The sequence below is a fragment of the Cupressus sempervirens genome, chromosome 11, assembly GCF_028749045.1.
Source record: "Cupressus sempervirens isolate cs-2001-9-10 chromosome 11, ASM2874904v1, whole genome shotgun sequence".
Classification (NCBI taxonomy): Eukaryota; Viridiplantae; Streptophyta; class Pinopsida; order Cupressales; family Cupressaceae; genus Cupressus; species Cupressus sempervirens.
In genome coordinates, this window is record NC_143128.1 from 806,346,603 (window position 1) to 806,418,691 (window position 72,089).

At 34.4% G+C, this 72,089-nt stretch overlaps 1 pseudogene; it reads right to left on the reverse strand.

Moving 5' to 3' along the window:
* Nucleotides 1-17,438: 17,438 nt before the first annotated feature.
* Nucleotides 17,439-27,284, reverse strand: LOC149532012 (ankyrin repeat protein SKIP35-like; annotated as a pseudogene).
* Between the last annotated feature and the right edge of the window lie 44,805 nt (nt 27,285-72,089).

Genomic DNA, 72,089 nt, shown 5'->3' on the forward strand with positions numbered 1-72,089 from the left:
TCTTAAAGAAGTAGAAAGTAATATTGTTGATCATCTTAGGTAGTACTCATAATTTCATCAAAAAAAAGTTGGCAACTCTTCTAAATTGTTTTATAAATCCAATCCTAGACTTTTAGGTTTTGATTATAGATGTGGGCATAGTTAGTTATTTAAGAAAGTGTCAAGGCATCAAATTATCCATGAGAGATTATCAACTTGATACCCCAATGTATGTGATATCCATGGGTATGGAAGATTTTTTTTGGGAGTACAATGGCTTAATACATTGGGAATAATTGAGATGAACTTCCAAAAACTATTCATGCAATTTCAATCAAAAGGAAAGGTAGTGGAGCTAAGGGGATTGAAGGAAAAATCCCCACAGATGGTAGGCTCTTATGAATTGCAAAATTTTATTAAGAAAGGAATGGATGGATTTTTGGCCTAGCTATATTCATTAGAAGTCTCTCAATCTAATGCTCTTACTCAGCCAGATTTACAAGCAATAATTGATCGTCGCTCAATGATTCTTGGAGATATGCCTAAAGGACTTCCTCTTAAGAGGGATCATGACCATGCCATACAACTATTTCCACAGAGCTACCCACCAAAAATTAGGCCTTATAGGTGCCCACACATTCAAAAAATTGAGATAGAAAAAAATGTTGAGGAAATGCTAGAGGTAGAAATTGTCAGGCATAGCCATAGTGCTTATTCCTCACCTATTGTGATGGTGTGTAAGAAGGATGAAACTTGTAAAATGTGTCTAGATTATAGATTGCTCAAAAAGTACACAATTATATATAAGTTTATTATTCCAATCATTAACGATCTTCTAGATGAATTAAATGGAGCTATGTATTTTACCAAGTTAGATCTTAGATCAGATTATCAACAAATTCAAATTAAGGAGGATATTTTCAAGAGAACATTTTGAACTCATGAGGGTTATTATGAATTTTTGGTCATGCCATTTGGTCTTACCAATGCACCATCTACATTCCAAATTTTGATGAATTCTATTTTTAAGAAGTTCTTGAGAAAGTTTGTGTTAGTTTTTCTTGATGATATATTTATTTATAGCAAGACTTGGGAAGAACATTTGTAGCATGTAGATCAAGCATTACAATTACTTGAAGATTATCAACTCTATGCTAAGCCATCCAAGTGTGTTTTTGGTCTTAAGGAGGTGGAGTATTTTTGGCACATGGTTTTACATGAAGGAGCAAAGGTGGACCCTAACAAAATTAAGGCTATCATGGAATGGCCTATTCCAAAAACCATTAAGAAGCTGAGGGGTTTCTTGGGATTGACAAGGTACTATAGAATAATTTTGAACAATTATGGTTGTATAGTAGCACCCCTTACCACTCTATTGAAGAAGGATTCTTTTCATTGGAATGAATTTGCTAATGTAGCATTTGAGCAATTGAAGAAGGCTTTGTCTAAAACTCCAATGCTTGCCACTATGGACTTCACCAAGGAATTCATTATGGAATGTGATGCTTTTGTAAATGGGATAGGAGTAGTTCTCATGCAAGAAGGTTGACCAATTTATTTTGGGAGTCATCAATTAAAAGGTAAAAACCAACTCAAACCTATTTATGAAAAGGAAATGCTAGCAATCCTTCATGTAGTTAAAAAATGGAAGCCTTATTTAATGGGTTGACACTTCAAGGTTAAGACAGATCATGATAGCCTAAAATATTTTTAAGAACAAAGACTATCTTTAGAAGAGTGAAAAAAATAGATCACTAAGATGTTGGGATATGACTTTAAGATTGTATACAAGATAAGGAAGGAAAATACTGTGGCTAATGCACTTTCTAGGAAGGATGAAAAATATGATGGCTTGTTGTGTTCCCTTTCAATATTACAATAATATTGGTTGGTAGAAGCTAAAGGAGAGTGGGAAAAGAATGTTGCAACAAGTAATCTCATCTAGCAAATTAAAACTGACCCTAGTAGTTCAAATAAGTTTTGTTTAAAGGGGGGTATTATTTGGTACAAAGAGAACTTGTATCTCTATAAGAATTTCACTCTTAAACACAAGATTCTCAAAGAACTACATGAATACCCAATTGGTGGTCATTTAGGAGTTTTGAAGACATATCATCGAATCAAGAAAGAATTTTTTTGGGAAAGGCTAAAAGGTGATGTTCAAAAAATTTTCATTGAATGTTTAGTTTATCAAAGAAATAAGGGGGAAAAATTAAGACACTAGGTCTCTTGTAGCCTTTATCTATTCTTGGCCAATGTTGGGAAGAGGTTCCATAGACTTCATCACAAGGCTTCCCAAATCTAAAGGTCATAATTTCGTCATGGTAGTAGTTGATCAACTCACTAAATATGCACATTTCATTGCATTATCACATCCTTTTACAATAAGTATAGTGGCAAAATTTTTCTTGGAGAATATCCAAAAGTTGCACAGTACACCTAAGGTTATTGTTAGTGTTCATGATCCTATCTTTAATATTCACTTTTGGAAAGATTTATTCTCATGTTTGGGTGCTCAATTGGCTCATAGTTTTTCATAGCATCCTCAATAATATGGGAAAACTAAGGTTGTTAATAAATTTTTGGAAGGATATCTACATTGTTTCACCTCAAAAAATAAATCTCAATGGATAGATTGGCTACCTCTTGCAGAATGGTGGTACAATAATTCTTTTAATTGCTCATCAAAAATGTCTCCATTTTTGACACTTTATGGATATCGTCCTCCTTCCATCACATCATCATTAAAGTTTTCAACAAGAGTTCAGGTAGTAGAGGACTAGTTGATTCATCAACAACAGGTACTTTTAGGACTTAAGGAGAATTTAACTATGACACAGAATCAAATGAAACAACAAGTGGACCAACATCATAATGAAAGAAATTTTGAAGTTGGGGATTGGGTCTTCTTGAAATTGCAACCTTATAAAAAAATCTCAATGAAGCAACAAAAAAGGAATAATAACTTGTCTACAAGATATTATGGACCACACCAAATCATGAAAAACATTGGTATTGTTGCGTACAACCTTGAGTTGCCACCAATAACAAAGATACATCTAGTTTTTCATGTTTCTTGTTTGAAGAAGGTAATTGGGTAGAATATTCCTACTCAAACACTACTACCAGAGGTTGGTAAAGAAGGAAGAATCATTTTGGAACCAGAGTGCATTCTTTAAACATGCACAAAGAAGCTAAGGAGTAGAACCCTTACTCAATATCTCATCCAGTGGAAGAACTTACTAGTTGAAGAGACCACATTGGAGGATGAAGAGTTCATTCAAAAGAATCCACACTTGGTTAGCATTGAGGAAAATGCTTCTTTCAAGAGAGGGGGCATGTTATGCCCTTAATATTGGTATATATAAGGTTATGAATAGTCAATTTGTGGCTATCGTAATCCCTAATTAAGTCATGTTATCATTATTATATTATTATTTAGATAGGTAGGTCGGCCTAGGTGTTATGTATGGTGGTGTCTATTAAACCTAAGCATAATTAGGCATATATAGGAAGTTGTGAGCCTTATTTCAAGATCACATTGTGAAGTGTGTTCTCATTGGAGATATTTGGATTTTTCCCCCTCAAAGTGGCCTATTACTCTAAGTTATTATCAAGTATTTATATAATATTTCATATTATTTCTTCTATTGTGCAAGTTATTTCATTACACAAAATGTCTCCCAAGACATAACATATGGAATGCTACTCAATTCTCACTTTTCTGAAGTGATGCCCTATGAAAGGCCTTCCCTATTAAAGCCTTACAAAACACTATTTAATGTGACCTTATTAGAGGATTTAACCACCATGTTAGAAGTAGGCTTGGTTAGAGGACTTTAGAACATTCACTTGGAATGCCACCCTATTAAAGGATTTACAAATGGCTTTTAAACCAACCTAATTCTATAGTATTTTCATATCTAATACAATTTCTAGAAAGTATTAGAAAATCTTTGACTTGACTACAACATACAACTTATCTTATAGATCTCAGATCACTTCTCAGCTCATACCATTTCCTAGCCTTTAATCTCTGCAACTCTAACAACTTGCCCTCCTTTCAAGCTTATTCTCCTTGAGTCTCCATGCTCAATGTACCATTGCAATCCTCTCATCCTGACCACTCATAGAAGTGGATCCTCTATGCTCTTTCTTCTCCTAGATATCTCCTTCTTGACACCCTTCTAACCACTAGCAGTTTGGTAGTTTAGCAACAACAGTATCAACAAATTTTGCTTCTTAGTCTATCACTCCTTAAATAGAAGTCTTTTGAGTTATTTTCTCACTTGATTCTTCCATCCCTTAATTTCAATTTTTATGGATTAGGTAGGATTCATTGCATTGAACCCATTTTTTGTTTCCTATAAAAACTTCTTGAATAATCTTCTAGAATTCTGTGCCACCAGCTCATTATCCTTATCTTCCAACTTGTTCATAAAATTCAAGAAAATCACTTTTTTAGCTTAGATTTGGTGAATCTTCATAATTTAAAATAATGTAGTAGCTCAGCACTATTGAAATACTGGTGCTTGGCACATACTGTGTTACTCTGCAACAATTGTGTTTTTCCTAATGCTCAGCACCTGAAGATCACTTGACACCAACTAAAATTTTTTAATGCTTGACTTGAACTTCACTCAACACCTAAAGATCACTCTATACATAGTAGAATTTCCTATTACTTAGCTCCAACTGAGAATTTTCTTGGCTTCAACTAACTTGCATGACACCCACTAATGATCTTTAGTTTAAGCTTTGCAGTCAACCTTGTTACAACTTATTCCTCTATTTTTTCTAAGTGTGACCAACCTCTGTATCTTTGAGTATGTTATCAATACATCATTTAACCATTGTCTTAATTGATCCTTGCACTTCATTAAAACATCATAACTCAACCTTTCACTTAGGTACTCTTGTTACATCTTGTTGATCAAATTCTCTTCATCAATCAACTAAGTGATAGTACTTGGATCTTATAAGAAAATGCCATTCCTACAAATAGCAGGTTTGACATCAATGAAAAAATAATGATTGAAAACATTCTTTTAACAACAATCTTCTTTCTTTGCAACAATCTCCCTCTTTGATCTTCAACAATGAGCTTTTTCAATCAGATTTCCAACAATCTCCCTCTTTGACATTGATGGCAAACCAAACTGATCAACCATTAGACTAAACTATTTAACCACAAATTAACTAGGTTAGAACATTAATTCAAATACCAAAAAGTAAATTGTGACTTCACATTTCCCTCTACTATTCTAATTGCTTCATTTTTGCTTCTCCCTCTTGGCTATTGTAACCTTGTTCTTTGTTTTTCTTCTTCTATAATGCTCATCTTCTATTGTTCTGATCAAATTTTGATTATTTTTGGCAACTTTTCCTTCTATCTTCTTGTGATCAGTATCTCCTTCATACTTTTGATCACCAGATCTTTAGCATGTGATCAGTTTCTCACAACTTCTCCTTGTTGATCATTTTTTCACATCTTCTCCCTCTTTGACAACAATGCCAGAGATATATTAGCATCTTAATATGCAAGTGTAGCTTTTACAAGTTCATTCAATTTCTCCTTTTATCACCTTACTTGTGACTAATTTGGAACTTCAACACTTCTACTACTTTAGGCATGAATCCTAAAGTAAGCATCCTTTGCATCAATGTGTAAAATATTCAAGAATCAACTCATTTGATGCAAGGCATTCTTGCTTTTACTTCAAGTAGCCTTAGCTAGGGGTATCACCCCTAACTTACCTCTAAGATACTAAAAAGCATATTTAGGTAGTGCTTTTGTGAAGATATCATCAATTTGTTCCTTTAAGCTAACATATTCCATCTTCACTTGTTTTTCTTCCACCAACTCTCTTACATAGTGATACTTGATTGCAATATGCTTGGTTTTTGCATGCATCATAGGGTTATTTGATATGTTGATAGAACTTGTATTATCACAATAAAGTATCACAAGCTTAGTTACATCTTCATTCATACCTTGTAGCAAATGTTTGATCCATACAATATTGGTGCAATTTATAGCAGTTGCAACATATTTAGCTTCAGCAGTGGACTATGAGGTACAACTTTTCTTTTTGCTAGTCCATGTAATCAAACTTTTTTGTAAGAAAAGTGCTCCTCCATTGGTTCTTTTTCTATCATCAATGTTACCTCCCCAATCTACATCAATGTAGGCTCCCAGTTTAAACTTTTCACTCCTCTTGTAGTACAAACCAAAATCATCAATTCCTTTTAGGTGCCTTAGTATTCTCTTTACTACCATTAAGTGATTTTCTCTTGGATTTGTAGAAAATCTTGCCACGATTCCAATAGCTAATGTAATGTTTGGTCTACTATGTACAACATATTGTAGCTTTCCAATCATTGATCTATACAATGTCTAATTCACTTTAGTTGATTCATCATTCTTAGATAGCTTATGGCCTATTGCCATTGGTGTGCTAATGGTTTTGACTCTTCTAATCCAAATGTTTTGACTATCTCCTTGATGTATTTGGATTAGGTTACAAATATGCCATGCTTCAATTGATGTACTTGTAATCCAACAAAGAATTTGATTTCTCCAAACATTGGCATCTCAAATTCATATTTCATTTGATCAGCAAAATCTTTGCAAAGAGCATCTTTTCCTCCAAATATTATATCATCAACAAAGATTTTTCATATTAAAATGTCTTTACCTTTTTTAGCTTTGATATAAAAGTTATTATTGTCATCTATTCTCCCAAATCCTATCTTCACAAGATATTTGTGCAGTCTCTCATACCATGCTCTAGGTGCTTGCTTCAATCCATAAAGTGCTTTGTGTGGTTTGCAAACCATCTCCTTGTTCTTCTCATCTACAAATCCCTCTAGTTTTTCTATGTAGACTTCCTCTTCTAGTATACCAATTAGAAAAGTAGAATTCACATCCATTTGGTAGACTTTGAAACCATTGTATGCAACACATGCAAGTAATGTTCTTACTCCTTCCATTCTTGCAATAGGGGAAAATGTTTCTCCATAATCCAGTCCTTCTTCTTGTTCATAGCCTTTGCAAACTAGTTTGACTTTATTTATTTTTATCTCACCATTCTCATCAAGTTTGTTTCTAAATACCCATTTGGTACCAATCACATTCTTATCATCTAGTCTAGGAACTAGAGTCCATTTTTTTTTCTTCTCAATTTGATCTATGTCTTCTTCCATGGATTTATACCAGTCATCATCTTGTAGTGTTCTTTCACTATTTTAGGCTCAAACTTTCTTAATAGACATGATTCATTCTTGAGTCTATTCCTTGTCATTAGTCTAGCATCCTTATGACCAATGATTTAATCTATAGGGTGATGTCTTCTCACATACTTGGCTAATCTTGGTTTTGTCCTTCTTTCCATGTTTGATCCTTCAGCTTCAGAGTCATTTTGTTCTTCTTCATCTGGCACTTCATCATTCCTCTCATGTATACTATTTTTAGAATCAGAATATGCATTTTCTACATTTTGCAGCTCAACATTCACAAGATAAGACTCAACAAATACTAAAATTTGTTGTTGATTCCCAACTTGATTTGCAACATTTTCTTCTGTAGTCATTCCTTCATAGAAGTATACAAAGGGTCTATAATCCTCTGATTGTTTGGAATCATCAACTTGGACTTTTGCATGCTCATCAAAATTTACATTTGCACTCTCCACAATCTTATAGTGTTAGTGTTCAAACACTTATATGCTTTGCTTCTAGTGGAGTATCCAAGGAATATGCCTTCATCACTTTTTGCATCAAACTTGCCATTTCTAGTATCTTTAAGAATATAACATTTACAACCAAATACTTTGAAATATTTAACATAATGTGAATGACCATACCACAATTCAAAATGTGTTGTAATTGTACCTTTCTTGACTTGAACTCTATTCAGTGTGTAGACTACAGTACTTATAGGTTCTCTCTAGTACTTTAGTGCAACATTTTTCTCCATCATCAAGGTTCTAGCACAATCAATCACTGACCTATTCCTTCTTTTAGCAATACCATTCCATGATGAAGTTTTTGGTGCTGATGTTTTCCTTTTGATGCCTTTATCATTGTAGAATATCTCAAACTCTTTTGATGTGAACTCACCTCCTCTATCTAATCTTAGGCATTTTAGGTTCTGTCTTGTTTCCTTCTCAACTCTGGCCAAATACCACTTGAACATTTGAAATGCATCATATTTTTTCTTTAAAAACATAGCAATCGTCATCCTAGAATAATCATCTATAAATAGCATTATGTATTTATCTCTTATGTAACTTTGCACTTCTATTAGACCACATAAGTCTGTATGGAATAACTCTAGTACTTCTTTGGAAATGTATGTTTTTCTTTTAAAACTAGACTTATTCATTTTCACTAGTTGACATTTTTTACACATTTTTTTTTTAGGTTTCTTCAACTTGGGCAACCCTCTAACCTTCTTTTTCTTGCTGATTCTAATCAAATTATCAAAATTGAGATGACATAGTCTTTTATGCCACAACCACACATCATCAAGTCTAACAACAAGACATGTTGCATTTTCCATATCTAGGTAAAATAGATTACTCCTATTTTTTTCACCTTTTCCTATCAAATTTCCTTTAGTATCATAGATCTTGGTAGTTTTGTTTCCAAATTCAACTTTGCAACCTGCATTGCATAACTGTGATACACTCAACAAGTTGTAGTTCAATCCTTCAACATAGTATGCATTATCACATGAAATTTTCTCTGTGATTTTAATAGAGCCTTTTTCTTTGATTTGACATGGAGCATCATTACCAAATCTAACACTATTTCCATCATATTGAGTAAAGGTAATGACTTACTTTTGTCTCCTATCATTTGATGTGAGCATCCACTATCTATGATCCACTTGTTATTCTTGTTCACACAGGCAACCAAGGTTGTTGCTTCATCTTCATCTTTATTTGATTCATCCTTCATGGCCACATAGACTACTTCATCATCATTCTCATCAGAATCTTCTTCAACAATGTAGCATCTTTTTCCTTTCTCTTGTAGTCTTTGCTACCATCTTCTCTCTTGTTCTTGTACTCATTTCCTTCTTTGTAGTTCTTCTTTTGTGTACATCTTGTAGCAATATGACCTAATTCATTACAATTGAAACATATGATAGGGAGCTTACCTTTTAATTTACCTTTGCCTCTATGGAATCTCCTAGCCAGTAGTGCTTCTAACTATTTCACATCTTCCTCATCTACGCTGCTATCACTAGATGCATGTTTTCCTTTTCCTCTCTTTTTTCTTAATGTCTCCTCCTTAGTGTCTTTTATTGTCATCTTGGCCTTGAAAGAAGATTCAAGGTTCTTAGGTCTGTAGTTGTCAAAATTTGATAATTCAAATGTAGTAAGTCTTCCCACTATTCCTTCAAAGGTCAGTGTGTTTCCTTGTACACACCTCAGCTCTTGAATGGCTGAAAATCTAATAGCATAGATAGGGAGAAGAGTTCTTAAGTATTTTCTAATGATAGTTTCTTCTTCCAATTGACCACCTAGACTTCTTATTGCACTTACCACTTCTTTTATCCTTGCAACATATTGAGCAACATTTTCACCTTCCTCCATTTTCATGTCATCAAACTTTCCTCTTAGAATTTATCTTTTTTCTCTATAGACATTTTGAACTCTTGCATAGATATCTAATAGGGCTTTCCACATCTTGAATGTAGTGTCACAATATTTGATGTCATGATATTATGCATAACTAAGTGCAAAGGCAATCTCCAACATTGCTTGATTGTGCTCCTTCTTTTTATTCAAATCATCTATAGTAGAGGTCCTGCTAGACTTACATGGTCTATTCCAATTGAGGTTTGTGAATATTCACCTCTTGATCCAATGTGAAATTTCATTAGACTCTACCATGTAGAAAAGTTATCTTTGTTGAGCTTGGGAACTTCTCGTTTGGACATCTTGATCTTCCTCCTTCTAGTACCTTGAAACTAAATTAGTAGATGGCTTTGATACCAATTGTTAGAAATGCTTTAGAATAACTAAGAGTGGGGTGAATCAGTTATTCAAGCTCCAAATTTTCTATTCAAACTTTTTACTATAGTGAGCCCTTTCAACCATTCATTCATCCAAGCTTTAACTTTTCTAATCAGCAAGTTACTGTAAATCAACATGCAATCATAACACATAAGAAATCAACACATAACATAGTGATTTACATGGAAACCCAATTTGGGAAAAAGCACTCGTAACATGCTACTCAATTCTCATTCTTTTGAAGTGATGCCCTATGAAAGGCCTACCCTATAAAAGTCTTACAACACACTATTAAATGTGACCTTGTTAGAGGATTTGACCTTCCTATTAGAAGTGGGCCTAGTTAGAGGACTTTAGAACATTCACTAGGAATGCCACCCTATTAAAGGATTTTAAAATGGCTATTAAACCAACTTAAGTCCACAGGATTTTCATATCTAACACAATTTCTAGAGAGTATTAGAAAATATTTGACCTAACTACAACATACAACTTATCTTGCAGATCTCAGATCACTTCTCAGCTCTTACCATTGCCTTGCTTTCAATCTCTACGACTCTGACAACTTGCCCTCCTTTCAAGCTTAGTCTCCTTGAGTCTCCATGCTCAATGTACCAGTGCAATCATCTCTTCATGAACACTCATAGAAGTAGAGCCTCTATGCTCTTTCTTCTCCTAGATGTCTCCTTCTTGACACCCTTCTAACCACTTCAAAGTTTGGCACTTTAGTAGCAATAGTATCAGCTCAAAAATTGGTTTACATAGAATTATGTGCCACCAGCTCATCGTCCTTATTTTTCAACTCATTCACAAAATTCAAGGCAATCACTTTCTCAGCTCAGATTTTGAAAATCTTCATAATTTAAAATAATGTAGCATCTCAGCACTATTGAAATACTGGTGCTTGGCGGATACTATGTTACTCAACATCAACTATGTTTTTCTTGATTCTTGGCACCTAAAGATCACTTGACACCAGCTAAGATTTTCTGATGCTCGGCACTTGAACTTCACTTGACACTTGAAGATCACTCAGCACACACTAGAATTTTTTGTTACTTAGCTCCAATTGAGAATTTTCTCAACTTCAACTAACTTGCCCAGTACCCACTAATCATCTTTAGTTTAAGCTTCGCAGTCAACCTTGTTACAACTAATTCCTTCAATGTTTCTAAGTGTGACCAACCTCTGTATCTTTTAGTATGTTATTAATACATCATTTAACCATTTTCTTAACTAATCCTTGCACTTCATTACAACATCATAACTCAACCTTTCCCTTAGGTACTCTTGTTACATCTTGTTGATCAAATCCTCTTCATCAATCAACTAAGTGATAGTACTTGGATCTTATAAGAAAATGTCATTCCTACAAATAGAAAGTTTGACATCAATGACAAAAAAATGATTGAAAACATTCTTTTAACAACAATATTCTTTCTTTGCAACAATCTCCCTCTTCAATCTTCAACAATGAGCTTTTTCAATCAAATTTTGAACAATTTATAAATCATATTCAGTCTAGAAAATTGGGTGAAACAACTTGAACATGATTGATATTTTGTTTGATGGTTTGTTTGAATTTTACACCTGTACACAATAGAAATATTGTTTTGGCCTTCAAAACCAATTAGGGTCTATTAATCTAGGGTATTAATAGTAGGCCCTAGATTAATACAATATTAATCTAGGGTATTAATAGACCCTAGATTAATATTGTATTAATCTAGGGCCTATTATTGGATAGGATTCATTCTATGATTGGTAGTGAATAGATTGTCCTCTAAGAAAATGCATGCAACTATAACCCTGAATGCCCAAGTGAGAGGACTTATTAGCACCAATAGTTGGATAGCTTATCATTAGATTGATAACCTTCCTCTAAATTTTATTGAGTATAGCTCCCTGCGAAAGATATACAATGAATTAATTATGGATTATTTTTACCAAAAAGCATAAAAGGATTTCAAAAATCTACCTGTAAACACAAAGTAGATGTAGGAAAAAGAAAATAAATGGTAAATGACACAAAGTCCATTCACCCTAACGTGCTACAAAGGATAGAATTAAGAAAAACCTTTTCCATCTTCTTGAGAAAGTGTAGAAGCAAAGCAATGAAGATGTCTTTTGATTAGAATGTATACAAGAAAAAGTGGTAGTAAGAGCATATTTTAGAGAAAACTAAAGTGACACAAAGATCACAATTAGTGAAAAGAAGATCACTCAAACTCTAGGTTTTGATATACGATCAACTTCTAAGTCTCCCTTCCCTAAAGCATAAGATACAAAGACCTTATTATACATTTGCAATTAGAATCACTATTAAAGAAAGCTGAAGCACCTCCTCTATATTAAATAAACAAATCACAACTCTCCTATTTTCTAACACTCAGTTCAGAAGACAAAAAAGAAAAGAAAAGGGAAAAAAAATGCATGCTCTACTTCCCACAGTCTCAAAAAAGCTGGAATCAATCTAAAAATCATCCCCTCTTACTATAGCCCATATTTTGCAGTCTTAGGGAAAGGAAAAAGAATGGAACCCCTTTGGAATAAGAAAATCTTTAATAAATAGATCCCCCTATTTCAATTTCCCAATAGTTTTAAATAACTGATTCTTAGAGTAACTTCCTTGATACCTTTGGACTATCACCCTTTTGGATTCCATAACATGTATCTCTCTTTTATTTCTTGTCATCTATCAAGTTTCTAATTAGCCATATAATTCCTTAGTTTATATGACTCAAAAATTATTAAAACATGAAGCATTGTTTTATCCTATGAGTCTTTGAAAGGCATGTAAATTGACATTTGTGGATAAGGATTCTAAACTCCCCACTCTTGGTACTCTATTCAAAATAAAGTAATCAAATTATAAGTAATTTCCAAAAGGGCCTCTTTATAATTCATGATATATGGATGCCTACTATATGATATAAAAGTCATCTCTTAATGAGCTCGAAAGGACCTAGAGTGCCCTTGCCTATCCACCCCTTGTTGGTGCTATAGGTGTACATTATATCCACTTTTGTTAAACTTTTGAGAGAGGTTTCAGATGAGAATTCAAAAAAATAGGATGATTTGAGTGTATTGACCTCTATCACAAATTCTGGTGAGAACATAATATTTTCCAGCTTATGCTCATCTAAAGAAAGGTCGCTGATTTCTTCAACTGACCATTGAATGATGTTGGCTTTTGTCTTCTCATCAAACTAGAAACCTCTTGGAACCATCTAAAGTGAAGCCCATCCTTTCAATAGATCATCCTACTTGATGTCGATCTCTCCCACACATCCCCATAGGATTCTTCACTGGCATACTAGATCATTGATGGTAATGTTGTACTTTTTCCATGAACATTCAAATGATGATGAGATTTAAGCTCTCCTCCATCTTTGACTTTTCCAACAACAACATCATTCCTCCATCCACCAAGACTATGTCTCCATCTTCCACGTCATTTACAAAATCATCATAATTTACACTAACACAATTTTTAGAGCCTATTCCTCACTTTGTAGTCAAAGTGAATTCTCGACCTTTCACAAGTTTGATGGGCCTTGGTAAATCTCCACTTCTAACTTTAGGGCCCATGTAATGTTGAGGTCGAGAGGAACTGTGAGTATGTTCCCACTAGCATTAGCTAGCACACTCAATAGGGATAACCACCATCAAGAAGGACTTCAACACATCAAATTGTGTGATTCATTTTGACTTCACCTTCTTGTCTTGGAGAATAAGCTAGCTTAGGTATCCCATTAAATAGTTTACATAACCCATGGGCTACCTAATCTTTAACTTATTTGTAGCAGATTCTTTCGTTCTATTTTAATGGATTGAATTTTGAGCAAAATTGCTTTCAGGCTTTGCCACACATAGCTTATCATGCCATGTTCATCAAGCCAAGAGTGGAATTTCCTACCTTCACTCTACCTCATTGATCTATGTGTTTCTCACTAGGGATGTGAAGTTCAATAAAAGAAAGAGGAGTCACATCTTAAGTTAAGTTAAAATGCCCCATTATGATCGTGATTATTTTGACTCTTTAACAACTTAACTTATAGAAAAACTTGACCTTCATGGGGTACATATTATTAAGAAAATGGAAATATCCCCTAACAAATCCATAATTGAATCCAATGGTCATTAGGTTTTCTCTATTTGAGAGAAAAGTCAAGCTTCTTTATCAAGTCGACTATATGCATATTAGCATTCCATTAAACTATTTTAAAACATTTTCTACCATGACCATCATGATAATTTATGAATCACCTATAGCATGATTAGGTTTGGAATATTCATACAAATAACTGCCCACTTGGGTGTTGAATATTTTTCAAATGGACCACGTGTTTTTTCATTATATCTACATCAACTCGTGAAGTTATGGGCTAGAGCCGTCCATATTATCAATGGTCATTTTCTTATGCAATGAAGTATTTTATCTTTAAGATGTTGTACCATATCATATTTCATAAACTTTTTCAATCTAAAATACCTCATTCACCATGACCTTAATGCTAACAACCTATTTTAGAACCATTACTTCAAAGATGAACAAATATTTCAATCCCTTCTAGTTTAATTGAATCCCAATTTAGATTGGGCATATGAGTCTCATCTAGGCTACTTGAGACACTAAATATCTAAATCACATTTTAGAACTTTTAAAGGATCACGTTATAATGGTAACTAGAATCTGCACTTCTGATAACTATTCTTTGAACACATCTGCTATGCCACTTTGAATCAATGAGACTATAGAATCATTGAACCCATCTTTTATATTTTCATTCTTTGAACTAAGCTTTTGAATTTGTGGCCTAGCAGATTGCATATCTGAACTGGAAATGAATCACCAAATGTAAATCACTAAATTACATGTGACCCTCTCAGAATGACCATGAACCTACAAGACAATCTGCTTTAAACCATTTTGAACCATTGAACTATTGAACTGATTTGAACTGTCTTGAACCTATCACATCACATGAACTTTTCTAAACATAGAATAAGCCAAATTGAACTAAGAAGCCTATAGGATCATTTGAACCTGTTCCAATAAACTAAACCAATTTGAACCAAGTTCAAAGTACTTCAGAGAAGTTCAAAACTTGAAACTGAAAGCTTAAAATCTGCGTTCATATGTGTACTAACAATGATATATGGGATAAAATTAGAAGACCATAAAAAAATCATATTTAGTATGTTTAAAATAAATTTTTTTATGTGTATATGACCTACCCCTCATAATATAATAGTCTTGAATTTTATTTATTTCTCAATTTTAAATCACTTTGTGCCACATCAATCATATGGAAATAAAAATTACCTCATTAGGAAAATATATATCAAAGTTAATTCGATTTTCAAAGGGTCAATTGCAAGTCCAAATCATTTAAACTATAATATATCTCTCAAAAAAATCCTTTTGGAATTGAATAAATTATGCTTAATATAGATTTAGAATACTTACTTGAAGATGTCAATTTAAAACCAAATAAGTTAGACTTTGTATAACACTTTTACCTAGGAACTTCTTAGTGATAATTTGGAACTCTAAATTTGTAAAAAATTAGAGTCCCATTACTAGTCTTGTTAGATTCTTTTGTAAAATTGAACAAACTAAAAATAGGTGAAATCCCAGCTGCAAGGGTGGCTTCAACCTCAACATCTTTAATATCTGAGATGGACCCATCAGACATATCATTTACAATTTTCAAATGATATGAATAGCTTCCTCCTTCACATTGTTCAATATAATCTAAGTCATAGGATATGTCAAATTTCAACCATGAAATTCAAGTTTCAGCAAATGTTTTACTTTTTCTGAACTACATCCAAATTTTATGAGATTTAATATTAAATTTTTATTTATTTTTTATGATTAATAAGATGACCATTATAGTAACAATATTAGCTCAAAAAAATTGCAAGGATCCAAAATCCCCATTTTAACAACACCAAGCCCATCCTTGTGTGTTAGTAGTCTAATAGAAAACCTTCTTCAAATTATGTATAAAGACTTCCTATGTCACACCAAGAATACCAACTAGGAAAAGGTTGGTCTTCAATCTTTCAATACATATCCTCAGGCCCTATTTAGAAAATATTTCATAAAATCTAGATAGGACAATCAGTTCAATTTAAAACTATAGACAAGATACCTATCACAACCTAGAAAAGATTATTATAAATTATATATGACTCAGGATAAGATTATCGCCCAAAAAATTGGCATTGCAAAAGTGCACAAATTTTTTGTATGTGAGCAACTATCATGCTAAATTCATAAAATTGATTCCCAAAGTAAAATTACCTATGATGTCCAAGGCAGATTCTCTATCATGAATGATTTGATACCCATAATAGAATACCTCTGTTAGAAAACAATCACATGCAAGAGTAAGAACAAACTTCATCAATAGAACTTGTAGAGAAAAAAAGTTACTAAGTTAGACTCTAAAAAGGCAAGAAAATCATCCTTTCTACAGCACCAAATTTCTCCTAGTAAGTTGAAAATATGATGTAGGAGCATCTTGGGTTGATGTGTTATCCTACTCATTTGTTTTCATTCTACTAGTTGTTGCCAAGTTTTAGACATTTTTGAGTTGCAGCAATTGCCAAGTGCCAGTAATTTTGTAGTTTAAGCCAAGTTGAGGTTATCCCACATCATGTTAACATGTGGTTTAGCATGTTATCCCATCTTGCCATTGTAGTGTGTGCTAAGTTCCACAATGTTTGCCAAGCTATTCTTCATGTGTCGAGCTATCCTTCATGTGTTGAGTTACCTAGTGTATGCCGAGTGACTCTTCAAGTGTTGAGTTGTCTTTTTTTATGTTGAGAGTCAACATTTTAGACATGTTTTTTGCATTATTGGTGTGAGCTTACTTGTGGGATTGATTTTGATTGCATCATTTATGATGAGATCTTTTCTTGGAATGTGTCTAGACCGTTGTTGGGTCAGCCTTGCTATAATGTAATGTTTTAGAATAAATTTTAAGCTATTTTTGGCAAGTATAAATAGATTATTTAGGCTTAGAGTTAGGAATTTTTTTGGGAGAGATTGGTAGATCAATTGGGAGCAATATTGAAAAGTGCAAATTTGAAGCTAGATATTACATCTTGAATGTGTTATGTATCTTCCAATAACCTAGAAAGCCTTATAGTTGGCCATGTATGCTAATCATTTGCTGAATCAATAAAAGTATCTTAGATCTTGAATATATTATGTATCTTGATATAACCCAGAAGACCTTACAGTTGGGCATGTATGCTAATCATTTGTTGAATCAATAAAAGTATCTTGCTCTCTCTCTCTCTCTCTCTCTCTCTCTCTCTCTCTCTCTCTCTCTCTCTCTCTCTCTCTCTCTCTCTCTCTCTCTCTCTCTCTCTCTATGGTGATGTTCTCTTTGTGTGCTTGCTTTCATTGTGTTAACTTTGCAAGGTTTGCCCCCTCAACCACTATGACAAAACTCCTATAGCATCAAAGCATTCTTTGTACAATGATACATATATATAGTCACCTATACCTGATTAGGAAGATCATGCATATAAAGAGTAGGAAAGCCTTGCAAGATAATTCTTATCGCACTTAAGTAGTGATTCTATCTAAATAATTGACCCCACAAAAATTCTTCCTATTACCAATTTTCTAGCAAGAAAGTTTGTAATTATGATTGTTGGTCTGATTTTTCATAATATAGAAAAAGGTCTAAAATTTTGGTGAAAATTTAGTTAGGTCATTTTATTTTTTATATTAGGGTTTCATTCCTCATAAAATTCATAATTTTAGGTTACCCTAGTCATGCCTTGATTCATGTGTTGTTGAATTATATTACATTCTCAAGGTTTGTCTCTCAACACAGCCATTAAAATACCCTAAGTGTGAAAAATCCTAGATCTCCCTTCAAATTTTTGAAAAGATTTATACAGAACTTAAATTTTTCCCTTTATGGTCTTACGGTGTAGGGTTTCACATAAGAGCAAAATACCTTCTTCCTCATGTTTTCGTGTTTGCATTTTATAATGTAGCATAAGAGCGTAAAGAAGTTTTGTTTTACGGGCATACACTTTTTTCTTTCATAATAGTAGAATAGTTAATTCAGAGTCTCCCTGATCATACATTTGGTCTTTGAGAGAAGAAACGTAAAGGCTTTTTATGCTTTGAAAGTGGTTTTATAGCTTTATGATGAATAGTTGAGTGGGTGAGCGAAAGAGGCTTGAAGAGGTATCCCAGTCATATGATAAAGTGTTAAGTGTGTGATCATAAAAGGTTTCAAAGGATATGTGTCATGCCACTTTATGGGAATATGAGTAAGCAATTGAGAAAAGGGACAGAAAGGTGTTGAGTTGAGATCTATGCATCTATGTTCTAATGATTGGCATAAGAGCTTAATACCCTAGCATGGCGTAAAGGAATGGTTTGTAAGAATGCACAAAATGTTTTATGATTCTGTGGGTAAAAGGAATTTGTAAGAGCGAAGGTGAGATTCGGTTGTGTTTATGTGCATATGTTCTTTGAGCTCATAGACAACCATAAAGCCAGATTATAATAGTGATCATTTAAAGTGGGACCTATTGAGTTGTCAGATGGGCCCTGTTGCAAGTGAATCAAATGGTGACATGTCATGAACATCAGATGGACCCAACCTATGTGGTAGAAAACTTAAGTTCTTAATTCTGCAAGTGCTAAAAATCAATGGCGATGTTATTTTCTATTTTTCTAAGATTAAATCTGAGTTGTTGATAAGTAAAAAGGGAAGTTTTATCATTATGCCTTTATGCTTGCAAGGTAAGCATATGAACAAAGAGATATTTCATCCTTTCTCCATGGTTATGAGTTAAGTTTATGTGTATAAGTTTAAAAGGAAAAGTGAAGGAATAAATACAAGGCTTTACACTTATACGAGAAAGGAAAAATGTAAGAGCAGGATGCCATCTATAAAAGCTTTTTGGTGTTACGAGGATAAGGTAACTCATGCAAACATAAAGGAGGAATAAAGAAAAGATAAGAAGCATTACGGTGCCACAAGTAAAGTGTTAAGTGTATGACTGGAAGATGGGTGTATAAAGAGTTACGATGTCCCGAGTAATGAAGTGAGCGGAGCAAGGTAAAGGAATTTTTCAAGGTTTCTACTAATACGTGTGCATGTGAGCATAAAATGTAAAGAGAAGGTTGCAGCAAGGGTTTTATGCTCATACAAGGAATGTTTGATGCATAAGAGCGAAGGTGTTAGTTGTGAGGGCTAGAGATTCTATGGTGTAAGGGGTCACGTAAAGGCATAAAGGAAATTCCAATGTAGTGTTTAAAAGTGCCCTAACACTTCTATTCTTGGAATGTTCTGAAGCATCACCAAAGGAGTGTAAAGGCTTGCCAAAGGTGTTTTTGGGGTCACAAAGATTTAAAGACCTTGACCCAACATAAGAGTGAAAGACTAGAGTTTGAAAAGAAAGCTATTGAAGTGTCTTGCCAGTTCAGAAAAAGGACAAAATCACCATAGCCAAGTAAAATAAAACATTGAAATCAAGGGTTAGGAAGCCCAACAAGCATGTTGAAGATTGGTTGAAACTTCTCCCAGTGTCGTTGAATGATATCTCAGTGAATGACCACAACTTTAGAGACCCTTATTTCTTGGTTAGGGATGCACAATGCCCTAGAATTGATGGTTTCAACTTGTTTTTATATTTTTACAAGAACAGAATAGAAAATGTGCTAGTCTATAACCCATGGAATAGAAATATGGAAAAGCTAATATTTCCAGAAGTATTTTTTGATGTGGACCTATTGAAAGCATTGATAAATTCCTACAATCCAATCACCAAAACATTTTAAAGACATAATGGGATCTTTTTGTGCACACTAGATAGAACTTCTTTTATAGAAGCTTTTGGACTAGAAGGACAGATGGATGTACCTAATGATCTTGAAGATTTGTAGAGGAAATTTGGGAGAAATAAGACCTATTTTGTGAACAATTTCATGCTGCCCCACATCCTTTATAATGTAAAAAAGGCAGGGATGATTCCAAGGAAAGTGGGTGATTTTTTTCCCTTAAGTAGATTCAAGAATTATTTCAAGAACATAGTATATGGGCTTCACAAAGCTCTAGGAAGTAATGGTGTAGAGGATTATGTCCATGTTTCCCTATTCTTGATGGCATGTGATATACATAACACCTTCCACCATAAGGAGTATGACTGTGTAGCCTTTATCATGGACAACACACTCAATTAGCTTGTTAGTGGAAAGAAGGGAGAAATGAAGAATTTCAAATTCCACCATTACTCACTGTTGATGCACCTTATCCTATATCACAACATTGGTTACATCATCCTGGACTTCATTGATCAAACCTCTAATGAATTTGATGAGTTACCTATGCAACTATGGAATTGAATTTGGGATAAAAACTTTCATTATTCAAATGCACTTGTGTTTTTTAATTTATTCAATTTTTTGATCATGAGGCAATTAGACCATACTTTCTTTAGGGCACCAAATGTTTTGAAGACTTTTCTTAAGCACTCATTTTTAGATGAGAAAACCAAATTAGATCATAAAAGGGGAAGCATCTTTTTATTCAAAGAATGCACATTAATGAGAGTCTATGCATGCCCACAACCTCCTCACCTTCTACCTAAATATTTAGCCCCTAGATAGGCCATTATTGAATTCCTTTTGTAATTTTTATTGATGAATAAAGAAATGATCCCTCCTTCTCTGCACAAGCCTAATTTTGTATGTAGAACCTTTAAAGTGGGAGATTTTGAGATAGGAAAGAATGCATAAGAGGAGTTGAGTGAATACCTAGGCTAGTACAAATTTGCTACTGGGCCTTACAGGATGTATGATCCTAACAACTACATTACCAATGAGGTCAAGGCCATTAGGGGATACATCCTGCCTCCAAGCAAGCCAATCCCTATAGAGGACTTAATTTCCAACATAGTAGCAATAGGGGAGGCTGATGAGCTATAAGGAAATATGAAGAGATAAGGAAAGTAGAGGAGGCTTTGAAGAGGACCATCCTTGATTTTAAGGGTTTTTATATAGAGGTTCCATATCCTAGTAACCTAAGAAAAATGGTGGATAATTTTTATTATATCATGTCACAAATGCCACATGAGCCAGAGGGAGAGGAAGCTACTATAAACAAAGAATCCCCTAAGCCAGATGTGTAGTTGGAGATTGAATTAGAAGAGGATCAACCATCAACTTCAGCTTGGGTGCCAAAAGGAAACAAAAGGCAAAAGACAATGCACATCTTGGAAAGGGTGGTAAGTAGAGCTTTACAAGTGATGCCAAGAAATAGTAAGTATTTTGCTGATACTAGGAAAAAATATTTACATCAAAGGGCTATAGAGGCAGGAAAAGCCTCTTTTGATCTCCAGATTGTAGCATCAAGATTGGATGACAGGCTCATTCAATCTAAAAAGTTCATGGAAGATGTTGATTTCATTAAATCATCAGAGTTTAAAAGTTTTCTATACAAAAAAAAAAAATGAGCTCACATTGAGTCTCATGCTAGGAGAGGATCCAGAGAATAACAAAGAATTAGTTGAAAAACTATTAGCCTCTAACCCTGAGAGTGAGATAATGGCCCCTACAGAAGCTAAGGAGTTGGTACATAGGAGTGGCATGATTCTAATACCACATTGGGATATTGAGAAGGCTTTTGTTCTTAATCAAATGAGGAGACAAGAAAAAGTCATCAGTTATGAAGCTACTAGTAGTGAAGGATTAAAGAGAGGGTTAGGATTTAACATAGACATGAAAACCCTAGTAATGTGGAGTGTGTCCCCTGACACCAAAAAGCCCAGAATGATGGATATATAAGAAACTACATAGAACAACATGATTGTGTGGATATTAGAGAACACTACTAGGAAAGAAATCTCTAGCTTGGTCAAACACTTTGCTCTAATGAATGAGGTAAAGGTGGATGAAATTGAGGATAAGCTAGTTGTATTGTACAATGAGTGTCTTGACATTAAAAAATTGTATAAAGAAGAGCTCAAAATGAGCCATGTACAAAAATAGAGAATAAAAGAGTTGGAGGGGGAAATTCAAAGTCTAGAAGAAAAAATAATATCCCTCAAGGAACAACTCAAGGTAGCAGCTGAGGTAGTAAATTCACCTAAGCAAGTGGAAGAAGAAAGGCACGCTATAGAGGTAGAGGCCCAAATAGAGGAGATACCTATAGGGGTAACAGTGACAATACCTATAGTAAATGTTGAAAAAGAGACTCCTAAATCTAACAATGTAAATAATAAAAGTGTTATGATGAATGTGTTAAGGCATAGAATAAGCACTTTGAAAATAATATCTCGAGATGCTTATAATGCATTCATAAATCTACAATCTAAAAAGCTAGTAAACAAGGATGCAATTGGATGGCTTGAGCCAATTTTTCAACAATGGGGACCATATATGCAATTCTTGACAGATTGATACCCTTATTAGCCAAAAATTTAGATCTCCCAAATAAAGTTATTGCTTTAAAGCAGGGTATGGAAAAGGTGAAAGAGAAATTGCAATTTTCCACAGGGAAACTAGTAGCCTTACAAAATAAAATGAAAGTATTAACAAGTGGTTTTCATTCTTTAATTCGTTTTGTTCTTGATTGTGATAGCAAAGTAAAGGATTTCAATGAACGATCTAGTTCTTTTGACCATATTGTAGACTTTCCATAGGTGGCATCCATTTTCCAAGATGATATTGATGAGTGTATTTTCAATGAACTTATTGACACCCTATTCAAGATTGAAACTGAAATGAATAGGTTTACTATAGAGGGAAAGGTGATTACTAATGCCAGATGGTAGAAATCTGTTGGTGAGTTAACAACAACCAAGACTTGTGAGTGGCCCACCAAAAGAGAAGTTATTGTCTAGGAAGAAATTGCATAAATCAAAGCCTTACCAATAGGAAGTAGTTAGAGAAAAAGATAAAATTGAAGATTTTATGCTCTAGCTATCATTTGTAACTGTTTTTCTTTGTTTCCTTTTGAAAAAAGTTATCCAGATATTTTTGAAAAAGTTTTTATACTCATTGTTGTAAAAGGACACCTTCCAATCACAATTTCCCTTTGCTTGTTGCAACTCTTGTTATATAAATGAGTTTTCCAGGCATTATGATGGTCTAAAAGTTTTGTATGTTTTCAGTTTTCAAGAAAGTACATTCGGTCTAGTCATATGTAGTTGTTTTGAGTTTATTTTCAGTCATGTACTTTTCTGATGACAAATAGAAATGCAAAATCAATATTATTATTTGAGTTCTTTACTGAGTTTCCATTGGTTATTGTATTAGTCAGCAAAAAGGATAATACAAAGGGGTATTTACACCAAATCTATGTCACCATTTTCTATCTACTTTTCAAGATTTTATTAGTTTTGAGATCATTTGAATAATTTTTATTTGATTGAATGCATTTTGGATGGGGTGTATATTTGTTATATTGTTGCTTTTAATTCAATGGATTATGTAAATGCTTCAATAAATCAGTAGAATTCATGAGTTTATGAAGAGGATATCATGTAAGAATGGAGATAGGTGATTATAGTTGATAGATTCAATTACAAGTTAATTGAACATGGTCTCCTACCAATAAGTGACTCTTTGTGCTTAATGTATAAGGTACTAGTCATATAAATTAGAGATGATTGAGAGTAAATTATGCCTCTCCATATTAAAACTATTATAAATTCCAAATCATTCGTATACCATTTTTTTCAAGGTTATAATGATGGTCACCACTTGTTTACATTTAGTTTTCTAAGTCATAGGTAGCTACTATTCCCAGAAACACTTGTAAACTCTAGGAGAATTAGGACCAGATCTACTGATAGGGGATGCATATGGACTTGAAAGCATTAAAGAAATTGGTAAACTATGTATGTGCATGAGGATAAAAGTTGAAAATTAGAATGAAACTAAGATAGTTGTAATACATTAGTTTGAATTAGAATCATCCCTAGGTATACCCACCTTGGTTTAGTAGAGCCTAAAGAGTAGGAAATCATCCTTGGTTTCATTGAATTTGGGTCTAGATGATCTACTTGTGTAATTGATTATAGGAATTGGCTAGTCTTTAGATTATTTGAGCATTATCATTCTGGTATTGAGCATTTTGTTTCTCAATAGTTCTAAACACCAATAATGATGTTACTACTTCATCCTCTAATTTTACAATGTTGTTTGCAACCTAGTATAATTTGAGGATTATTAAGAAAATCTACTTGCAAAAGGAAAGCTACACCCTTCAAGGAACCACCGCTGCACTCTCATCATCCTTAATAATCTTTACACTCAATGTTGATATGATATTATGAGGCACATGTGGCAATAGATAAGTGGCTATTTCTACTTGACTACTTAGCACTATTGCTCTGAAACAAAGAAAGAGCTCCATTATTTGCAACACCTCTCTACAAACAATTTCACAATTGGCATGTCTCCCCTTTCTACAACTCTCATGAGTGGCCCTAAAAATGCAACTACATTCCCCTCCTCCACAAGGCATTCCATGATGCTAATTTTCATATAGTAAGAAGAAAATACAAGTGCAAAATCCACATCCACATCAAAACTATTTTTTTGGGAAATCAACAAGCTTTAATTTGTAAAATCTATTGAATTTTGAAGAGAGTAAAATGAAAAATATAGTTAAGGATTAGGGAGAAAAAATAATTTAAAGTTATAATTAAGAAAAATAAAACTTGGAAAGGTCATGGCAACATGACATTCTTGTTCTAGATGAGACATCTAATTTGACAATTTAGAGAATTATTTAATACTAAAGAGTAAGATTATAAAAAATAGGGTTCAAGTAAAAATTTTTGCATCTAATTGTTGAAATTTGAATTACTATATGGCATGGAAGAAATGACACAAGATAAAAAAATAAAAAATAAAAGAAAAAGGAAAACAACATTATTGGACATGCCAATGTTAGTCATCAATAAATAGAGTAGCTTGATTAATAGGGATCTAAATTTAGAATTATCTAAGAACCAATAAAAACCCAAAAGAAAGAAAAGCTAACCAAATACTATTTACTTGCTTTTCAAGGATCCATATTTGATTTCACAAGCAAGATGTAACAAAGGAAATGAACATCTTACATCTAAAAACATATTGTCTAAACATGTAAACTTTAGGTAGAGAAGGAAGAGTAACTTACACGTAGAAGAATTCATACAAGTGAATGCTTCCAAACCTTGCATCTTAAAGTAAGCACTAATTGACACTATCATATCCTCCTTCTACAAGTGTTCTAAACAATCCTTGCATTTTACTTGTAGCAATTCTAGATGCCCAACCTGGATCAATTATACTGGAAAATAGAATGAGGGGAAATCAGCAGCATCAAAGACCTCTATGAAGCCTTTCCTATTAACTAGTATGACATAAGATCCAATTTTTTTTTGAAATTTGATAGTTGTAGTTGAATCTCAATAGTTGAATTGTGTGTTAATGTGTCAACATTTCCTTGACTATGAGAATGAGAACTAATGCACTTGATTTAGTAAATATATGTATCTTTGCAGTAGCCTTATCCCTAAGTACCTCATTACCATTACACTCACAAAGGCACACTTGAAACCTATCAAAGTAGTTTCAAAATTACATTATTTTGAGTATCATCATGTCATCCACATCCATCAAAACTAATAAACTAAAATATTTATTCTAATTGAAATGATATAAATACCACACTAATTTTGTACACTTGCATAATGCTTCCTAATAGTTTTATGTTTGTAAATAATTAGGTAAGGCTATATGTTTTCCATAATCTAAAGTAATTATTTTACTATTTTTGTATTTGATTGTGTGTGTTTTACTCTTGAATTGAGGTTTTTGATCACACTCTTTGATGCATCATCAAAATCATGGAAAGCTCAAGAGTAATATAGTTTGTACTAAAATATTGATGCAAGCAAAAAGAACACATTTGAATCTACAAACAACATTAAAAAAACAAGAGTTTTTTAAATAGTATTATTTCATTCAAGAACCCTTGCCAAGGTTTAGTTTGTTTAAACTATATTTTTTAAACTATAAATTTTCAAACCACCATCTTGTTTTTAAGGTATTTAATAGTTTTGAAGTAGAATTTTCCCAATTGTCTACTGAGATGGACAATAAAAGACACACTTGGAGTATAAAACCAAGAAACATAAGACATTCAAGAAACGATGAATCTTCCCCATGAAGTAATAGCTAAAAATGTTTAGGAAGAAGATTCTCAAGGACCACTACAAAGATGCACAATAGGATAAAGGGTGTATAAGAGGAAATTTCCAATGGCCCATAAAAATGTGATTTTAATAACAATGTGGTGGCAAGAAAGAATTTTGAATGTAGAGGAAAGGAAAAAGATTGTAGCTAAGTATGATATCCTTGATTCCTTAATTTTACACACAAGAGGTCACATGAATGCTACATAGTGATAGGAAAAAATACAGTCTTATCTTGATAACTTGAAGTAGCTTATCTTTTTGGCAAGAGACTATGAGGAATTGAGATTTCAAGCATGCTTTTAAGACACTTAGGGAAATTTTGTTACCAAATAATAGGTCCATATGGTTTAAAATTCTTTTACAGATTCCCTAGAGATATTAGAACGCATCCTTGTGATATAGATACTACAACTACTATAGGAAAGTAGAAACTCTAATTTTTTATGGAACTATTTTACTAAGAAGAATCTTCTAAATTTTCCAAAGCTGTTCTAGTTGATCAGCCAAAAATAGTTTCCAATTTTCTCAATAGAATTTCTTGAGTAAATTTCAAGAGACCTTCAAGGGGCCACAAAATTATACTCACTAAAGAAGTGTGTCAGGATTGAAAATTTGTATCTATGGGATCATCAAACATAAAAATATTCTAATAATCACTTCACATAATTAGTAGACAAAATCTAAGAAATCCCAATAAGACTAATGGACAATACATGAGAATAGGGAAATATGCAAATTAAAAATCTAGATAAAGCCCATGTAACAACAATAAATTTGAATTAGTTGAAATAAAAAACCTTCAGCATACCTTTGGGCCGTAAGAGTCACTATATCAACCAAGTTCATCATACTACTCTGTCAAGTTGAAACAAATGAAGCAAGGAACAATGTTCTAAGAGCTACATGAGTAAAATCATGAGCCCCACTTCTAATAAGTTTCTTGTTCAAATTTGTAACATTTACAAGCTCCTATTCAATGCTTAAAAACTAGATTGAATCCAAAGTGATACACTAGGCATCATCCACTGACATCACCTAAATTCTCCTTTTTTTTGTCTTTATAGTTATCCTTGAAAATATACATCAATTGATAGTAAATTAGAATCTTCCTTTAAAAAAACCCCAACACTTTTAGTGCCAAATCAAAACAATTTTACAAGAAAACTCCCAACATCACATTGGATGCAAACTCCCAACATCACATTGGATGCAAACTCCCAACATCACATCAAATGCAAACTCCCCACATTAATCCTGGATGGGGAGGCTATGTTGGACAGCTACTAGATGCTTCTATATTATCTAGAAAAGAGTGTTAGTGCATGAAATAATAGTAAATCATTTTCAATCAAATGTGTGACAACACCAAACAAATAGACCTTTAAAATAAGCATAAAAATAATTTCATGAAAGCCTATTTTTAGATACCTTTAATCTCTTCAAGCACAAAATATTGCACCTCTCTACTTCCCCTAGTTGTCATTCCCCCATTCTAATAAATTTATTAATAGAAAGAGGAGGGAGTGTCATGATGACATCAATTTCAAAGGTTGTGGTAGCCACTCATTCTTTAACTTCCAAAAGTGGAACTATAATATTGGACTTATAAATTTCACTCATGTTTTCATTCTCTCCAAATGATGGTTGTAAAGCTTCTACCAATTTAGGAATCTCACTAATAGTTTCCTTTGAATTTACTACAATGTCTTTCATTTTAGCTACTATAACTTTTATAGAAAACATTTTCTCATCTACACTTGCTAAACTCTACTGAACTAGGTCATTTTTAATGCTAGTCACAACTAGTAAATCATTAGTTAATTCTGGTGAATCATCATTGTTGGTTTCTATAGCTAAATAAATTTTTCCATAGATCATGTCACCATTGTTGAAGGTTGAAATCATTTTTCTTGTTTCTAATTTTGTAATTGGAACTGCAAGATTGAATTTAAAACTAGCAAACATACCTTGGTGTATATGTGTGTGTATATATGTATATAGTCACATCTCTTTGAAATATCAATTGCACACCAATATTTTTATAGTTTTTTACCAAACCCTTGTGCATTTCATGCAAGCATGATATTTTAAAAATCACATTTTATTAAACCATTTTGTCAAAATTTATCTTATTAATGCTTCCACATTTTGCATACATGTATATCAGGGAAACTAAAACTACAATAGCTAATGAAATTAACCTCTCCTTTACACTTTGGTAAATGTTCATAGCTTGTTCCAAAGCTACCATTTAGAACAAAAAAGCTTTTCCTCTATTGATCCTTCTCATATAATGGTGATTTCAAAATACAAGTCTTTTGTAAACTATTGGTGTCTAAGTAGAATCCCTAACATAGCCAAAGTTGTATGAAGGGCATCAATTATAAAGATATAAAGCCCAAATCATTAAGATGTGAGATATTGTCTCCTTTAAAAATTCAATTTGTGGACTTGAGTCACTCAATTGGTTGTTCATGTTAGCTTAAAGACATTTAATTTACAATGTCTTGGTTGTAATTGTAAATCTCATTTTGTAAATGTGTATAATAGTAATACCATTATTCAAAAGAAATGCTAGAATTCACTCCATTGTAGGTTTTTTGTGCATGAGATATATTTTCTTGTGAAATTTAACAAAAGGTTACTCTACTAGGAAAATCTTTTGATATCATGCTAATCTAAATAAGTCTTTTATTGTTTGGTAGCTCAGCTAGTTTTTAATCCTCCTAGCTTTACAAGAATACTAAGGAGAGTATATTGGTACCAATGTTCCACTAACATCCATAATTTTCATGGCCTATTTTAGCAATAGATAGTGGTGAATGTAACTTATAACATGAGAATGAACTTTGCATAATCACAAGCTTTTAATTTGCATGTTCTTTGTAGTGAAATTTTATTCTCAAACCACTTAGTACATTAATACATAAAATTCATAATCCATATAATTAATAATTAATTTTATATCAAACCATCTAAGCTATGAACTATGGAAAAATTTCCCCTTGTTATATTATTATTCTAACAAATTCTCTACTATGTGTTATATCTCTTGGAAGATATGGTCCTAGAAATACTGCATGATGGGGGCACAACCCGAGACAAAAATGAATGCAATACGAAAAGGGGAATATTATTATCAAAAGTGATCTACTACTATATTAAGTACAATGAAAATAGACTCCACAACATGCCCTATGGGCTTACAATGTTATCAAATTCTAGAGAAAACTCTTCTCATAGTACCTTCTCCCAAACTCCACCAAAAATTGACTTTACAATGCTAGAAATGTCCTTAAGTACCCAAAATTAGGTTTAGGGTTAAGAATAAATTTTAGAATGTGTCATTTGGCATCCACCACCAAAATAGAAGGTTCTCAAAAACACATCAAAAGTTAGTGTAAAATTAGAAGAATCTAGAAATGGTAGTCCAACTTTCAAGAGGCATAACTTTTGATCCATGACTCTGATTAACAAACTATTTACATTTTTGGAAACCTCTCCAAGTACTATATAGCCCTATCAAAAATATTTTATTGTCCCCCATTTTTTGGGCTTGTACAAGGTCAGTAAGTGCCTCAAATCTAACTTTGAAGTGCTCTTAGGAAGTCTCTAGGCAACTTAAAACTACAATAACTTTCAAACTGTAAAGCCTTTTGACCCAATTCTTTTTCTAGAGTGCTTTAAATTAAAAGTATAATTATAATTCCAAGTTACACCCTCTAAATCATTAAAATTATGGCTCAATTACAAAATATCCTATTTTTTACATTGGCACATATTCCAAAGTGCTCAAAATCTCTAACCCAAAAAACCAATAGTGGAACTATGAGAGTTGGAATCTTAATTTGACCCAAATGGGTATCCAAAAATGAAAACACATTAAATAGAAACTAACATTAAGCATTTTTTTCAGTGATACAAGATTTCCCTTACACCACTAGATGCTCCTACATTAGACACATAGGGTAGATTGAAAAGTGACCCTATCACTTTATAGCTAGTAGAGGAAAACCCAAATGGGTAACCTTCATTGTGGATATCCAATTTGACTCTTCTATTGGTCATCCTTTCCACTTCACTAGGTATAATTCATATTTCCTATTTCTAGTACTCTGGCCCACATGACTATCTAGAATTTATTCAATCTCTTCCTTTGCAGAAGTAGGAATCAAACATGTGTCCAACATCAACTCTTCATCTGCACCATCATCATGATATTTTGTTAAGTCTGCAATATTGAAAATAGGAGAAATGTGAATCCCATCTAGCAACTTGACCTCATATGCATTCCCTAAATCATGTTTCTTCAAAATTTTGTAGGGGCTAAATTTCTTCATCTTTAGCTTGTTGTAGGTACCCACTAGAAATTGTTACTTTCTCAAATTTACCATAACCTGATCTCTAACTTGGAACTCCTTATGTCTCCACTTTTGATCAACCCTAGCCTTATACTAAAAGTTTATCTCGGTAATATGTGCTCGCACCTCCTCATATAGGTTCTTAACATGCTCAACAAAATCTTCTACCTCAATACTTGTCCTCTCTCCTTGCTCCACTTTCCTCAACTCTAGCGTAGCCCTTGGACTACTCCCATACACAATTTGGAATGGTGATCTACTAGTACTCCTATTTACAAAATTATTTTAATCTAATTCTTCTTGTGGTAGAACCAAATCCCATCCCTTGGGTTTATCTCCTACTAAACACCTTAGGAATTTGCACAGACTTCTATCCACTACTTCTATTTTTCCATCAGTCTGCAAATGATGTGCAAAACTAAACTTCAATTCTATCTTCAACTTCCACAAAGTCCTCTAGAAATACCCAACAAATTTAGTATCCCTATTAGAAACAATACTTTTTGGGAGACCATGTAGCCTTACCACCTCTTTGAAAAAAATCTACAATATGCACTACATCATGAGTCTTGTGGCATGGAATGAAATGTTCCATCTTGGAGAACCTATCAACCATCACAAATACTAAGTCATTACCCCTATGTGTCCTTGGAAATCAAAGAACAAAATCCATACTTATGTCCTCCCAAGCCTTTGATGGAACAAGAAATGGCTGATAGAGTCCAGTATTGTGACTAAATCCTTTGGTTGTTTGACATACTTGATAACTCTACATAAACTTCTTCACATCCTATGACAATTGAGGCCAAAATTAATATTCTCTAATAATGGAAATGGTCTTATCTTGACCAAGGTGTCCTACCATCCCTCCACTATGCTTCTCCTTGATCAATTTTTCCCTCATGGAACTTCTTGGAATACACAATTGACTCCCCTTGAATAACATACCATTCTGAATCATGTAATCTAGCCACCTAGTCCTATCTAGAGTAACAAGTTCTCTATAAGCCTTCCAAGCCTCTACAAAGTCAAGATCCTCAAGGAAGAAATCCTTGAGTTCATCAAACCCAACCACTTCAACCTACATTATTTTTAGCAACAAAAGTCTCCTACTTAATCCATCTACAACACTATTAAAACTTCCACTTTGATGTTAAAATATAAATGTATAGCTTTGCATGAACTCTGCCCATTTCAAATTTCTCTGATTCAATTTACCTTGGCTATTTAGCTACTGTAATGCCTCATGATTAGTATACAAGAAAAATTATTTTGGAAACAAATAATGCCTCTATTTCTTTAAGGCCTAAACTATTACATAGAACTTTTGGTCATAAATGGAATACTTCTTCTTTGCATCATTCAATTTTTCACTAAAATAGGAAATAGGTTTACCTTATTGGGTCAATACAGCTCCAATAGTACTACCACTAGCATTGCAATCCACCTAGAAAACTTTGTTGAAATTAGGAAGTTCCAACATAGGTTTCTCTATCACCTGCTTCAAAAATTCAAAACTCCTTGTAGCTCCTATAGTCCACTTGAACTCTTTTCTATCCCCCCTCATTGTTTTAATTACTACTAAAATTTCTAATGAACTTCCTATAAAAACTAGCCAAACCACCGAATGACCTCACCTCAATGGTAGACCTTGGAGTAGGCAATTCCAACATGACCTTCACCTTCTCTTGGTCCATTTTGATACCCTTAGCTAATACAAAAAACCCCAAATAGACTAACTCCCTTTTGACAAAGCTACACTTCTTCAAATTAATCAACAATTTATCTTCCCTCAACCTTTCAAGGATACTAAAAATGTACAATAAATGTTCATCCAAAGACTTACTAAAAATCAAAATATCATCTAGATAAAAATTAACAAATTTTTCCAAATATTTCTTTAGTACATCATTTATAAGTCAAATGAAGGTGCTTGGCACATTGGTTAGTCCAAAGGCATGACTCACCACTCATATACACCCTCCTTGGTCTTGAATGCAGTCTTGCACTCATCTCCCTCTTATACCCATATCTAGTGATAGCCACTCTTGATATCTATCTTTGTGAAGTATTGAACTCCATTCAAAAAATCTATAAGATAATCCATTCTTGGGAAAGGAAACTGATACTTGATGGTTATTCTATTTATAGCCCAAGAGTTTGTACACATTCTCCATTCTCCATTTGTCTTTGGTGCTAGCACTATAGGTACTACACATGGACTTATGATCTCTCAAATTAAACCTTTCCTAAATAGCTCCTAAACTTATCTGTTTAGCTCCTTAGTCTTAGTAGGAGTCATCCTATGAGTAGTCTTATTAGGCAAACTAGCTCTAGGGACTAAATCTATTTGATGACTGATTTGCCTTACTAGCGGCAACCCTTCTGGAATATTATTAGAGATGACATCTTCATACTCACTTAATAGACCCAAAACTTCAAGTGGAACTTCACTACTACCTTCCTTATCCTTTCTAGGAATTAAAGCACAACACATATGCTAATGTTTCATGTCATCCAAAAGATTTCTTCCATCAACCATACATACCTTAGCACTACTACATACCTTTTCACCCTCCTTTATCAAGGGCTTCAATTCATGGTGAACTCTATCCTTTATTAGATAGTATGTATTTGCATGACCATCATGTACAACATGTCTATCAAACTACCATAGCCTTCCCAATAATAAATGGTAGAAATCCATTAGAATGATGTCACAGAGAGCCTTGTCATGGTAACTCCAAATCTTGAACTTTACCAAACATTTCTCACTAAATAGGACCTTATGACCATCCTACACCCAAGAAATCTAATAGGGTTGGGGGTCTTTCTCCCTCTTGAGCTTTAGCTTTGAGAACATCTCCTCTGACACCAAGTTTTTAGTGCTTCCACCATCAACAATCACATCACAACATTTACCCTTGCAGTTGTACCTAGTATGATACAAAATCCTCCTTTGTCCAGGTTCAATCTCACCACTCAGTAAGACCCTTTCATTAACTAGAACCTCTCCTCTTTCTGCATCCTATAAATGTGATGACTATGCATCATCATCTACATGAGTGACCCTTTCTTGACTATCAACTCTCCTATTTGTCCTTCCTTGGTGTTGAGGACAATCGAAGGCATGATGACCTTCTTCATTACAATGAAAATAGGTACCATGGAAGCCTCCTCTTGCTAAACCTTGTCCATGTCCTCTACCACTTCCTCTCTAATCTCCAAATTTTTGATCACAAAAGTGGTTGAAACCCTTGTTCCTCTAATTTCAGCTACAATCCACATCTTCATTTTTTTTTTGGTTCTCATTTCAGCATCCAAATGACCTACCATTGCTGATGCAGGAGCATCCAGAGGTATAAGGGCAATCCTCTGTCACCCAAAAAAAATGTACTTAGAGTTAGTTTTTGTTTCATGTGTTTTCATTTTTGGATACCCATTTGGGTCAAATAAAGTTTCCAACTCTTACAGTTCCACTATCAGTGTTCTAGGATAGAGTATTTAAACACCTTGGGATATGTGTAAATGCCAAAAAAAAATAGGAGTATATAATTGAGCCATCATTTTAGTGAACTAGGAGGTGTAAATTGGCCAAATGAATTTAATTGTAATTTAGAGCATTCTAGAAAAAGAATCAGGTCAAAAGGCCCCACAGTTTGAAAGTTATCACAGTTTTTTAGGTTTTGGAGACTTCTTAAGAATGCTTCTGAGTTAGGTTAGGGGAATTAAATGACCTCAAAATGGACAAAAAAATGGGGGATGAGTGAAGCTGGTCCATAGGGCTATGGAGCACTTTGAGAGCTTTTCGAAAATGTAAATGGTTCGTCAATCAAAGCTATGGTTCAAAAGTTATGTCTCTCGAAAGTTCGGTTATCATTTTTGGATTCTTCTAGATTTGCACCAACTTCTAAGGCAGCTTCTGGAGCCTTCTACTTGGTCGGTGGATGACTACTAGCACTTTCTAGAATGTACTCCTAGTCCTTAAACCTTTGGGCTCTATTTAAGGACATTTCTAGCATTGTAAAAGGCAGTTTAGAGTGGAAATTGAGAGGAGGTACAAAAGGGAGAAATTATCTCCAATTTTGTGCTATTATAAGCCCTTAGGGCATGTTTTGAAGTCTATTTTCTCTAAACTAAATGTACTAGCTTATTTTCATAGTTAATATAATTTCCCTTTTCTAGTTGTGTCCATTTTGTGCTTGGGTCATGTCCCCATCAAGTGGTATCAGAGCTGGTTGTCTTGAGTGTGTAGACAGAGCGCCGACTGTGAGGCAGTTTGCACCAAGACTATCTGGTTGTGGGTTTGAGTTAAGAAGATGCCTCCATGAAGAGAGTGTGGTGAAAGGGCTAGAGCTGTTAATCCTAAGGAGGTTAGAGCCCTCCAAAGGTAGGTACAAGCATTGCAAGAGGAGCTTCGTAGAGGAACAAATGTTGTTGCAGGTGACGATAGTGAGGATGACAATGAAGAAGAAGAAATTGGACTAGAAGAGGAATTTTGTGAAGAATTTCTGAATCAAGCAGAAGAAAGGCTTTTTAGAGCCATTACTAAATTTGGGAAAAAACCTACAATTGATGTGGGTGTATTTTTAGGAAATCTGAAACCAAATGAGTTGATCGACTGGATCAATGAACTGGAAGAATACTTTGAGTATGAGGATATGAGGGACCTAGATAGGGTTAAGTTTGCAAAGGCCAAACTAAAAGGCCATGCCAAAATCTAGTGGCAAGAGGTTCAATTGGAAAGAAATAGAAGCGGAAAGGAGAAGATCACAAGGTGGGATCGCATGGTGGACAAATTGAAGAAGCAGTTCATTCCTGTGGACTACCAGCTTGATTTTTTTAAGAAGATGCATGGGCTTAAGCAAGTAGGAAGATCAGTCCAAGAATATATAAAAGAGTTTTATCAACTTTTTATTAGAGTAGGGCATGTAGAAGAAAATAAGGAGAAGGTTTCTCGTTATATCAGTGGGTTGTGACCTAGCATCCAAGAGGAATTAAGTCTGGTAAGAATGACCAGCGTTGAAGAGGCATACCAGTTTGCCCTACGAGTTGAAGAGAAGCTGAATAAGAGGTTTGAAAGGAGACAAAGAGGGTGTGGTCAAGGAGGAAGGGGAAGTGGTAGGTCATCTAGAGGTCAAAATGAAACCCAAAAGAAAAATGAAGATGTGGGTACTAGCAGGAACCAGAGGAATGAGGGTTTCAACAGCTCCCATGATCAGGACTTTTGAAATCAGAGAGGAAGAGGTAGAGGACATGGAGAAGGAAGAGGAGGCTTCCATGGTACCTATTTCCATTGCAATGAAGAAGGTCATCATGCCTTTGAATGCCCTAAATGACAAGGAAGGACAGATAGGAGAGCTGAGGGCCAAGTTAGGGTTGCTCATGTGGATGAGGATGCACAATCATCATGTTCAAAGGATGCAGAAAGAGGAGAGACCTTGGTGAATGAAAGGGTCCTACTAAGTGGTGAGATTGAACCTGGACAAAGGAGGATTTTTTTCTATACCAAATGCAAGTGTAAGGATAAATGTTGTGACGTGATCATTGATGGTGGTAGCACTGATAACTTGGTATTAGAAGAGATTGTCTCTAAGCTAAAGCTCAAGAGGGAGAGACATCCCTAGCCCTATCGGATTGCCTGGGTAAAAGATGATCATAAGGTCCTGGTAAGTGAACAATGTCTCATGAAATTCAAAATTAGGAGTTACCATGATGAAGTTCTCTGTGATGTTATTCCAATGGATGTTTGCCATCTATTATTGGGTAGACCATGGTAGTTTGATAGACATGCAGTCCATGATGGTCATGCAAACACATACTCTCTAACAAAGGATGGAGTTTGCCATAAACTAAAGCCCATGAAAAGGGAAGGTGAAAAGGTATGTACCAGTGCTAAGATTTGTTTTGTTGATGGAAGAAAGTTTTTAGATGGAATGAAACATCAGCATATGTGCTATTCTTTGATTCCTAGGAAAGAAAAAGGAGGTAGTAGTGAAATACCACTTGAAGTCTCTTATTTACTAGGTGAGTTTGGAGATATTATCTCTGATAATGTTCTTGAAGGATTGCCACCAGTAAGGAAAATCAGTCATTAGATAGATCTAATTTTAGGAGCTAGTTTTCCTAACAAGGTTGCTCACAAGATGGCTCCTACTAAAATAGAGGAGCTAAATAGATAGGTTCAGGAGCTATTGAGGAAGGGCTTGATTTGAGAGAGCCTAAGTCCATGTGTAGTACCTACAGTATTGGCACCAAAGAAGGATGGAGAGTGGAGGATGTGTACAAAATCTCGAGCTATAAATAGGATAACCATCAAATATCGGTTTCCTTTGCCTAGAGTGGATGATCTTATGGACTGCTTGAGTGGAGCTCAGTACTTCACAAAGATAGATCTCAAGAGTGGTTATCACTAGATATGGATTCGAGAAGGAGATGAGTGGAAAATGGCCTTCAAGACCAAGGAGGGTCTTTATGAGTGGTTAGTCATGCCCTTTGGATTGACAAACGCCCCGAGCACCTTCATGCGGCTTATGAATGAGGTACTTAAGAAGTTCTTGGGAAAATTTGTTATTGTCTATTTGGATGATATTTTAATTTTCAGCAAGACTTTGGAAGAACATTTATTGCACATTTGTAGTGTCCTTGAAAGGTTAAGGGAAGATAAACTGTTAATTAATTTGAAGAAGTGTATCTTTGCAAAAAGGGAGTTAGTCTACTTGGGGTTTGTTATATCACCTGAAGGTATCAAAATGCATCCAAAGAAGGTAAAAGCCATCTTGGAATGGCCTACTCCAAGGTCTGCTACTGAGGTAAGATCATTTCATGGTCTGGTTAGTTTTTATAGGAACTTTATTAAGAATTTTAGTGGCATATGTGCACCCCTAACTGACACAATAAGAGGGGATAGAAAAGAGTTCAAATGGACTGCAGCAGCTGCAAGAAGTTTTGAATTGCTGAAGAAGAAGGTGACAGAACAACCTATGTTGGCACTTCCAGATTTTCGAAAGGTGTTCCAGGTGGATTGTGATGCTAGTGGCAGTGCTATTGGGGTTGTATTGAGCCAAGAAGGTAAGCCTATTGCATATTTTAGTGAAAAATTGAATGATGCAAAGAAGAAGTATTCTGTTTATGTTCAAAAGTTCTATGCAATAGTTCAGGCCTTAAAGAAATGGAGGCATTATTTATTGCCAAAGGAATTTTTTTTGTATACTGATCACCCGGCATTAGAATACCTAAATAGCCAAGGTAAATTGAATCAGAAGCATATGAACTGGATAGAGTTCTTGCAGAGTTATACATTTGTGTTGAAGCATAGAAGTGGAAAATCTAACAGGGTTGCAGATGCACTAAGTAGGAGACAGTTTTTCCTTACAACAATGCAGGTTGAAGTAGTTGGGTTTAATGAACTCAAGAAATTGTACCCTGAGGATCTTGATTTTGCTAAAGTATGGAAAGCTTGTAAAGATCCTGTTACTATAGATAGAACCAAGTGGTTAGACTATTTGATTCAGGATGGCATGTTGTTCAAGGGTAGTCAATTGTGCATTCCAAGTAGTTCCATGAGGGAAAGTTTGACTAAGGAGAAACACAGCAGAGGGATGGCAAGACATTTTGGTCAAGATAAGACCATTTCCATTCTTAGAGAACATTATTTTTGGCCTTAGATTTCACAGGATGTGAAGAAGTTTGTACAGAGTTGCCAGGTTTGTCAAGTTGCCAAGGGATTTAGCCACAATACTGGACTATATCAGCTATTGCCCATTCCATCAAAGCCATGGGAGAACATAAGTATGGATTTTGTTCTTGGATTTTCAAGGACACCAAGGGCTAATGACTCAGTATTTGTGGTGGTTGATAGGTTCTCCAAAATGGCACATCTCATTCCATGCCACAAAACTCATGATGGTGTCCATATTGCAGACTTATTTTTCAGAGATGTGGTAAGACTACATGGTCTTCCAAGGAGTATAGTTTTTGATAGAGGCACTAAATTTGTGGGGTATTTTTGGAGAACATTTTGGAAAAAAATGAGAACAAACTTGATATTCAGTTCCACACATCACCCACAGACTGACGACCAAACAGAAGTCTGGGCAATTTGTTGAGATGTTTAGTTGGGGATAAGCCCAAGGGGTGGGATTTGATTCTACCACAAGCCAAGTTTTCTTACAATAACTCTATAAATAGGAGTACTAGTAGATCACCATTCCACATTGTATATGGAAGTAGCCCAAGGACTGTGCCAGAATTGTGGAAGATAGAGCAAGGGGAAAGGACAAGTGATGATGCTGAAGAATTTGCTAAACATATCAAGCGTCTACATGAGGAGGTTCAAGCACACATTATCAAGATGAATCAAGAGTATAAAGCTAGGGCTGATAAAAGGAGAAGACATAAGGAATTCCAAGTAGGGGATCTAGTCATGGTGCACTTATGAAAAGAAAGATTTCCAGCCAGTACTTACAACAAGCTAAAAATGAAGAAATTTGGCCCCTAAAAAATTCTAAAGAAACATGACTCAGGAAATGCATATGAGGTGGAGCTACCAGATGGTGTTCACATTTCTCCTACTTTCAACATTGTAGACTTAATAGAGTATCATGATGATGGCACAGATGAGGAGTTGGTGTTAGAGAAATATCCAATTCCTACTTCTAAGAAGGAGGAGATAGAAGACATTCTAGATCATCATGTGGGTAGGAGCACCAGAAATAGGTAGTATGAAGAGTATTTGGTCAAGTGGAAATGACTGCTGATAGAGGACTCAACCTGGATTTCAGCAGCTGAGGTTTTTCATTTGGGATTTCCTCTACCATTCATAAAGTGACAGGGTCACTTTTCAATCTACCTTGGGTGTCTGAGGTATAAGGGCAATCTTGTGTCACCCAAAAAAATTATACTTAGACTTAGTTTCTATTTCATGTGTTTTCATTTTTGGATACCCATTTGGGTCAAATAAAGGTTCCAACTCTTATAGTTCCACTATAAGTGTTCTAGGATAGAGTATTTGAACACCTTGGGATACGTATAAATGCCAAAAAAAATAGGAGTATGTAATTGAGCCATCATTTTAGTGAACTAGGAGGTGTAAATTGGCCAAATGAATGTAATTGTAATTTATAACATTCCAGAAAAAGAATCAGGTCAAAAGGCCCCATAGTTTGAAAGTTATCACGGTTTTTCAAGTTTTGGAGACCTCCTAAGAATGCTTCAAAGTCAGGTTAGGGGCATTAAATGACCTCAGAAAGGGCCACAAAATGGGGGTTAAGTGAAGCTGGTCCATATGGCTATAAAGCGCTTTGAGAGCTCTCCAAAATTGTAAATGGTTCATCAATCAAAGCTATGGTTCAAAAGTTATGCCTCTCAGAAGTTCGGTTACCATTTTTGGATTCTTCTAGATTTGCACCAACATCTAACATGGCTTCTGGAGCCTTCTACTTGGTCGGTGGATGCCTACTAGCACTTTCTAGAATGTATTCCTAGTCCTTAAACCTCTAGGGTCTATTTAAGGACATTTCTGGCATAGTAAAAGGTAGTTCGGAGTGGAAATTGAGAGGAGGTACCAAAGGGAGAAATTAAATCCAGTTTTGTGCTATTGTAAGCCCTTAGGGCATTTTTTGAAGTCTATTTTCTCTATACTGAATGTACTAGCTTATTTTCATAGTTAATACAATTTTCCTTTTCTTGTTGTGTCCATTATGTGCTTGGGTCGTGTCCCCATCAATTGCCCCTTCCTCCTTGATTGCACCCTCTTTTCCTTCCATCAAACTTTTTCTTTAGTTTCTCCTCAACTTGCAAGGAAAACTGGTATGCCTCTTCAATGCTAGTCATTCTAACTAGATTTAACTCCTAATTAATGCTAAGTCTTAACCTACTAAGGTAATGAGTAACCTTCTCCTTATTTGCTTCTACATACCCCACCCTAATAAGGACTTGATATAATTCCTTTGTATATTCTTGGATAGATTTTCTTGTTTGCTTTAACCCTTACATATTTTTGAACAAATCAAGCTCATAATCAACAAGAATGAATTGCTTCTTTAGTTTGTCTACCATGTGATCTCATCTTGTAATTTTCTCCTTTCCTCTTCTATTTCTTTCCAACTGAATCTCTTGCCACCAAATTTTGGCATGGCCTTTCATTTTGGCCTTTACAAACTTCACCCTATTAGGGTCTCTAATATCCTTATACTCAAAATATTCCTCTAGCTCATTGCTCTAGTCTATCAACTCATCTAGGTTTAGATTTCCTAAAAACATGTCGATGTCAATTTTAGGTCTTTTTCCAAGCTTGGAAATGGCCCTAGAAAGCCTCTCCTTCATCTGGTTTAGGACTTCTCTATCTCCCTCCCCTTCCTACCCAATATTTACTTCTTATTCATTTTCTTCATCACTTTCATCACCTATGACAACATTCATCCCTCCTCAGATCTCCTCCTACAATGCTTGGACTTGTCTCTAGAGGGCTCTAACCTCAAAAGTAACAACTCCAACCCTTCCACCATTCTCCCTTTATGGAGGCATCTTCTTGTGTCAAAACCTACAACCACATAGTCCTGGTGCAAACTGCCTCATAGTCGATGCTCTGTCTACACACTGAGGAAAATTGGCTTTGATACCACTTGATGGGGACACAACCCAAGACAAAAACAAACACAATAGGAAAAGGGCAATATTTTAATCAGAATTGATTTGCTATTAAATTCAATAAAATTAAAATATACTCCATGACATGCCCTATGGGCTTACAATGTTTTCAGACTCTGGAGAAAACCCTTCTCATAATACCTTCTAGCAAACTCCACCAAAAACTGCCTTTACAATGCTAGAAATGTCTTTAAGTACCCCAAATAAGGATTAGGGTTAGGAATAAATTTTAGAATATTTAATTTGGCATCCACTTCCAAAAAAAAGGTTCTAAAAAAAATATCAGAAGTCAGTGTAAAATTAGAAGAATCCAACAATGGTAGTCCAACTTCTAGGAGGCATAACTTTTGATCTAGGACTCTGATTAACAAACTATTTACATTTCTAGAAATCTCTCCAAGAAATCTATAGAATTATGGAAATATTTTCTCATCCCCCATTTTTTGGGCCCATACAAGGTCATTTAGTGCCTGAAATCTGACTTTGAAGTGCTCTTAAGAGGTCTCTAGGCAACTTAAAATTGTGATAACTTTCAAACTATAAAGCCTTTTGACTTGATTCTTTTTCTAGAGTGTTTTAAATTACAATTATAATCATCCCTCAAACTTACACCCTCTAATTCATTATAAGTATTTCTCAATTACAAAATAACCTATTTTCTACATTGGCACATATCCCAAGGTGCTCAAAAACTCTAACCTAGAAAACCAATCATGGAATTAAAATAATTGGAATCTTAATTTGACCCAAATGGGTATCTAGAAATAAAAACACATTAAACAAAAACTAACACTAAGCATATTTTTGGGTGATACAAGGTTGCCCTTACAGCACTAGATGCTCCTACATCACTGCATGACTATATGGATCCAAAGAAAGTGCATTGTCATTTTTCTTGTAAACCATATTTAGGAGAGCAAATGAATTTGGTGGTGGGATCTTTTTTCTTGTACCTATAGTGATGCACGATCTTACTTACAAAGATCAAACTTTTGCTCAAACTTTTGATTTTGTGCTAGATTTTGTTAGTTTTGCCTAATGCCTTTTTGAGTGCTATCTTGGTTGATGTTCTTCCTTCTATATAAGTAATATCTTGCATACCAAAATGGTTGGATGCATTGTGCCTCAACAACCTTGGTTTTTAAGCCATTAGTGAATGTGGTGCATTGAAATATTTTTTGGAAGTTATTACATCAAAAATCTACTTGTTGGCTTTGCCAAATGACACTCATGGATCCTTATCAGCTTTCTTAGATGAGTTGATCTACCATGCAACTTCTTTGTGTGGACTTGGGGTTGATGTATTGATTGAAATCTTAAACACCATAGGAAAAATAATTCTAGTCAAGAAACACCTTCATTGTTGCAAGTCTCTGTGAGTACATCTTCTCCCATGGAAACAAATTTTATTTCAATGCTCAAAATATGAGCATATAATACCAAATAGAGGTTTTAAAATGCTTGAAAAGTCAGCAAGAATAACTTGAAGGTTTTTACTACTCCAAAAATGAGCATGCATATCTAAAAAGAATGTTTTGCATTATTAAAAAATAGGTGGACAGTAATAGAAAACCCAAAGATTATGAAAGCTCAAAAAGTAAGCAATGAAAACTTAATTAGTTAAGAATGCTCAAACATCAAGCACTTCTAACCTCCACATTTTAGACTTTTTATAAGAATTAGTTATAACTATTTATATAAGGGCATGTAAATGTGATGGATTTAAGAAGCGTGAAAGTATTATGGATAACTGTAAAATTAAATTTCAGAGACACTTTTTTCTCAAATAGTGATGATTGCAACATTTGTAGGCAACATAGCTTTCTGAAGGTTTCAGCTTGAAAAGTTATGTAAATCCATTGAAAGGAGAAATACCATCTTGGATGTGATATATTTAAAGAAATACCTTAATAAAATATGGTCTCAAAAATTATAGTGATGACAAGAAATGTGCAAAGTTTATTCTCAAATAAATTATATTTAGTGAAGATATCAACCAATGTTTGTGAAAATAATTTAAATCCTTTTAAGTTAATTAAAAATGGAATATTTTGTATTATTTACTTATCATACAATGGATTTTATAGTTAAAAATATTATTAGATGTGTAGAGGTGAAATGTGGAGAAAGTAATAAAGTGTTTAAATTTTTAACAGTAATCTTCAAAGGAGATATACACATATGGGTTGTACTAATTACAAGACATGTGAAATTTAAATTGTTGAAGGGATTTTAAAATATAAAGTAAAATTTCATTGAAATGTATATATCCAATATCCATAATATTATTGACCTAAGAAAATGCCACTTTTTTTATGAATCTAAAACACTCACAATCTTTAATCATCTTCATATCATTAAGATAAAGTTGAAGTTTCCTAACATCAGGTGAGATTAGATCTTCTATGCTATGGGTGGACTTTAGCAAAGTGGTTTTGTATGTAAGAAATTTTTTTTTCCCAATATTATGGTCATGGCACCAAAAAATGGTGTACAATAACTGATAATACAGTTCTATCGAATGCACCCTTACAAATAGAAAAATATAGATAGTGTGTCAACTATTTGACCAAATATCTCAAGAAATTATGGTTCACTCTAGTGGATATATGAACAAGAATGTCATCAAGTGTTGTGTGCAATATTCATTTAGCATGAGAGAAGAGTTCTATGATAACTGCTTGACATCGTGGCATGAATAAAAAATTTATCATCTAATGCAGGAGCATCCAGAGGTATAAGGGCAATCCTATGTCAACCAAAAAAATGTACTTAGACTTAGTTTCTATTTCATATGTTTTCATTTCTGGATACCCATTTGGGTCAAATAAAGGTTCCAACTCTCACAGTTCCACTATCAATGTTCTAAGATAGAGTATTTGAACACCTTGGGATACGTGTAAATGCCAAAAAAAATAAGAGTATGTAATTGAGCCATCATTTTGGTGAACTAGAAGGTGTAAATTGGCTAGATGAATGTAATTTTAATTTAGAGCATTTAAAAAAAAGAATTAGGTCAAAAGGCCCCACGGTTTGAAAGTTATTGCAGTTTTTTAGTTTTTGGAGACCTCCTAAGAATGCTTCAAAGTCAGGTTAGGGGCATTAAATGACCTTGAAAAGGGCCAAAAAATGGGAGATGAGAAAAGCTGGTCCATAGGGCTATAGAGTTCTTTGAGAAATTTTCAAAAATGTAAATGGTTCATCAATCGGAGCTACGGTTCAAAAGTTATACCTCCCGAAAGTTCAGTTACTGTTTCTGGATTTTTCTAATTTTGCACCAACTTCTAATGCAACTTCTAGAGCCTTCTATTTGGTTAGTGGATGCCTACTAGTACTTTCTAGAATTTATTCCTAATCCTTAACCCTTTAGGGTCTATTTAAGAACATTTCTAGCATTGTAAAAGGCAATTCAGAGTGGAGTTTGAGAGGAGGTACTGAAAGAAGAAATTATCTCCAAATTTATACTATTGTAAGCCCTTAGGGCATGTTTTGAAGTCTATTTTCCCTGTACTTAATGTATTAGCTTATTTACAAAGTTAATAAAATTTCCCTTTCCTGTTGTGTCCATTCTGTGCTTGGGTTGTGTCCCCATCAAGTGGTATCAGAGCTATTTTTCCTGAGTGTGTAGATAGAGTGCCAATTATGAGGTAGTTTGCACTAGGACTATGTGGTTGTGGGTTTGAGTTAAAAAGATGCCTCCATGAAGAGAGAATGGTGGAAGGGCTAGAGCTATTAATCCTAAGGAGGGTAGAGCCCTCCAAAGGCAGGTTCAAGCATTACAGGAGGAGCTCTGTAGAGGAACAAATGTTGTTGCAGGCAATGAAAGTGAGGATGACAATGAAGAATAAGAAATTGGACCAGAAGGGCAATTTGATGGGGAAGTTCTGAATCAAGTAGAGGAAAGGATTTTTAGGGCCATTACAAAGTTTTGGAAAATACCTACAATTGATGTGGGTGTATTTTCAGGAAATCTGAAACTAGATGAGTTGATCAACTAGATCAATTAACTGGAAGAGTACTTTGAGTATGAGGATATCAGGGATCCAGATAGGGTTAAGTTTACAAAGGTCAAACTAAAAGGCCATGCCAAAATCTAGTGGCAAGAGGTTCAATTGAAACGAAATAGAATAGGAAAGGAGAAGATCACAAGGTGGGATCGTATGGTGGACAAATTGAAGAAGCAATTCATTCATGTTGATTATGAGCTTGATTTGTTTAAGAAGATGCATGGGTTAAAGCAAGAAAGAAAACTAGTCCAAGAATATACAGAGGATTTTTACCATCTTTTGATTAGAGAAGGGCATGCAGAAGAAAATAAGGAAAAGGTTGCTCGTTATATCAGTGGTTACGACCTAGCATCTAGGAGGAATTAAGTCTGGTAAGAATGACCAACGTTGAAGAGGCATACCAGTTTTCCCTACAAGTTGAAGAGAAGCTAAATAAGAGGTTTGAAGGGAGACAAAGAGGGCATGGTCAAGGAGGAAGAGGTAGGGGTAGGTCATCTGGAGGCCAAAATGAAATCCAAAAGAAGAATGAAGATGTCGATACTAGCAAGAACCAGAGAAATGAGGGTTTCAATTGCTCCCAAGATCAAGACTTTGAAAATCAGAGAGGAAGAGATAGAGGACGTGGACAAGGAAGAGGAGGTTTCTGTGGTACCTATTTCCATTGTAATGAAGAAGTTCATCATGCCTTTGAATGCCCTCAATGACAAGGAAGGACAGATAGGAGAGCTGAGGGTCAAGCTAAGGTTTCTCATGTGGATGAGGATGCACAATCATCACATTTAGAAGATGCAGAAAGAGGAGAGACTTTGGTAAATGAAAGGGTCCTACTAAGTGGTGAGATTGAACCTGGACAAAGTAGTAATTTATTCTATACCAAGTGCAAGTGTGGTGATAAATGTTGTGATGTGATCATTGATGGTGGTAGCACTGATAACTTGGTATCAGAGGAGATGGTCTCTAAGCTGAAGCTCAAGAGGGAGAAACACCCCTAGCCCTATCAGATTGCTTGGGTGAAGGATGATCATAAGGTCCTGGTAAGTGAAAAATGTTTAGTGAAATTCAAAATTGGGAGTTACCATGATAAAGTTCTCTATGATGTTATTCCAATGGATGTTTGCCATCTATTTTTGGGTAGATCGTGGTAGTTTGATAGGCATGCAATACATGATGGTCATGCAAACATATACTCTCTAACAAAGGATGGAGTTCACCACAAACTAAAGCCTATGAAAAAGGAAGGTGAAAAGGTATGTAGCAATGCTAGGATTTGTCTTGTTGATGGAAGGAAATTTTTGGATGGCATGAAACATCAGCATATGTGCTATGCTTTGATCCCTAGGAAAGATAAAGAAGGTAGTAGTGAAATATCACTTGAAGTTTCAGATTTACTAGGTGAGTTTGGAGATATCATCTCTGATAATGTTCTAGAAGGATTACCACCAATAAGGAAAATTAGTCATCAGATAGATTTAATCCCAGGAGCTAGTTTTCCTAACAAGGCTGCTCATAGGATGACTCCTACTGAAACTAAGGAGCTAAATAGACAGGTTTAGGAACTATTGAGGAAGCGCTTGATTTGGGAGAGCCTAAGTCCATGTGTAGTAGCTACAGTATTAGCACCAAAGAAGGATGGAGAGTGGAGGATGTGCACAAACTCTTGAGCTATAAATAGGATAACCATCAAATATCGATTTCCTCTACCAAGAATGGATGATCTTATGGACTGCTTGAGTGGAGCTCAGTACTTCACAAAGATAGATCTCAAGAGTGGCTATCATCAGATAAGGATACGAGAAGGAGATGAGTAGAAAATAGCCTTCAAGACCATAGAGGGTCTTTATGAGTGGTTAGTCATGCCCTTTGGATTGATGAATGCCCCAAGAACCTTCATGTGGCTTATGAATGAGGTACTTTAGAAGTTCTTGGGAACTTTTGTTATTGTCTATTTGCATGATATTTTAATTTTCAGCAAGACTTTGGAAGAACATTTATTGCATATTCATAGTGTCCTTGAAAGGTTAAGGGAAGAGAAACTGTTAATTAATCTAAAGAAGTGTATCTTTGCAAAAAGGGAGTTAGTCTACTTGGGGTTTGTTATATCACCTAAAGGTCTTAAAATGGATCCACAGAAGGTAAAAGCCATCTTGGAATGGCCTACTCCAAGGTTTGCTACTGAGGTAAGATCATTTCATGACCCAGTTAGTTTTTATAATAAGTTCATTAAGAATTTTAGTGGCATATGTGTACCCCTGAATGACACAATAAGAGGGGATAGAAAAGTGTTCAAATGGACTACGGCAGCTGTGAGAAGTTTTGAATTGCTGAAGAAGAAGGTGACAAAATAACTTGTGTTGGCCCTTCTAGATTTTAGAAAGGTGTTCCAGGTGGATTGTGATGCTAGTGGCAGTGCTATTGGAGCTGTATTGAGTCAAGAAGGTAAGCCTATCGCATATTTTAGTGAAAAATTGAATAACGTGAAAAAGAAGTATTATGTTTATGATCAAGAGTTCTCTGCAATAGTTCAAGCCTTAAAGAAATGGAGGCATTATTTAGTGCCAAAGGAATTTGTTTTGTATACTGATCATTAGGCATTACAGTACCTAAATAGCCAAAGTAAATTGAATTAGAGGCATATGAAGTGGGTAGAGTTCTTGCAGAGCTATACATTTGTGTTGAAGCATAGAAGTGGAAAATCTAACAAGGTTGCAGATGCACTAAGTAGGAGACAGTTGTTGCTCACAATAATGTAGGTTGAAGTAGTTGGGTTTTATGAGCTCAAGAATCTATACCCTGAGGATCCTAATTTTGCTGAAGCATGGAAAGCTTGTAAGGAGCCTGTTGCTGTAGAAAGAACTAAGTGGTTAGACTATCTGATTCAGGATGGTATGTTATTCAAGGGCAGTCAATTATGCATTCCAAGGAGTTCCATGAGGGAAAATTTGATTAAGGAGAAACACAATGGAGGGATGGTAGGACATTTTGGTCAAGATAAGACCATTTCCATTCTTAAAGAACATTATTTTTGGCCTCAAATGTCACAGGATGTGAAGAAGTTTGTATAGAGTTGTTAGATTTGTCAAGTTGCCAAGGGATTTAGTCACAATACTGGACTTTATCAGCCATTGCCTATTCCATCAAATCCATGGGAGGACATAAGTATGGATTTTGTTCTTGGATTGCCAAGGAAACAAAGGGGTAATGACTCAGTATTTGTGGTGGTTGATAGGTTCTCCAAAATGGCACATTTCATTCCATGCCACAAAACTCATGATGTTGTCCATATTGCAAAATTATTTTTCAGAGAGGTGGTAAGACTACATGGCCTCCCAAGGAGTATAGTTTCTTACAGAAACACTAAATTTGTGGGGTATTTCTGGAGAACATTGTGGAAAAAGTTGAGAACAGACTTGAAATTCAGTTCCAGACATCACCCATAGACTGACGGCCAAACAAAAGTGGTAAACAGAAGTCTGGGCAATTTTTTGAGATGCTTAGTTGGGGATAAGACCAAGGGGTGGGATTGGATTCTACCGCAAGCAGAGTTTGCTTATAATAACTCTATAAATAGGAGTATTAGAAAATCACCATTCCAAATTGTATATGGAAGTAGCCCAAGGATTGCACCAGAATTGAGGAAGATAGAGCAAGGGGAGAGGACAAGTGTTGAAGCTGAACAATTTGCTAAACATATAAAGTGTCTACATGGGGAGGTTCAGGCACACACTACCAAGATGAATCAAGAGTATAAAGCTAAGGTTGATCAAAGGAGAAGACATAAGGAATTCCAAGTAGGGGATCTAGTCATGGTACACTTACAAAAAGAAAGATTTCCAGCTGGTACTTACAACAAGCTGAAAATAAAGAAATTTGGCCTCTGCAAAATTCTGAAGAAACATGACTCAGGAAATGCATATGAGGCAGAGTTGCCAGATGGTATTCACATTTCTCCTATTTTCAACATTGCAGACTTAATAGAGTATCATGATGATGGTGTAGATGAGGAGCTAATGTTAAAGCCATGTCCAATTCCTACTTCTAAGAAGGAGGAGATAGAAGACATTCTAGATCATCATGTGGGTAGGAGTACCAGAAATAGGTAGTATGAAGAGTATTTGGTCAAGTGGAAAGGATGGTTAATCAAGGACTCAACTTGGATATCAGCAGCTAAGGTTTCCCATTTGGTATTTCCTCTACCATTCATAAAGTGATAGGGTCACTTTTCAATCTACCCTAGCTGTCTGATGCAGGAGCATCCAGAGGTATAAGGGCAATCCTGTGTCAACCAAAAAAATGTACTTAGACTTAGTTTCTATTTCATGTGTTTTCATTTCTAGATACCCATTTGGGTCAAATAAAGGTTCCAACTGTCACAGTTCCACTATTAGTGTTCTAGGATAAAGTATTTGAACACCTTGAGATACGTGTAAATGCTAAAAAAATAGGAGTATGTAATTGAGCCATCATTTTGGTGAACTAGGTGTAAATTGGCTAGATGAATGTAATTATAATTTAGAGCATTCTAGAAAAAGAATCGGGTCAAAAGGCCCCACGGTTTGAAAGTTATTGTAGTTTTTCAGTTTTTGGAGACCTCCTAAGAATGCTTCAAAGTCAAGTTAGGGGCACTAAATGACCTCAAAAAGGGCCAAAAAATGGGGGACAAGAAAAGCTGGTCCATAGGGCTATAGAGCGCTTCAAGAGCTTTTTGGAAATGTAAATTGTTCGTCAATTGGAGCTACGGTTCAAAAGTTATGCCTCCCAAAAGTTTGGTTACTATTTTTGGATTCTTCTAATGTTGTGCCAAGTTCTAATGTGACTTCTAGAGCCTTCTATTTGCTCGGTGGATGCCTACTAGCACTCTCTAGAATGTATTCCTAATCCTTAACCCTTCAGGGTCTATTTAAGAACATTTTTGGCATTATAAAAGGCAATTCAGAGTGGAGTTTGAGAGGAGGTACTGAAAGGAGAAATTATCTCTAGATTTATACTATTGTAAGCCCTTAGGGCATGTTTTCAAGTCTATTTTCTTTGTACTAAATGTATTAGCTTATTTACAAAGTTAATAAAATTTCCCTTTCCTGTTGTGTCCATTCTATGCTTGGGTTGTATCCCCATCATCATCTCATTGATAGTAATTAGATTACATTATAATAGATGGGTTGTGTTCTATGATTGTGAAATACATAAATATACACTAAGATCATGAATTGTATTACAAGTTTCCATAAATTGATGTTGTATTATAGATTTTAAGAAATGTATAAGATGGAATAGTTGAAAGGGTTTTAGAAATTACAAGTTGATGTACTAGGCTATTGTCTTGTTGAGGTCAAAGATGAGAGCTTTAGAATAGAGTATCAACATCCATCAAAGAATATCAAGAGGTTTCTTTCATCACAAATTGTAGATGCAAGCTTGAAAATATGTGGCTACAAAATGTGCAATCTATAGTATCATGTTAAAAAGTATGAAAACCATTAAGAAGGTGTAACTAGATAAATTGAATCTGAATGCCTCACCCTTTGAGTGTGAGGATGGTGTTCATGGTATCCTATGGAAAGATGACAAACTACTTAATTTACTCAATTAGCTAGGTATAAGTCAAACTCCACAACCTTTGCCAACATTTTACCATCTTGTACCATAATGGGAAATGTAAAGAAAGGCATGGATGTCCATCAACAGATAATCAAAGTGAATTATTATATAATGTTATAATTGTCAATTCTTGGATAAACATGAATGCAAAATATGAAAGCATAAAAGGAAATCCAAAGAAGCATAAAAAGGACATGTGATTTACTTCATACGCTACAATTCAAAGGAATATAATATTAGAAAATATAGTTGGTAAGGTATATGTAATGAATAATATGTTGAAGAAGTTCTGAAATCCTAAAATGGAATGGGCTTCTCTAGTTATGTCAAATATTTATAAAATATTGGCTAGCCTACCTCATACCCACATCATGATTCTATTTACTTTGGTGGCCATAAGAATGCAATAGGATATATGATGGGAGATGAGTATTATGGTACCAAGCCTAGTATAACTATATGGATGCCTGATACACAAAGCTGAATTGTGTCTATCCTAGACATGGGTTATCTCTATTTCATTTGGGCAAGATCTCAAAATAATTTTGGTTGGCTAGAAACTTATCTCAAAGCTCTATGGAGATTCAATTCTTCAATTCTTCACTTATTACAAGATTCTACAATGGTAAAATCTATTATCTTCAAGATTCCTACAAACTAAGAATGCAGTAGACATTGGAGTTGCAAAATCACCAACCATGAATTTTAATGTAAGTCATTATGATAATAGTTTCTCATTTGGAAGAGTCCATATCATGGGAATCAATAGCAAGAATGTGAAGAAGGGCTACTAGTGGCCTACTAGCCTACATTTTTTCTCAAAAACTTAGTATATCATACAAGCATGATTAAATAATGAGGAGGAGAAACACAATTAGTTATGCCTTTGGTTTATGATCTAATTCACAATTCCATAGGCTCCCAGAGCTTCACAACATCATGTATTGCATTCTTCATACCTAGAGTGATGCTCATTATCATGGAGTTTCTTGTGTTCATTTTTAAACAAGATTTTCTAGATGGTAAATATGTATCTCTTTATAAATGAGGTGATAAGGAAAAAATAGATTCTATAAAGGTTTTCTGACATGCAGTGAAGATTATAGGGCTTGGATCTTATTTCTGACCTATAGATACTATTTTGGAATGGAATTTCTCTTTTATATTTTTTTTCACCGTCATCTATGTTCACGCTGTTATTTTGAATTAAAATTTGTAGGATGGACTAAGAGCATGTTTTGAAATAAAATTGACAATTTCTAAACTAGAAGAAAATTTTAATAAACCCACTGAAATATTGTCTATTTGATCCAAAGTGCTAGGCACTAAAAAAAAGAATAATATAACATTTATATTATTAAAATACAATTTTTTTCCCTTACCTATATTTTCATCTATGAGGATAATGGAATACAGTCATTGCAACATATATTGATGCAGGAGCATCTAGAGGTATAAGGGCAATCCTGTGTCACCCAAAAAATGTACTTAGACTTAGTTTCTATTTCATGTCTTTTCATTTTTGGATACCCATTTGGGTCAAATAAAGGTTCCAACTCTCACAGTTCAACTATCAGTGTGCTAGAAAATCCCAAAAAAATAGGAGCATGCAATTTGGCCATCATTTTGGTGACCTAGAAGGTGTGAATTGGCCAGATGAATGTAATTGTGATTTAGAGCATTCCAAAAAAAGAATCAGGTCAAAAGGCCCCACGGTTTGAAAGTTATTGCAGTTTTTCAACTTTTGGAGACTTCCTAAGAATGCTTCAAAGTCAAGTTAGGGGCATTAAATGACCTCAAAAAGGGTTGAAAAATGGGGGACGAGCAAAAATCCTCCATAGGGCTATAGAGTGCTTCAAGAGCTTTTCAAAAATGTAAACGGTTCGTCAATCGGAGCTATGGTTCAAAAGTTATGCCTCTCGAAAGTTCGGTTACCATTTTTGGATTCTTCTAGATTTGCACCGACTTCCAATGCAGCTTCTGGAACCTTCTATTTGGTCAGTGGATGCCTACTAACACTTTCTAGAATGTACTCCTAGTCCTTAACCCTTTGAGGTCTATTTAAGGAGATTTTTGGCATTGTAAAAGGCAGTTCGGAGTGGAGTTTGAGAGGACGTACTAAAAGGAGAAATTATCTCCAGATTTATGCTATTGTAAGCCCTTAGGGCATGTTTTGAAGTTGATTTTTTCTGTACTATTTGTACTAGCTTATTTTCTCAGTTAATATAATTTCCATTTTCTGTTGTGTCCATTCTATTCTTGAATTGTGTCCCCATCAAGTTGTATCAGAGCTGGTTTTCCTGAGTGTGTAGACAGAGTGCCGACTGTGAGGCAGTTTGCACTAGGACTGTGTGGTTATGGGATCGAGTTAGAAGATACCTCCACAAAGAGAGCATGGCAAAAGGGCCAAAGCTATTAATCCTGAGGAGGTTAGATCCCTCCAAAGGCAAGTGCAAGCATTGCAAGAGGAGCTCCATAGAGGAGCAAATGTTGCCGCAGGTGACGACAGTGAGGATGACAATGAAGAAAAGTAAGGAACCAGAAGGGGAATTTGATGGGGAAGTTTTGAATCATGCAGAGGAAAGGCTTTTTAGGGCCATTACTAAGTTTGGGAAAAGACCCACAATTAAAGTGGGTGTATTTTCAAGAAATCTAAAACCAGATGAGTTGATCGATTGGATCAATGAACTAGAAGAATACTTTGAGTATGAAGATATAAGGAACCTAGATAGGGTTAAGTTTGCAAAGGCCATGCCAAAATTTTGTGGCAAGAGGTTCAATTGGAAAGAAACAGAAGAGGAAAGGAGAAGATCACAAGATGGGATCGCATGGTGGACAAATTGAAGAAGCAGTTCATCCCTGTGGATTACGAGCTTGATCTATTTAAGAAGATGCATGGGTTAAAGCAAGCAGGAAGATCAGTCCAAGAATATACAGAGGAATTTTACCAACTCTTGATTAGAGTGGGGCATGCAAAAGCAAATAAGGAGAAGGTTGCTCATTATATTAGTGGGTTGCGACCTAGCATCCAGGAGGAATTAAGTCTAGTAAGAATGACCAGCATTGAAGAGGCATACCAATTTTCCCTACGAGTTGAAGAGAAGCTAAATAAAAGGTTTGAAGGAAGACAAAGAGGGTGCGGTCAAGGAGGAAGGGGAAGCGGTAGGTCATCTGGAGGTCGTAATGAAACCCAAAAGAAAAATGAAGATGAGGGTACTAGCAGGAACCAGAGGAATGAGGGTTTCAACCGCTCCCATGATCAAGACTTTGGAAATCAGAGAGGAAGAGGTAGAGGATGTGGACAAGGAAAAGGAGGCTTCTATGGTACTTGTTTCCATTGCAATGAAGAAGGTCATCGTGCCTTTGAATGCCCTCAACGACAAGGAAGGAAAGATAGGAGAACTAAGGGCCAAGCTAGGGTTGCTCATGTGGATGAGGATGCACAATCATCACATTCAGAGGATGCAGAAAGAGGAGAGACCTTGGTAAATGAAAGAGTCCTACTAAGTGGTGAGATTGAACCAGGACAACAGAGGAGTTTGTTTCATACTAGATGCAAGTGTGAGGATAAATGTTGTGATGTGATCATTGATGGTGGTAGCACTGATAATTTGGTATCAGAAGAGATGGTCTCTAAGCTGAAGCTCAAGAGGGAGAAACATCCCCAGCCCTATCAGATTGCTTGGGTAAAAGATTATCATAAGGTCCTGGTAAGTGAACAATGTTTAGTGAAATTTAAAATTGGGAGTTACCATGATGAACTTCTTTGTGATGTTATTTTGATGGATGTTTGCCATCTATTGTTGGGTAGACCATGGTAGTTTGATAGACATGCAGTGCATGATGGACATGCAAACACATACTCTCTGACAAAGGATGGAGTTTGCCACAAATTGAAGCCCATGAAAAAGGAAGGTGAAAAGGTATGTAGCAGTGCTAAGATTTGTCTTGTTGATGGAAGAAAGTTTTTAGATGGCATGAAACATCAGCATATGTGCTATGCTTTGATTCCTAGGAAAGATAAAGAAGGTAGTAGTGAAATACCACTTGAAGTTTCAGATTTACTAGGGGAGTTTGGAGATATTATCTTTGATAATGTTCCAGATGGATTGCCACCAATAAGGCAAATTAGCCATCAGATAGATCTGATTCCAGGAGCTAGTTTGCCTAACAAGGCTACTCATAGGATGACTCCTACTGAAACAGAGGAGCTAAATAAACAGGTTCAGGAGCTGTTGAGGAAGGGCTTGATTCGAGAGAGCCTGAGTCCATGTGCAGTACCTACAGTACTTGCACCAAAGAAGGATGGAGAGTGGAGGATGTGTACAGATTCTCGAGATATAAATAGGATAACCATTAAGTACCGGTTTCCTTTGCCAAGGATGGATGATCTTATGGACTGCTTGAGTGGAGTTTAGTACTTCACAAAGATAGATCTGAAGAGTGGTTATCATCAGATACAGATTCGAGAAGGAGATGAGTGGAAAATAGCCTTCAAGACCAAGGACAGTCTTTATGAGTGGTTAGTCATGCCCTTTGGATTGATGAACGCCCCAAGAACCTTCATGCGACTCATGAATGAGGGACTTAAGAAGTTCTTGGGAAAATTTTTTATTGTTTATTTGGATGATATTTTAATTTTCAGCAAGATTTTGGAAGAACATTTACTGCATATTCGTAGTGTCCTTGAAAGGCTAAGGGAAGAGAAACTGTTAATTAATCTGAAGAAGTGTATCTTTGCAAAAAGGGAGTTAGTCTATTTGGGGTTTGTTATATCACCTAAAGGTCTCAAAATGGATCCAGAGAAGGTAAAATCCATCTTGGAATGGCCTACTCCAAGGTCTGCTACTGAGGTAAGATCATTTCATGGTCTGGTTAGTTTTTATAGAAAGTTTATTAAGAATTTCAGCGACATATGTGCACCCCTCACTGATACAATAAGAGGGGATAGAAAAGAGTTCAAATCGACTGTAGTAGCTGCAAGAAGTTTTGAATTGTTGAAGAAGAAGGTAACAAAATAGCCTGTGTTGGCACTTCCAAATTTTAGAAAAGTGTTCCAGGTGGATTGTGATGCTAGTGGCAGCACTATTGGGGTTGTATTAAGCCAAGAAGGTAAGCCTATTGCATATTTTAGTGAAAAATTGAATGATGCAAAGAAGAAGTATTCTGTTTATGATCAAGAGTTCTATGCAATAGTTTAGGCCTTAAAGAAATGGAGGCATTATTTATTGCCAAAGGAATTTGTTTTGTATATTGATCATCAGGCATTACAGTACCTAAATAGTCAAGGTAAATTGAATCAGAGGCATATGAAGTCGATAGAATTCTTGCAGAGTTATACATTTGGGTTGAAGCATAGAAGTGGAAAATCTAACAGGGTTGTAGATGCACTAAGTAGGAGACAGTCATTTCTTACAGTAATGCAAGTTGAAGTAGTTGGGTTTGATGAACTCAAGAATTTGTATCCCGAGGATCCTGATTTTGCTGAAGCATGGAAAGCATGTAAAGAGCCTATTGCTGTAGATAGAACCAAGTGGTTAGACTATTTGATTTAGGATGGCATGTTGTTCAAGGGTAGTCAATTGTGCATTCCAAGGAGTTCCATGAGGGAAAATCTGATTAAGGAGAAACACAGTGGAGGGATGGCAGGACATTTTGGTTGAGATAAGACCATTTCCATTCTTAGAGAACATTATTTTTGGCCTCAAATTTCACAGGATGTGAAGAAGTTTGTACAAAGTTGCCAAGTTTGTCAAGTTGCCAAGGGGTTTAGTCACAATACTGGCCTATATCAGCCATTGCTTGTTCCATCAAGGCCATGGGAGGACATAAGTATGGATTTTGTTCTTGGATTGCCAAGGACAAAAAGGGGTAATGACTCAGTATTCATGGTGGTTGATAGGTTCTCCAAAATGGCACATTTCATTCCATGCCACAAAACTCATGATGCTGTCCATATTGCAGACTTGTTTCTCAAAGAGGTGGTAAGACTACATGGTCTTCCAAGGAGCATAGTTTCTAATAGAGATACTAAATTTGTGGGCTATTTCTGGAGGACATTGTGGAAGAAGTTGAGAACAGACCTAAAATTTAGTTCCACACATCGCCCACAAATTGATGGCCAAATAGAAGTGGTAAACAAAAGTCTGGGCAATTTGCTAAGATGTTTAGTTGTGGATAAGCCCAAGGGATGGGATTTGATTCTACCATAGGTAGAGTTTTCTTATAATAACTCTATAAATAGGAGTACTGGAAAATCACCATTCCAAATTGTATATGGGAATAGCCTAAGGACTGCACCAGAATTGAGGAAGATAGAGCAAGGGGAGAGGACAAGTGCTGAAGCTGAGGAATTTGCTGAACATATCAAGCGTCTACGTGAGGAGGTTCAGGCACACATTAGCAAGATGAATCAATAGTATAAAGCTAGGGCTGATCAAAGGAGAAGACATAGGGAATTCCAAGTAGGAGATTTGGTCATGGTGCACTTACAAAAAGAAAGATTTCTAGCCGGTACTTACAACAAGCCAAAAATGAAGAAATTTGGCCCCTGCAAAATTTTGAAGAAACATGACTCAGGAAATGCATATGAAGTGGAGCTGCCAGATGGTATTCAGATTTCTCCCATTTTCAACATTGCAAATTTAATAGAGTATCATGATGATGGTGCAGATGAGGAGCTGGTGTTAGAGCCATGTCCAATTCCTGCTTCTAAGAAGGAGGAGATAGAAGACATTCTAGATCATCGTGTGGGTAGGAGTACCAAAAATAGGCAGTATGAAGAGTATTTGGTGAAGTGGAAAGGATGGCTGATCGAAGACTCGACTTGGATTTCAACAACTGAGGTTTCCCATTTGGGATTTCCTCTACCATTCATAAAATGACAAGGTCACTTTTCAATCTACCCTGGGTGTCTGATGTAGGAGCATCTAGAGGTATAAGGGCAATCCTGTGTCACCTAAAAAATGTACTTAGACTTAGTTTCGGTTTCATGTATTTTCATTTTTGGATACCCATTTGGGTCAAATAAAGGTTCCAACTCTCACAGTTCAACTATCAGTGTGCTAGAAAATCTCGAAAAAATAGGAGCATGCAATTTGGCCATCATTTTGGTGACCTAGAAGGTGTGAATTGGCCAGATGAATGTAATTGTGATTTAGAACATTCCAGAAAAAGAATCAGGTCAAAAGGCCCCATGGTTTGAAAGTTATTGCAATTTTTCCTATTTTGGAGACCTCCTAAGAATGCTTCAAAGTCAAGTTAGGGGCATTAAATGACCTCAAAAAGGGTCAAAAAATGGGGGATGAGTAAAGCTCGTCTATAGGGATATAGAGCACTCTGAGAGCTTTCCAAAAATGTAAACGGTTTGTCAATCGAAGCTACGGTTCAAAAGTTATGCCTCCCAAAAGTTTGATTACCATTTTTGGATTCTTCTAGATTCGCACCGACTTCCAATGCAGCTTTTGGAACCTTCTATTTGGTCGGTGGATGCCTACTAACACTTTCTAGAATGTACTCCTAGTCCTTAACCCTTCGGGGCTTATTTAAGGAGATTTCTGGCATTGTAAAAGGCAGTTCGGAGTGGAGTTTGAGAGGAGGTACTAAAAGGAGAAATTATCTCTAGATTTATGCTATTGTAAGCCCTTAGGGCATGTTTTGAAGTTGATTTTCTCTGTACTATTTGTACTAGCTTATTTTCTCAGTTAATATAATTTCCCTTTTCTGTTGTGTCCATTCTTTTCTTGGGTTGTGTCCCCATCATATATGCAATGGAAACATTTCCTACAACACATAAGGCATCATCAAAACATGTGTTAGTGTCCCTATAGTAGAGTCTCCCCAAGAAGAACTAAACAAAAAAAGGAGAAAATATCCTTGATCCCATAGATTAACAAAGAAATATATCCAATTCATTAAAGCTACCAAAAATTTAAGCTTAAACATGTAGGGGTATGTTTACTAATGGCTTCTCCTAGGGGTGACTCTGTCAAACAATATAGGGCTCCTTACATATGATTCCACATCCTACATACAAGAAAATATTTTAGTTTTTGGGCTCAAACTAGCTAATTTCACTAGCTCAAAAGCCTTTTTTAACAAGCTTTTTTTGTAAAAGAAAAACTTGTAATCAATCCTTCACATTAGATCATTTTTCTTTGAGGCATTTTTTCAAACAATTCACATGTGATGTTAATGTTTGTATAGACATTATATCAAGAATATTTTTCACTTCCTATGGACATTCCCCCACTCAACATTTTGTCAAATAGCTCCCATACCTCATGTTTGTCAGAGCTAGAAAGAAGTGGACAAAGGTCATGGATTTTCTCTTCCACCATTCATCTTAGAATTGCTTTTATTCAATGGTTTTTGGGTTATCCTCGAGTTTTATAAGACCACATTCTTGTGTGGCATGCATTCAAACCAATAGTTCACTTTTCTAATTATATTTGGTTTTCATTATGAGTTAAAAGTAGGATGTTAACAAAGCTCATTGAATCTACATATACCTCTATTGAAACTTGTGCTTTTTCTGTAGTTGAGTCTGTCAAGTAATATTTGTTTAGTAATTACATCAAGTATTTAGGTTTTATACTTTGAGATCCCATATTTGCAAGAATTCCTCCTCCAGAACTTGTGACAATCACCTCCCCCATAACCATAAACAAGCTCCTCAGTAGCTTAGTTGAATTGCCTCCATGGTGCAATGTTATCACCTATAGTCTTGCATCACCTCTAATGCCTATTCTACCAGCATGTTTAAATTTTCTAAGGTGCACAACGATTTAGTTCATGGAGCTAAAGAATGTTTTTAAAAAGCTAGATCTGCTAACCATTGGTCGATCTTTTTATGCCCTCCTTAGTGGGTTTAAACACTTTGATTGGCAAGGTTTACAATTTGATTAGCATGGATAAATGGGTAAATATTTTGTGGTTGAGGAATCTTGTAATAGAGATTTAAAAATATCTAATATATTAATATCTTTATGAAAGAAAAACTTGAATGCTTTGTTGCTTAGGGATTTTTTAAAAAATTAATAGAGCTTTCAAAAAGTAAAATAGATTTTTTTTTAACATTTTAAAAAATTAGAAATAATTTAAGATCATTTGATTTTTTACAAATTTACAAATTAAATCAAGTAAATGCATGGTACTTTGGACCAATTTATTGAAAGTTAAAAGATATAGTTTTAATAGACTTAAGGTTTCAATTAATAATTTTTGGAATAATATTAAACTTTAGAAAAAAAGTGAGGCTTGAAGAGTTAAAAAGATACATCTATTCTATTCTATATGTTTTAAGAACTAAAAAGATATATCTATTGTATATTCTTGGACACCAAATATTTTAGAATTCATAATTTAAAAATTATCTTTTAAATAAATATTTTCTCAAACTCAAGAAAAAAAGGATAAGAGTTACTTTTTGTATATTTGATTTAAAACTTTGAAATTTTGAGTATGTGTATTGGTGGATGTTAAGCTATAATTCTTTTTTTTGAATTAAAATGAGATTATGTAGTGAATGGTAATTTTAGCCATGTTTAATAAAATTTTCATGTTTAATCATTTTTTTTTTTTTTATTGGCTTTATTTTAATTGTGATATTGCTATCATGATTTAACTGTGTAGTTTTTTATTAGTCAAGCACACTCAAGCCTAGGATGGTGACCTTTCTTGAAGTCTCAGTGATTGACATTATTAGCATCACCTAGATGTTATGAGTGCTAAAGTGCTCCATTTATTCTCATATGAAAAAACTCCTATTTATTTAAATTGTTGAATATAATATATATTTAAATATTAATTTCTAATGGAAAATAAAATTATATACACACACACACAAAATTTTATTGCCTATTGATTCTTATTATATCTATTGAAGATATATTTTTTATTAATAATATTTAAAGATCTTATTTTATTTATAAATTAATTGATGATAATTTGATAAAATATTTTATCTCAAAATAGTTTAATGAATATTAATTAAGGAATTAAAAAACCTGATATACTTTCAATCATTTGTTTTTTTACTTAGTTTCTAATTTAAGAGAATTAATTAGAATTAATATATAATTTGAAATAATTGAAATAATAACTTCAACTTTTAAGATAGAAGATTAAATACGCCTTTAAAATGTATCAATGCATTATTGAATGTAGTTGTGAAATTATGTTGTGGAAGATGTGAAAAAATAATATTCATTTTTAGAAAAAAATAATTAATTAATTTATATTGTTTTTTAATATATGTAATGAAAATTAAGCATGGCATGCTCCTAAAATTACTAGCGTTCAAACTTGTAGAAAAATAACATTTATAAAAATTGTCAAGTTTGAAAGGGAAAATAATAGAGGAGTAATAGTCATTTTTATTTGCTTGATCAATTATTTAGTGGCAATTGTATGATATGATCAAATTACTCATTATTTAGTCACTTATATTTGTGAATTGTAAAAGAAAATAGAATCAATCATTTTTAGTCATGTGGTGACTAAAAGTCTTAGTCATGTAGTCATTTATTTTCTAAACCCTACTAAAGAGTGTAGATTGGAGTGATTTTTAAGTGACGTAATAATAATGTATTGATAAGAAAACAACTCCCTTGTGACTAATAGAAGCTATAAATATTAAAATGATAAGAAAAATCATTGAACCTTCATTTAGTCATTTGTTTGGGTGACTAATTATTAGTGACCAATTATTTAGTCCTTTATTTGATCATTTTCTTAGTCACTTATCTTTGTCTATGTTTCTGATTTTATGCAATGATTAAATTAGTCATTTATTTAGTCACTTGTAAATTGTAAAATATTACAAGGATTTGTTCACTTTTAGTCACGTGACTAAATTTTTAGTCTTGTGACTAAAAGTTTTAGTCACAAAATTCTACTACTGATACTAAACCATCTAGTTCATCAACTCTGCTCTCTCTTGCCAGTTTAGCTATCGATGATGATGATCAAATAGATCTAATCTCATCCCTAACAAATCTTATTGAGAAGAACAGGAAAGTGATGAGTTTATAAAGAACTTTAATGGAAGTTACTAACAAAATACAGAGTACCTTAGCAATCCAACACATTGAATCAGATCCTAAATAGAGGGCACAAATAGTGTTGCAATCATTTTATGAAGATTTTGCCAATTTATTGAATGTTGTAGAGGAAAAGGCATAGATTTTCCATGATGCTAAAAATTTTTAGCGTCATCTATCAAAACATCAAGAATGATTTGATTAATCTTGATACTTGTATAAAGGAGCTTCAGAAATGCCAACAAGATGGGAAAAATTTATATATTAAGTGTACCTTATCATACAAACTAACTAAAGACATTAATAGTTAGATAGAAGTAAATATGAGTGAGCTGGAGGCTTTATCCAACCAGATCCAGCATCTATCTTGCAAAGTCGGTGATTTTGTAGGATAAGTGGCCAATATTCGTAGTGACATCAGGAAACTAGAACTTTAGAAGAAACAAATTTTGAAGAGGATATCGAATTTTATAGAATCTATTTCTCTGAAATTATCTTTTGTTGAGAAATAGTTAGAGAAATGTGTCAAGGCCAAGGACACATATTCCAACTTTTTGTATTCTAATCTTAATGTAGTTGAGATTGCATCATATGCTCTATGATTGTTACTCACACTAGCTAAGTCCACCAAGGAGGCATGGACCAAGGGTATGGATAGTCAAAAGGAAAAATTTGATGATTGCATGAAGATCACATCTACATAAGGAAGGACAACATTTTTGGATAGCTTTTTGGATAGATTTCTAACATTTTGACTTTTTTCATTGATGTCAAAGGGGGAGAAATTGCAAAAAATTGAATTGTCAAAAGTGGAGAATATTGTAAGGAGGAGCATATGTAAACTTGAACAAATTATAATACATGTAATGTAAGCCGTTATTTTTTTTTTGTTGTGTTAAGTTTTGTCACTTAGCCAATTTCCCTATTTTGTTGCCATCAATGCCAAAGGGGGAGATTGTTGACAATTAGCTGATAGTGATATGTAATTATTGTCATTTATGACAACACATGATGTATATGATCACAAGAAATGCCAAAAATAAAGATACTTAGTGTTTGGTGATCAAAATATTGTTTAAGTATAGAATTTGGTTTACAACAGTATATTGTTTTGTTTATAACTTGTTGCTAATGTCATATTATGACTAGAGAAGTTAGATGGAGATAGTATACATGTTGATGATGTGTATGACCTTGGATGTCAATATGAACTATACGAAATAGAGATAATTATGTTTGAAGTGGAACAAGACAATAGAATTGAAGGAAAGGATTATTTTGATTACAAGATAATTACTTGTCCAATTAGGGCCAAAATCCTCTAGATGTTTAATCAAAGTTGGAAAAGTGGATTATGGTCTTAGCCAACCTAGAAATTTTTTTTGAAAAGGCATGGTATTAATACAAAGGAAATTTTGTGATAAGATTATGAAAGTGTGAATTGTAAGATTGTGATTATGATTGCAAGTGCTATCTAGTACTTGTGATTATATGAAAACTATTGAAAGTGATATATATGAAGTTTGATGTGAGCTATTTGGTGATCCAAGATCAAGCTAAAGATCAATGATCAGTCAAGGAAGAAGACATAGTACTTATATTCAGTCTGATTAATTGTTTGAGTAGAGAGCTCTTCTTGTAATTAGAAGTGCATGTTTGGGAAGTGGGCTCATCTTGCATCAACTATACTACAACTCCTAATAGGGATTCAAAGTCTCCTAATAGAGACTCCTTATATTGAATTTTCTCATTAACTCCTAATAGGATCCATCCTCTAACAAGGCACTTATATATCACTATATTATCGAGTGGGTATCATCCCCACCAGGGTATTCCCTTGACCTGGGTTTCCCTAGTTAATAAAATATGGTGTTATGAGTTATCTTTGTGGATTTTTACTATTACTATTCAATGTTACTTTATTTCTTGGTTATATAAGGTTTAAAGTAAGAAATAATATCCATTTGATGATTGAAATTTATAGATTATTGATTCATCTCCCCCTGCCCCCACTCAGTAATCCCTATTTCATGTCATCCCCAACCCTATTTTACCTTCTACTTGGAGGGTTTTTGGGTTACCAATATTGTGTTATGGTGTTGTTACTTTACTATTTTATGTTGCATGCATGTAAGTAGATTAGACAACATAACAAAGTGGTTTAGTTCAAGAAGTTTAAGTGGTTCATGATTCACCGCCACCTTTCAATTACCTAGCTTGCATTACATTTTCAAAAACTAGTATTAGAGAGAGGTTCTCATATCAAAAAGTTTAGTAGCTTGAGAGAAAAGATTAGAGAAAATGGAAGTATACAAGATAGAGAAAGCCATTGAGAATGAAAATTTGGATCTACATGTGGCCATGGATAAAGTCAAGAAAATGAAGGAGTAACTCTCTCAATGTATGAAAAGAAGAAAAGAACTAGCAAAAAAGATGACTAATAGTCTCTACATAAAAGAAAGAATTGAAGATATTTTCAAAGAAAGAAGTTCAAATGAAGTAGAGGTAGCTATAGAAGATCTACTTGGAAGGAACCTTGTTCTTCAAGAAGAAGTTAGAAAATTGAAAAGAGAACATGAGATTTATTCAGTTAGGATATGTGAAGTCATGGAACAAAAGCACCAAGTTGAAAATGACAAAAATATGGTTTAAGAAGACAAAAAACTACTCAACACTATGATAGAAGAAAAGGACAATCAAATAGACCAACTTTTACTACATCAAGTAGATATGGTAAATTAGTTGAATGATGCAAATCAAGAAGTGATCAATTTACGGATAGAAAATAAAGAATTAGGAATAATCTTAGAATAGAAAGGTAAATAAATGAAAGAATGATGAGATGACAAGAAAACATGGATCAATTAGCTAAAATATCTTAGAAAAGGCATAAAGAGAAAGTAGGATTGAGCTACACTAAACAATGAGAGTCATCATAGCACGGAGCAAAAAAAAAAAGGCCTACATGCAATTATTATGGAAAAATAGGGCATACTTAGAAAGTCAAAATTTAATGGAAAATGTTATAGTTGTAACAAACATGGACATAGGGTAAGTAAATGCATAGAGAAAACTAGGTTTGAAGTAAAATGTTTTGCATGCAATAATCAAGGCCATAAATCTTCTAAGTGTAGAACTAAGAATTGGAATCCTACTGAACAAATTTCTAAAGAAATATTTTGATGGGACTACAATACTTGGTATAGATGTTATTTATGTGGTGAATTTGGACATATAGGAGATAATTGCATGAAGACTCACCTTAGAAAGAGAAATCCTAACAAAAGATGTTATGCATGCAAAGAAGTTGGTCATCTAGTAAAGAACTACATGAATAGAGGTAAAGATGAACATGGAAAGAAATCAAAGGCTAAAAGGATCAAGACTCAAATGAAGCATCAATGGGTGAGGAAATTTCTAGATAATTCAAGTGAAAAGAGTAAGTTTATTGATGTCGAAGAAAATAGATAGGACAATTCAATAATATTTGCTTGAACAAGCAAGGAGACCACTAGAACTATGATCAAACTCATATTCCACATCAGTTCCAATCATCCAAACATGATAGTTCAAATCATCATATAAGATGCACTTGGACAGAAGTAAAGATTTAGATTAGACTAAGTTGTTAGTTCTAACTAAGTCACTCTTTTGGCCTAACCAAGCTCTTAGACCAAACTGGATCACTAATTAGACCTAGATGAGCATGGGTAGACTTGATCAAGTAACTAACTTAACCAAGAATGGTTAGTTAGTGATAGTTGAGCATTCAAGGGTTGAAGACCAAACTAAGATTCTTCTACCTTCCTAGGTATGAAGCATTTAATAAATACCTAAATCAAAAAATTGATAAAAAGATGAAATTGCAATTTCATCTCACTGTGATTTTAGAGTTTTCTAAAGAATGTAGCATTCCCCTAGCTCCCAAAGTGATTAGGAGAAATTTTGTTGAAATAAATTATCAAGAAAATATTGAAGCTTCAAATCCCTCATCAACTAAGCATCACAGTAGTGTTCTAGTTCAAATTCCAAGAAGGGCTCAAAAATGTTGGTAAAAAGTTCAGATTGAATTCCTCCAAAATTATAGCTTTATCCTACAATTTTAAAGGAGAAGGATCCTCAAGGAGCTCACTCATCAATCCCTCCAAAGGTAATCCTCATTCATGGAATCAAATAATTTTATCATTTCTCTATTCAAGAACTATGGAATCTTGAGCTAGATTAGGCATATGGTGCATTGTGTGATAATGATGTGTTGAAGCTAGAGTACAAACATATAAAGGTTATGGGTATAACCAACATAATCCAAAAGTTAAGGAATTTCTAATTCAAATAGATTAGGCTTATACTAAGCCAAGTTCATGATATTTCATTCTAGCTATAATAGACCTATACCATCTTGAAGAAGAAGATTAAAGGTATCCAATGAGAAAGAAATATAAGGTGACCAAAACCCTAGGTCAAGAAAAACTAACAAAGCTAGCCCTAGCTAAGAGGGATGGTAAAGGCATGAAGCTCAATAATATGACAAACATGGAAATCAAGTTTGGTATCCATTTCATTGTACATAGAATCTATAATTGAAGTCATGCAAACAATGTATCATGTGAGGCAGTAGACCAGGCATTCAAGGTTGTCAAGAAGAATCTATCTTTTGACCTTTCCAAGCTTCAATGAACTTAGTTGAGCAAGAAAATGGAGATAACTTAGGCCTCAAAGAATAACACACATATTTTGGTTCACTCTTAGTCTATTGTTTCTTTTATGTTCAAAAATTCTTTCCTTCAAAATGAAATGTTGTTTGGGAGAAAGACACCCCAATTTTGTATCAAATAAATGAATTCATAAATGATATCATGGATGCATAGTTTGAAATTTTCAAAGAAAGGATGCAAAGTAGGCTTAGGATCCCTAAGAAACTTGGAGAGTATTATGAGAAAGATATATGCTTCCTAGTTGACTATGATAGAGTTCACATAGAGGAAGTCAGACCTAGGATTGCATGGGTAAAACCTCTAGCATATGAGGTGAATATTAATGATACAAAAGACATTATTGAGGCACTCATAAATTAGCCTATGGACCTCAAGCATAATTATTTTGGAACATATGATCAAGATAAGACAAGAATATCACTTGAGATTTAGATTCCTAAAATTTTGAAAAGAGGGAAGAAGAGGCTAGAAAGCATTGGAAAGAAACTTTCCAAATCAGATTCTCCTATCCATCTCACTGAAGGAAAGGGTGATGATGTAGAAGAGGATGAAGATAAGGAAGAAGAAGAGGAAAGTGAAGAATAAGAAGAAGAAGAGGTAGAGGAACCTCCCAAGAAAAAGGTGAAGACTCCATCTAAACCTCCACCTAGGAGATCTACAAGGTCTACTCTTGTGATTACTATCTCCAAGCTAAGAAAACTAAGGAAGAAACTAAAGATATAGGATGAGGATAAATATGATGATGAAGATGAAGATAACAGCCCAATTATATCTTTAAAAAAGGCACCTCCTACCTTTGAGAAACAACTAGAAAATATAAGGGAAGGAAGGGGTATGGTAGGATTTAAATACTTCAAGTATGACTCTAAAAGAAAAGAGGAGTAGAAATAGATTGAGGAAGAATTAGCTATGAAAATGGAAAAGTGGAAATATGACCCTTTTGAGCTTAAAGGATATTCTCCTAAAAATCTATTGAAGGTTTTTTTACACCATTGGGATAGTGTAGCAAAAATAGAGGACATTAGAGAGAAGACCCTAAGAAGTCTCATGCCTAAACTCTTTGATAAAGAAATAGAGAAGGAAATGTCCAATAATGAAACCAAACAAACTCCAAGATTTAAAAATTTTCAAGTTTTGTCAAATAATATAGAAGATGTGGTGCTGTCCACAACAAAGACATGGAAGAACATTTTTGAGATCAAGGAAGAAGGGACTCTTCCAAAGATTCAAATAGTTGATGATTATGATGTTGAGAAGATTTTAGTAGAAGTCATGGAATCACTTCCCTCCACTCCACCTAAGGTAGAATTTGAGCAACAATTAGTTGAGTTGAACATAGTTTGACTAAACTTTGAAGTGAAGTCTTTTTTACTTAAATTGAGTTTTTCCATGAAGGAAAATAAGTAGTAGGCTCCCACGGTCTTGACCAAGCAACAAAAAAAGGACTTGGTTGACAAAGATAAAGCTATTATTCCTTCTTCAGCAACCAAGAGCAAGGGCAAAGGGAACATAGTTGAGGGCATTGATCTTAATGAGGAGATTGTAATCTTGAATTGGGAATAATATAATCTATCAACCAAGGAAATTGATATTTTGGGAGAACTATGCAAGAAAAGAGAAAAGCAAAGAATGCTAAGAGCTAAAAGAGATAGGAGACAAGTCTTAGAAGAAATCAAAGAAATATTTGTACATACTCTATCTATAGAGGTAAACTATAAACTCCCTATCATTGATCAATTAATTAATATTATGCATAAATTTAATGAGGACACTAATGGGTAGGAAAAATGCCTAATGAAAGTTGAAAGGAAGTTTGAGAATAAAGTGCTAAAAAATGTAGCATAGAAGATAGCAATAGATCAAGTAGAACTATGTACTTTAATTTTTGCATTAGAAATTGATGTAAATAATGTTGTATATTTATTTGTAAAGTTAAGTGATTCCACTAATTTTACCAAGGAAATAAAAGAGAAACTGGTCAAAGTTGACATGGACTTCAAAGATAGTGCAAATGAGTTGGCACCTAATCCTAGCTCGAGTTCCATTCATTCTGTAAAAACAAGGTTCTTGATAGATCTTTAGGTAGAACTACGAAGGGAAGAGGCTAGAATAAGAGCAAAATTAGTTGATATACAAGGTATGATACTTCCCCAAATGGAAATTATATAGAATAGAATGGATCATGCAAGGACATTGGTCAAAGATACAAATTTGATAGTTGTAGATCATGTGTATGAGTTATCAGTACAGATTCGGATCAATTTGTTGATATATGATTGAAAAGATCACTTGAATAGAAGAATGTTGGAAGAAGACTATGTGTTTTCAATCATTGTTTTGTCACTAATGTCAAGCCTATTACATGCTAGTAAGATAATTGCTTATATGTTTCAAGCACTATTAGTTAGTTGATTGATGAGGAGGATTTGATCAACAAGATGTAACAAAAGTACCTAGAGGAAATGTTGAGTTATGATTATATATTGAAGTGAAAGAATCCATTAAGATAGTGATAACATAATGTATTGATGATGTACTTTGAGGTTAAAAAATGGTTGGCTACACTTAGAAAGTTTAAAAGAATAAGGTTGGACAAAGTTCATTTGTTAAGCTTGATCAAGTTGATAGAAGGTGTTGAGCAAAGTTAGTGCAAGCTGAGCTAAAAGTCAGTTGGAGCCAAGTGAAAGTGATTTCTAGTGGATGTCGAGTAAGCTAGTAGCTGTCAAGCAAAATAGTTGAAGCCAAGCAATTTTTAGTTGATGCTAAGTGATTTTACAATAGATGTCGAGTAACACAGTATGTTTTGAGCATTAGTAAATTGATAATGTCAAGTTGTTATATTATGAAAAAGATCAAAGATTAACCAAATAAAAGGTGACAATTTTTTTTCTTGGAACTTGTAAATTAGGAGGAAGATAAGATTGATGAGCTAGAGGTGCAGAATCTTATGTAAACCATTTTGAAGATGAATTCAAATGGATTCTAGGAGAAGTTTCTAGACAAGACAAGATATGGGATAGATAAATTGTATCCTACCTAATATATCAAAAACCCTAATTTTTGAGATGGATAATGAGAGGGAAAAATAATTCTAATTTCCTATATGTAGGGATGTCTAGTCATGAAGCAAGTTTGGTTGGAGGTTAGAGAGTTTTTGGAAGTGAAAATCTAACAAGCTGAAGGAAGAGGGTTTTCTTCATCAAGTGACCCAAGTGAAGAAGTATGTAATGGCAAGCTAAGAAAGAAGGTTAGACGAGGATGAATGCTTGAAGGGTGAACAAGCTATTAGAATTTCAAAGATATGAAGCCAAGTAGAGTTTAGGACTAAATAGTGATCTGTAATCTGCGAGTAAGGTTGTAAGTTGTATTAGATCAAAGCTCTACTATTACTTTCTAACAATTGTATCAAATTAGGGTAAGTCCTTTGGAGAAAGCTTAACTTAATAGTCATTGGAAAATCCTTAACAAGGTGGCATTCCAAGTGAATGACCTAAAGTTCTCTAGCAAGGCTCAATTTTAACAGGGTGATTGAAATCCCTTAATAGGGTAACATTTAACAATCTGTGTTGTAACCTTTAATAGGGAATCACTTCAAAATAGTGAAAAAGGAGTAGCATGTTACTGGTGGTTTTTCCCAAATTACGTTTTTGCATTAAATCAATGTGTCAAGTGTACTGATAGATATGTTGTGTTTTATTTTTTATATTCTTGCATGTTGATTTAATAGTAACATATCAATTTTGGTTAACACACAATGAATGCATGCATGGTTAAGGATGTTATTGTTGGGATTAAAGATAGAGTAACTGAGGGGGGGGGGGGGGGGGGGGTGAATCAACTACTAACAAAAATTAATCCACAGATCCTTTAGATGTCTTAAAGATCTAGTTACTGCTTATACTCAGTAAACAAATGTTGTAACTTGCTAAATTTAAACTATTACTTATTTTTCAATCATTCATGCATATAACTAAAAACAAAATGAACACAAGAGATGCCAGATTTAACATGGAAACCCCATATGGGGAAAACCACCAAGTAACTAGTCACCAATTTTTTACTCTTCTGAAATGAGCCCTATTAGGAGCCAACCTTGTTAAAGGTTACAATACACACTGTTAGGTGTGACCCTGTTAGAGGATTTAATCAACCTGTTAAGAGTGGCCTTGCTAGAGGTCTTTAGAACAATTCAACTAAACTATCACCTTGTTAGAGGATTTACAAAATGGATATTAAACCAACTTTGTTAAGAGATTTGAAATTACTACTACAATGGTTAGAAAGAAACAATGAATTGACATGAACAAGATGCAACTGAATTTGCTGGCTATAGGTCTCTGTTCAACATCATTAGATCCTCCTAGATCAAATATAGCTTAGCTGCTCCTCAATTATCTCTAATCATCCTTCAAATTTGCTTCCACAATAATTAGTCTTCATATCACATTAATTCCACACACTTGCACACACTTAGAATTTGCAACTTGACCTCATACTTATACCATTCAGATTTTCAAGTCGACTCATTTACATGTTACATTTACCAATAAACCATACATCAGTCAACTATAGATATTACTCGAAACAAATAAACATTATTTCATAAAATAATGAAATCCTTTACTCGCTGACCCTACTTGATAAATACTGCTTCTAGAAATTTCCTAAGTTAACCTTCTTGACTTGGTTAACATTGCAATATCTATAAAATCCTTTGGCTACTGAGTTTACTCGATAAGAACTAAATTCCTTCATGAGAGCTTAGTAAGAACTGCTTCTACCACATTCCCTTTGATGACTGAGTGAGCTCGGTAAGAACTGTTTCTACCACATTTCTTTTGATGACTGAGTAAGCTCGGTAGATTCTATCATTTTTCCTCACTGACCATCTAAGCTCAGTAAACACTGTCTTTTGCCTTGCTAACCTTCTGAGCTTAGTAGACACTATCATTTTCCTTGCTGACCTTTTGAGCTTGGTAGACACTATCCTTTGCCTTGTTGACCTTTTGAGCTCGGTAGACACTAACTGATGACTGATATGACATTTGTGTGACATCAAAGACAACACACAATTAAAAAATTATATCCAAAAATCTCCCTCTTTGATATTGATGGAAACACAACATGTCATAGTAGAATGAAATTTGAAAACAATTCTTTTACTGACAGAATACTTCACTTTCTTTTTCAAATACAGTGAACTCCCTCTTTCATAATAATCTCTCCCTCTTGCACAAACTCTTAATATTTTGCAAATTTTAGAAAGATATGACAGTATATTCTCCCTCTTTGACAACATATGCCAAAGACAACTCAAAATAGTTGAATATCATTGTACCTGATGTACTGATTCATATGCAATGTCTTCAATTGTTTGCTACATCAACTGATAATTCTTTAATTTTGTTTCTATTGATGCATCACTAGAATTGTATTTTAGTGAGCTTCAGATAGGGGAATGACCCCT